This window comes from Ictidomys tridecemlineatus, chromosome X (assembly GCF_052094955.1).
Source record: "Ictidomys tridecemlineatus isolate mIctTri1 chromosome X, mIctTri1.hap1, whole genome shotgun sequence".
NCBI lineage: Eukaryota > Metazoa > Chordata > Mammalia > Rodentia > Sciuridae > Ictidomys > Ictidomys tridecemlineatus.
In genome coordinates, this window is record NC_135493.1 from 19906508 (window position 1) to 19978596 (window position 72089).

At 45.5% G+C, this 72089-nt stretch overlaps 2 long non-coding RNA genes across 2 annotated transcripts in view; one reads left to right on the forward strand and one right to left on the reverse strand.

The window, feature by feature from the left end:
• Window positions 1-2927, forward strand: part of LOC120889760 (uncharacterized) — a 24119-nt gene extending 21192 nt beyond the window's left edge. Inside the window, exon 9 of the long non-coding RNA XR_013431680.1 lies at window positions 2512-2927. This is a non-coding gene — a long non-coding RNA (uncharacterized LOC120889760). The remainder of the gene's footprint in view (window positions 1-2511) is intronic.
• A 12826-nt stretch (window positions 2928-15753) lies between these two features.
• LOC120889757 (uncharacterized) lies at window positions 15754-39894 on the reverse strand. Its single transcript, XR_013431681.1, has 9 exons — window positions 39735-39894; window positions 35525-35671; window positions 30833-30948; window positions 30631-30741; window positions 23878-23993; window positions 23375-23490; window positions 21664-21777; window positions 20989-21067; window positions 15754-16175 (listed from the first exon to the last, which is right to left on the reverse strand). It is a non-coding gene; the product is annotated as an uncharacterized LOC120889757 (long non-coding RNA).
• Window positions 39895-72089: the final 32195 nt, after the last annotated feature.

Here is a 72089-nt window from a genome sequence, read left to right on the forward strand (position 1 = left end):
TAATCTTTGAGGTGGAGCAGTGGTGCTGGGTATGTTGCTCAGTGGTTCAGCATCCCTGTGTTCAATCATCCCTAAAAAAGTAAATAAATAAAACCCAAGAAATATAAAGAACCGAGGGTAAATTACTGTTGAAGGGGGTAAAAAACAGCTAATGATGATTCTGTAAGCCAGTTGATAAATTATTTATGGCCAAAAAATATACATAAAATACACAGATACAACACCATAGAGTCACTGTGTATTTCATGCCATGGGAAAATGTTATGTTTTATGGGAAGAAAATGATGGAAATGGATGCCAAAGTCTAAGTATCACACCATCCTCGGATTGCTCACGAGAAGTTATTGCCACCAATCTAGTTCATAAGACACCAAACCCAAGGAATACTGGAGTCCCCGCTGGCCTGGGAGCATGGCCAGGTCACTGACCACCTGGGCTGGTGACTGGTTGGGCACAGAAGATCTCCTCCAGCTTGAGCAGCTTCCTCAGTTGTCTGCTTTCATCCCAGGGATTTTTCCTCTGATGGCTGTTTGCTGTTTGTGAGCTGCAGAGCCTGTAACACTGAGCCACACTCCAGTGGACCAGATCCTCTGGAAATGAAGTTCCAACAGGACAGGTGTCCTCAGGAAGGAGGAGTAGATTCAGGCTTCTGATGAAACCTGAAAGCAGTCCCGTGCTGGAGACCAAGGTAGGAAGGCTTCAAGTTGGAGGCCAGTCTGGCCAACATAGAAACTCCGGTCTCAAAATTAAGAAATGAAAAAGTTTTTTGAAGATCCTAATCCAAATCCCCAAATAAAAAGGCAACTTGGTATCCTAGCGGTGGCTCCACAGGTTGAGACAGGAGGATTTCCAGGTGAAAGCCAGCCTCAACAAGGGCAAGTTGAGGGACTAAGCAAATCAGTGAGAGCCTGTCTCTAAATAAATTACAAAATAGGGATGCGGATGTTGCTCAGTGCTTAAATGCCCCTGAATTCAATGCCTGGTACCAAAAAAAAAAAAAAAAAAAAAAAAAGGCAGACTGGATAGTTTGTTCCTTCTCTGAGGGCAAAAGACAATGGAGCCAGGTTTCCTTAGCCTTTTTCTCTGGGCAGCATTTTTTCAGACAGGAAGGGCCGGAGAAGGACTCCCAGGATGAGTCCTGGTAGCCATGTCTGCAGCTCTACTTCCATCGTGCGGAAACAGTTTCAAGACACCCAGTGCCATTCATGCCTCCTTCCCAGGAGGCCTTGCTGTTGGGCAGATCGGGCAGGCAGGGAGTTGGAAGATCCTTGGACTGCCATCTGGGCCTCCTTGCCTTTTCCTAGGGCCCTGAGGGAGACCTGGGCACTGGAGTTCCCTCACCATAGAACCTGCAGAGCAGGGGGCCCAGAGCTGACTAGCAGCAGCCAGGAATTGCTCTCACAGGAAGTCGTGGGGCGGGGCCTAGTTGCTCAACTCTGGACTTCACCTGAGGGACACTCTGCAAAGGGTAATGCAGGCCCTTGTGGATACTCTTTCCTTGTTCAGGTCCCTTGGAGCAAGATATAGCAGAACTTTATGTGAAGTCACCATGCTGTTGTGCTCGGATCCCTTAGCCCTCAGGTGGAGCTCAAAGGACATGTCAGTTTTTGGTGGCATAGGGCAGCATCAGAAGTGTGTCCAGTTGTTTGCAGGCAGGCCCAATTGTCTGGAGGCCAGGGTGGTCTGAAGAGAAGAGCAGAGAAGAATTGGAAGAACTTGCAGTGTAGCCGATCTACTAGAGACAAGCACCAAGAACGCTTATGTTTGCAAAGCTGTTATTTGGTGGAGCCTATGCAAAAATTCACTTAAAATGCATCAAGGATCTCCTTATGAAAACCACACGTACAGCATTTGAGAGACAAATGTAGGCCTACATCTTGCTGTCCATGGATGTGGCAATGATGTCTTGGAAACACTGCTGAAAGCAGAAATGAGAGAAGACAGACTGAATGGTCAGGAAGTCATCTCCTTTTGCTTCCAAGGGAGTGACCAACAATAGGAAGAGGCAGATCCCAGAATAAGAGAAAAAAAGTTGCAATTACCTGGGAACATTCTCACACTCAGAATTTTTGAGGAAACTTGGCTTCGCAACCTCTTTGTATCGCCAGGCTGAAACAAAGCAGAAATGCAGAGTCTGGGTGCAGAACCTGGATAATGATGGACACCAGGAATGTGCACACAGGTACCACCAGAACAGACCTGACCTCGATGTTCTCAACACTGAGGAAGGATCCCCGTGCCATTGCACAGTGACATCAAGAAAGTGCATGATCCTTCATGTTCCAAGGGGAACAACACAAGGCTGGTACCCTCAAGAGACTGCATTAGCCTTTTTCCTATTTGTTTTTTCTTTCTTTCTTTTCTTTCTGTTTTTTTTTTTTTTGACAAGAGTATAGAGGTGGTTTATTTTACTGAGTTGTAAAGTTTCCGTGTTTATTAATCTAAATGTTATAATGAATGACCCCTTCCCAGAGAATTAACATTTTGCATTTTAAATGTTTATTTCTGTAGGACATCTTCTATCATTGGAAGTACAAGGCACGAGGGAAAAGACAGTCGTCCACCTCCTTGAGGGCTCACATCCAGCAGTCGATGGGGCGCCCCAGGATCCACAAGCAGCTTATAGTAGGTGACAGAAACCTGTTCTTCTGGGCTCAGTAATTGCAAGGAAGGGCACTTCTCAGTAGCTGGTGAGTCACAGAAAGCCTCACAGCCCTGCAGGTGAGTAACAGAGGGCGCTCCCAGGTCAGCTGCTCAGTGGGGCCTGGGCCCCCATAGCTGAATACACTGGAAATGCCCTATTATGGGGTTCGGAGAGCAACAGGCTGCCCTTCTAAGAGGGACTCGGGCCCGCAGGGACCTTAGGACCTTCCAGTGCCCACAGGTAGCCCAGTACACCTGTCCAAGGGCTGTGGCCTGTCCTGCCAGTGCCTAGCCATTGGACACTCTGGGGGGGGGGGCGGGGGTTAGGGGTGTAGGTTGCTCATCTCTTGCGGGAAGATGCTGCTGCCCGGTATTGCAGCAGTCAGTGGGCTGCCTAGCCAACCTCAGCCCCTGATGAGTGCGGACCCAGTAGCCAGGCACAACTGTCACTGCATGACCAGCTCTCCTGGAGTTAGCTGCTGCCAGCACACAAAATTTCCTCTCCCCAGCAGGTGGCGGCAGCAACAACACAGGAAACAGATGCCCTGGCTCAGGTTCCTGTTCTCCCAAAAGAGCTGCCCATGACTGTGGCCTCGGGGAATTCAGCCCCTCCTCGTGCTGGGCACCCAGGGCCAGGGCTACCTCCCTGCATTGCAATTCCTTAGTGGGTCCCTCCTCTCCAGTCCACACAGCTCCGAATAGAAGCCCCGCCCCACGACTTCCTGTGACACCAGCTCCTGCCCACTGCTAGTCCCCTCAGGTCCCTGGCTCTCCAAGTTCTTTGCTGAGAGCCCAGGTCTCCCTCAGGACCCCGGGAGAAGGCCAGGAGGCCCAGAGGGCAGCCCCAGCCGCCTGGAAGTGGCTCCTGGAAACGTGGATCCTCCCCCACAGCCAGGCCTCCTGGGAAGGGGCTGGGGTGGCGCAGGGCGTCTGGAAACTGGTTCCGCACGGTGGCGGTAGAGCTCCAGCTGTGGCCACCAGCCCTGGGCCTGAGCGCCCCTCTCCCGCCCTGGCTGTCTCAAAAAACGCCACCCAGACAAAGGCACCAGGCAACATGGCCGCCCTGGCCTTTGCCCAGTTCTGAGGCAGCAGCTCCCAAGGCTGCTTTTTCTTTTGCAGTGTTTGTGGCTTTTGGTTCCCAGTGTTTGCTTCTGTCGTGATTCTGCCCTAGACAGGCTTTGCCTTGTTGCCCAGGACCAGCTGGAAAGTGTGGCGCCAGTGCAGCAGCCTCCAGCTCCTGTCTCCTGTTGTTCTCCCTCTGAACTCTGACCAAGGCCTGAGTGCCATCCTGCCCTGGGCCTCCTCTCGCTCTGAGGGAATGTTCAAGGGGGCCCTGCTCATTCAGTCTGTTCTGAGTTGGACTGCACTCAGTCTTCCTCCCTCTGTAGTTTGTGAGTGCTCAGACCAGGTGAGAGAAATGACAGGGTTCATTTTGTTTTTTTCTCTTTTTAGGACACAAGAAGTTGGGAATCCAATGTGTCAATATGTATGTCTTCCAGAGAGCCAATGTGCACATGGTGATGTGTCTTGGTCTAGGTTCTGTTGCCATAACAAAAATACCTGAAGGTGAGTATTTTGTAAGAAATGGACATTTCTTGTCCTCGTGGTTGTGGAGATGGGAAATCTAAGAACTGGACCTCAGTGTTTGCTGAGTCCTCATGAGTCAGTGACCTCCCAGATGTTCTTCAGTTCTCGTTAACTCATAATTTTGGGAATGAAGTTTCCAACAGAGAATTTTCAGAGCACAGACACTGAAACCATACCATGAAGTAATTTTTAAAATTGAAACAAAATCACTAAGAGATGTCTACTTTTCTAAAGTGTCATTGATGTGGGTTTATTTTCAAGTTTCTCCTTTAGATCTCAGGCTGAGAATGTTGAGGTAGGAGACTAATATTTATGTACCTTATGTCCTGTAAGTTGCGCTGAATGCAAATCTGGTCTAATTAAGGATTTCATTATGAAAACCAAACCTATAGTATTTGAGAAGAAAATATTGGCCTACGTCTTGCTGACCATGAATGTGGCAATGATGTCTGGAAAACACTGCTGAAAGCAGAGTTTAGAGAAGACAGACTGGATGGTCAGGAAGTCATCTCCTTTTGCCTCAAAAAACATGAATGATGTACAACAGGAAGAAGGAGGTAGCAGAATAAGTGGAAAAAGTTTCTATTATCTGGAAACCTTCCTACGCCCACAATTTTTGAAGAAGCTGTTTCCATAACTTTAGAATTGTGCTCCAATCAAGATGGGATGCGCTGGGGATGTGACTCAAGGGGTACCGCGCTCGCCTGGCATGCATGCGGCCCAGGTTCAATCCTCAGCACCACATACAAACAAAGAAGCTGTGTCCGCCGAAAACTGAAAAATAAATATTTAAAATTAAGAAAAAAAAAGATGGGTACACATGTATCACTGCAGTGTGCTGACTTTATAACGTCTTTGGATAAAAATGCAAAATGGTACAGTTGACTGCAATGGTGATTCCTGTCCCTGTTTTTCAGAAACCTCCATAGTGATCTCCTCTGTGGCTGTGCTAACATACCCTTCTACCAAATGTGTCCAAGTGTTCCTTTCCCCAACATTCGCCTGATTTTAGCCGTTTTGGAAGTGGGATCAGCCTTGCTGTGATATGCCTGCTATATGGTTTCCACTTCTATTTTTTTAAATTCCATGCATTCAAATGTAGATACAGCTAAAGATATATGTCAGTGGTGTAAGGTGATGCAATACAGTGTGTGAAATGACATAGGGTTCCCTTTATCTTTGGAGCTGGCATTGTGGCTGAACAGTTCAATTCTCTGCACCACATAAAAATGAACTAAAGATATGGTGTGGCTACCTACTACTAAAAACTAATTTTTTTTTTAAATAAAAAAATCTATAGGGCTGGGCATATGGCTCAAGTGGTACCGCGCTCGCCTGGCATGCCTGCGGCCCAGGTTCGATCCTCAGCACCACATATAAACAACGATGTTGTGTCCGCCAAAAACTGAAAAAAAAAATATTAAAATTCTCTCTCTCTCTTCTCTCTCTCTCTCTTAAAAAAAAAAAAAAAAAAAAACTATGTGAATGGAGGAAACCCTCCTTGTCAAGGTGCTCTCAGGTCATACATCTTGGGGCCTAAATACGAGACATGTAGAATTTTGTTTTCTTGCCTTTTTGTGTCGAAAGGAGGAATTTAAAAAACAAAAAAAACCAAAAACCCGGGGCTTAGTGGCAGAGCGCTTGCCTAGCATGCGTGAGGCACTGAGTTCAATTCTCAGCATCACATACAAATAAAAAAAAATAAAGGTCCGTCGACAACTTAATTTTTTAAAAAAATGAAAAACAAACTCTATTGTTACTTTAGCATGGAATTATTTCTATATTGATAAAATATGGAGACAGTGTACATATGTATGTGTGCATATATATAGGATTTTATGAGGAAAAAACTGTCAATATACAGGAAATATTTGCAAAAATTAGGCCAGTACATTAGACCTTTGTAAATGGTTTAAAAGTTCTTGAAACACAAAACACATTGCATAAAAAAATAAAAATAAACACATTGCATAACTTAGTCAAAATTGAGTGCAATGTTATTATAGTATCTCAGGCATCAAGCTTCCATCGATGGACTGAAAAATTAGACTTGAATAATGAAAAGATTATGTGTGCTCCACATGATGTTTGATGATAGCGGTATTGTTTAAACCAGAACAGGGCTATTTTCTGAATCCCTTGCAAGTTCCTTGTCCTGGTTACCAAGGAGAAAAGATCACTAGGTGAAAATCAACAATGCACATACAGGATAAAGCCAGGGGAAGCAGACACAGGCCATTCTACAATATGGGAAAATGCTTGTGCTCTAGAGTCAGATGATGAAGTCATGAGAGAACATCTGTCAATGCACATGTCACTGCTGGTGGGATTGTAGAGCACATAAAAATAAATGCAATCCAAGTGCACCTTGGCCTCAATAACGGCATGCTTGTTCTTGCTCCAAGCGGAAGATCACAAGGCTGGTACCTTCGAGCCTGCATTAGCCTTTTTGATTCTTTCTCGACACACTACAGAGGTGGTTTATTTTACTGAGTTGCAAAGTTTTCATTTTGATATTAATTGAAATGTTCAACGACTGACTCCTTCCCAGATAATTAACACTTATTTCTGTATCTTTGGAAGTACAGGGCATGAGGGAAACAATAGTCGTCCACCTCCCGTTGAGGACTCACATCCAGCAGTGGATGGATCCACAAGTGGCTTATAGTGGGTAACAGAAACCTGTTCTTCTGGGCTCAGTAATTGCACGTTAGGGCACTTTTCAGTAGCTGAGCCACAGAAAGCCTCATATTCTTGCAGGTCAGTAACAACAGGTCCTCCAGAGCTGAAAACTGAAACTTCTCCAAGAGGGCCCCCAGCCACAGGGATCTCGACCTTCAAACATCCTCAGGTAGCCCAAGAAGCTAGTTCCAAGGGCTGTGGCCTATGAGGCAACTTCCTGGCCATGAGGCACTTGGGGCCCAACTTGCTCATCTATTCCATGACCAAGTTTACCAGGGTCAGGTTGCTCAGCCTGCTGGGCAGCTGAGCCCACCTCAGCCCATAATGCGTGCAGGCACAGCTGTAGCTGAACACCTAGTTTTGATGGGGCTGGCTGCTTCCTGCCACACAGAATCTGCTCTCTCCACCAGGTGGCTCTGAGCTGCAGCAACCACACCGGAAACAGCTGTCCTGTCTCAGGTTCTTGTTCTCCCAAAAGAGGTGCTGGCAGCTTCAGGGAACTGAGCCCCTGCTCCCGTTGGGTACCTTGGGCCAGGTTGACCTCCCTGCAGTAGCCCTTAGTGGGTCCCTCTGCTCCAGTCCATACAGCTCCCTATGGACACCCTGCCTCAAGGCTTCCTGTGACACCAGCTCCTGGCTACTGCTCGTACCCATGGGTCCTCTGGCTGTCCAGGTTCTTTGCTAAGAGAGTGTCAGTGCCCAGGTGTCCCTCAGGACCCCAGGAGAAGGCAAGGAGGCCAAGATGGTTCCCAAAACACATGGAACTGGATCCACAAAACACAGATCTTCCCCCACAGCTGGGCCTCCTAGGAAGGAGGCTTGAATGGCACAGGGCATTTGGTTCACAATGTTATTTCTATCGTGATTCTGCCTCAGACAGGCTTTGCCCTTGTTGCCCAGGAACAACTGGAAATTGTGGCGCCAGTGCAGCAGCTTCCAGCTCCTGTCTCCTGTTGTTCTCCATCTGAACTCTGACCAAGGCCTGAGTGCCATCCTGCCCTGGGCCTCTCCTCTCTCTGATGGAATGTTCAAGGGGGCCCTGTGAAAAACTGATGTGACTTCATTTTGAAAAACCAGCTTCTACCTCAAGGCCTGGCCAGAGGGTTGGGCCGTGACCCTTGACCTTGGGAAAACCCACAGAGCACTCCTGGAGATCTGCAGTGCCAGGTATCCCTGACTCAGTTCCCACCAATCAGCATGAGATAGGGAAAATATCTGAAATGCCAGGTGACCCTCCCAGTAGTTTCAATCATACATAACATGATTAGGCCACCCTGCAGTTTAACATACACACTCTTGGGGAGAAATGATCCTTGAACAGGATGAATGCCAGAATCCCTGCTGGCCTTGGAGCATGGCCAGGTCACAAACCACTTGGATTGGTGAGTTGTTGGCTAGAGAAGATCTCCAGCTTCAGCAGCTTCCTCAATTGTCTGTTTTCATCCAAGGAGTTGACCCCCCTTCCCAGGAGATAATGGGATGTTCGGTGATCTCTAGAGCTGATTACACTGTGTAAAATAAGACCTGGATGGAAAATGAAGTTCCACCAGTCCTGAGAAAAGAAGAGGAGATTCAGGCCCCACTTTGGTTTCTGATGAAGAAAGAAAGGAGTCCTGTGTTGAAGGCTGTGTTAAGATGCTCTCAAGTTGGAGGTCAGTCTGGCCAACATGCAAACTCCTGTCTCAAAATAAAAAAAATGTAAAAATTTAAAATGCAGCCTGGACACTTTGTTCCAACACAGAGGGCAAAAGACAAGGGAGCCAGGTTTCCTGAGCCTTTTTCCTGTGTACCGCATTTTTTTAGACCGGAAGGGTGGGAGAAGAGCTCTCAGGAAGAGGGCTGGTAGTCATGTCTGCAGCTCAACTGCCATCAAGTGGAAACAGTTTCAAGATACCTAGAGCCATTCATGCCTCCTTCCCAGGAGGTCTAGCTGTTGGGCAGATTGGGCAGGCAGGGAGTCGGAAGATCCTTGGGGCCAGATCTGGGCCTCCTTGCCTTCTCCTAGGGCCCTGAGGGATTTATTTGTGTGCTTAGGGGCTCTCTCTCCAAAGTGAGATGTGCAGAGCTGTCCAGCAGTAGGCCTGAGGTGCTCCCACAGGAAGTTATTGAGCAGGGCTTGCTTGGTGTTAAGCTCTGTGGAGTGGACCCAAGGGACACTCTGAAAAGGATAATGGAGGAAGTCTTGGACAGTTCTTTCCTGTTCAGGTTCCTTAGAGCAAGAGGTAGCAATCCTTCCATGAAGTCATCATGCTCTTTTGCTGGAATCCCTTCTGGCCACAGGTGGAACAAAAAGTACTGGACAATTCTAGGTGGCATAGGGCACCATCAGATATGTGTGCAGTAGGTGAAAGGAGGGCCCAATTGTGTGGCTGGAGGCCAGGATGCCCTGTAGAGAAGGGGAGACTAGAATTTAAAATGCTAGTGCAGCTGATGTGCTAGAACAAGCAATAAGAACACCATGGAGTTTCTACACTCACACCTCCATTTGGAAAGCTGTCATTATGTGGAGCTTATACAAAAAGGCAAGACAAAAAAAAAAAAAAAAAAAAAACCAAAAAGTCAAGTAAAATGTATCAATGTTCTCATTGTAAAAACCAAACCAGATCTTCCTGTCCTTGGATTTGGCAGTGGTTCCTTGAAAACAGTGATGAACATGATTGACTATAGTTGCTATTATCTGGAAATATTCTCACACCCAGAATTATGGAAGAAGCTTGTTCCATAACTTGTGAATTGCACTGCTATCAAGATATATACCCTGAGTTCAATCCCTGGTACCAAAAAAAAAAAGATGGGTATGCATGTATCACTACATTGGATACTACGCAGGAATTTTTAAAAATTCTGATGGTTTAGTATGTATTTATTTCAATAAATATGGAGAAGATGTATTTAAATAAAGCATACATATCATATACATCTACATACACACAAAATATTTTGTAGAGACCGGGCCAATACATAAGTCCTTTGTGATTGGTTTCAAAATTATAAAGCATGCTGGCTTTATAATTCCTCAGGATAAAAGCAAAAAATGGTATTATTGTTGGCTAGAATGGTGGTTCCTGCCCCCTGTTTTCTAGAAACCTTCATACTGATGTCCTCTGTGGCTGTGTTAACACACTGTCCCAAGGGTGTCCAAGTGTTCCTTTCCCCAACATTCACCTGGTTATAGCTACTTTTGAAGTAGGATTGGCCTCCCTGGGATATTACTGCCATAGACTTTCTACTTTATAATTTCTGAAGATTCTTCTAGATAAAGGATGTAATTTCAACCATTCCAAAATAGATATGGATGTGGATATGTGCCTGAAAGAAACCTATATGTGAAATGTATGGGTACATGCATTCATATGCATCTCCAACTTTTGAAAAGCTGTATATTTGTGTGCTGATAGTACAAGAAGGAATGTGAAACACTATGACACTAAGACTTTAATGAAAGAGGATAGCTGCATGTGAGTGGAGGGAGCTCTCCTTGTCTAGATGCTCTCAGGGCATACATCCTGGTTACTGAACTCCAGAGATACAGACATCAGATTCCTGCCTTCTTGTGTTGAAAGCAGGAATTTTTAAAAACTCTGTTTCTATGTCATGAGAGAACATGTGTCAACTGTAGGAGAAGAATTGATGGTCATTCCAATGCACATGTCACTGCTGGTGGGATTGTAGAGCATTCAGCCTTCAGCTCCTTGGACCCCACTGTAAGAACTGCAGTGAGTCAGTGAGTCAGGCTGACAACCAAGTATCCTGGGCACTACATCTGAGCCACCAGAAGCCCTTGGTGTAAACATTTTCAAACTCCTTCCTAGGCTAGGATACCTGAGGTTTGCCTCCAAGACCCTGAGACAAATGGATACAGTGAAGAAACACTAGGGAAAGCAGGTTGAGTGGGGAGCAGAAATAACAAGTATTGGTCACCTGGAAACTGAGTTCTGGAAGAGAGAAGATGCCTATGGAGTGAGTGGCTAATATCTTACAATTTTTAAAAAAATTTTATCCTTTTTTCTCTCTCTCTTCCTCTATGTGTTACTGGCAGGAAACCCAGCACTTTACACATTGTATCTCACATTGCTATCAAATGGAAATGAACAGCCAAATTTTAGAAATGGAACACATTTCCTCAAATTGAGCAAAATTCAATGTGTCTATAGTTTCTGAAGTCTTTCGTCTCTTTTTTTAAAAAATATTTATTTATTTATTTATTTTTAGTTTTCAGCAGACACAACATCTTTGTTTGTATGTGGTGCTGAGGATCCAACCCGGGCCACATACATGCCAGGCGAGCGCGCTACCGCTTGAGCCACATCTCCAGCCCCAGTCTTTCGTCTCTTGTATATTTTTTTTTCCCCATTGGATGGGCAGAAGCAGAGCACATGAAGGAAAGGTTAGTTTTGTCTCATGGGGCAATTACTACCATTCTAAGGACATACTTTCTTAGTGCTCAGAGCCCAGAGGTCTTCCTGCACAAAAACCCCTACAAGTGAGAAAGTCAGGGCCTGTGGTTAGTCCAGCGCGGCTAAGTTCAAGCTTGGCGTCCCAACCTCTTTGTGTGCCCAGGCAGAAACAATCACAAATGCAGAGTCTTGATGGGGAACCTGGGTAGTGATGGACACCAGGAATGAGCACACAGGAGCCACCAGAACAGACCTGTCCTTGTTGTTCTCACACTGCGAGGAGGGATCCAAGTGCACAGTGAGCTTGAGTTCTTACTCAAGAACACAAGGCTGGTACCCTCAAGAGCCTTGAGTTACTAAGGTCTTTTTTTAAACATTTATTTCTGTAGGACATCGTCAATCATTGGAAGTAGAAGGTACCAGGGAAACAACAGACATCCACCTCCACTAGAGGGCTCACATCCAGCAGCAGAGGGGGCGCCCCAGGATCCACAAGCAGTTTATAGTGGATGACAGAAACCCATTCTCCTGGGCTCAGTAATTGCCCTGTACTTCCAAAGATACAGAAATAAGTGTTAATTATCTGGGAAGGAGTCAGTCGTTGAACATTTCAATTAATATCAAAAAATTAATATCAAAATGAAAACTTTGCAACTCAGTAAAATAAACCACCTCTGTAGTGTGTCGAGAAAGAATCAAAAAGGCTAATGCAGGCTCGAAGGTACCAGCCTTGTGATCTTCCGCTTGGAGCAAGAACAAGCATGCCGTTATTGAGGCCAAGGTGCACTTGGATTGCATTTATTTTTATGTGCTCTACAATCCCACCAGCAGTGACATGTGCATTGACAGATGTTCTCTCATGACTTCATCATCTGACTCTAGAGCACAAGCATTTTCCCATATTGTAGAATGGCCTGTGTCTGCTTCCCCTGGCTTTATCCTGTATGTGCATTGTTGATTTTCACCTAGTGATCTTTTCTCCTTGGTAACCAGGACAAGGAACTTGCAAGGGATTCAGAAAATAGCCCTGTTCTGGTTTAAACAATACCGCTATCATCAAACATCATGTGGAGCACACATAATCTTTTCATTATTCAAGTCTAATTTTTCAGTCCATCGATGGAAGCTTGATGCCTGAGATACTATAATAACATTGCACTCAATTTTGACTAAGTTATGCAATGTGTTTATTTTTATTTTTTTATGCAATGTGTTTTGTGTTTCAAGAACTTTTAAACCATTTACAAAGGTCTAATGTACTGGCCTAATTTTTGCAAATATTTCCTGTATATTGACAGTTTTTTCCTCATAAAATCCTATATATATGCACACATACATATGTACACTGTCTCCATATTTTATCAATATAGAAATAATTCCATGCTAAAGTAACAATAGAGTTTGTTTTTCATTTTTTTAAAAAATTAAGTTGTCGACGGACCTTTATTTTTTTTTATTTGTATGTGATGCTGAGAATTGAACTCAGTGCCTCACGCATGCTAGGCAAGCGCTCTGCCACTAAGCCCCGGGTTTTTGTTTTTTTTTGTTTTTTAAATTCCTCCTTTCGACACAAAAAGGCAAGAAAACAAAATTCTACATGTCTCGTATTTAGGCCCCAAGATGTATGACCTGAGAGCACCTTGACAAGGAGGGTTTCCTCCATTCACATAGTTTTTTTTTTTTTTTTTTTTAAGAGAGAGAGAGAGAAGAGAGAGAGAGAATTTTAATATTTTTTTTTTCAGTTTTTGGCGGACACAACATCGTTGTTTATATGTGGTGCTGAGGATCGAACCTGGGCCGCAGGCATGCCAGGCGAGCGCGGTACCACTTGAGCCATATGCCCAGCCCTATAGATTTTTTTATTTAAAAAAAAAATTAGTTTTTAGTAGTAGGTAGCCACACCATATCTTTAGTTCATTTTTATGTGGTGCAGAGAATTGAACTGTTCAGCCACAATGCCAGCTCCAAAGATAAAGGGAACCCTATGTCATTTCACACACTGTATTGCATCACCTTACACCACTGACATATATCTTTAGCTGTATCTACATTTGAATGCATGGAATTTAAAAAAATAGAAGTGGAAACCATATAGCAGGCATATCACAGCAAGGCTGATCCCACTTCCAAAACGGCTAAAATCAGGCGAATGTTGGGGAAAGGAACACTTGGACACATTTGGTAGAAGGGTATGTTAGCACAGCCACAGAGGAGATCACTATGGAGGTTTCTGAAAAACAGGGACAGGAATCACCATTGCAGTCAACTGTACCATTTTGCATTTTTATCCAAAGACGTTATAAAGTCAGCACACTGCAGTGATACATGTGTACCCATCTTTTTTTTTTCTTAATTTTAAATATTTATTTTTCAGTTTTCGGCGGACACAGCTTCTTTGTTTGTATGTGGTGCTGAGGATTGAACCTGGGCCGCATGCATGCCAGGCGAGCGCGGTACCCCTTGAGTCACATCCCCAGCGCATCCCATCTTGATTGGAGCACAATTCTAAAGTTATGGAAACAGCTTCTTCAAAAATTGTGGGCGTAGGAAGGTTTCCAGATAATAGAAACTTTTTCCACTTATTCTGCTACCTCCTTCTTCCTGTTGTACATCATTCATGTTTTTTGAGGCAAAAGGAGATGACTTCCTGACCATCCAGTCTGTCTTCTCTAAACTCTGCTTTCAGCAGTGTTTTCCAGACATCATTGCCACATTCATGGTCAGCAAGACGTAGGCCAATATTTTCTTCTCAAATACTATAGGTTTGGTTTTCATAATGAAATCCTTAATTAGACCAGATTTGCATTCAGCGCAACTTACAGGACATAAGGTACATAAATATTAGTCTCCTACCTCAACATTCTCAGCCTGAGATCTAAAGGAGAAACTTGAAAATAAACCCACATCAATGACACTTTAGAAAAGTAGACATCTCTTAGTGATTTTGTTTCAATTTTAAAAATTACTTCATGGTATGGTTTCAGTGTCTGTGCTCTGAAAATTCTCTGTTGGAAACTTCATTCCCAAAATTATGAGTTAACGAGAACTGAAGAACATCTGGGAGGTCACTGACTCATGAGGACTCAGCAAACACTGAGGTCCAGTTCTTAGATTTCCCATCTCCACAACCACGAGGACAAGAAATGTCCATTTCTTACAAAATACTCACCTTCAGGTATTTTTGTTATGGCAACAGAACCTAGACCAAGACACATCACCATGTGCACATTGGCTCTCTGGAAGACATACATATTGACACATTGGATTCCCAACTTCTTGTGTCCTAAAAAGAGAAAAAAACAAAATGAACCCTGTCATTTCTCTCACCTGGTCTGAGCACTCACAAACTACAGAGGGAGGAAGACTGAGTGCAGTCCAACTCAGAACAGACTGAATGAGCAGGGCCCCCTTGAACATTCCCTCAGAGCGAGAGGAGGCCCAGGGCAGGATGGCACTCAGGCCTTGGTCAGAGTTCAGAGGGAGAACAACAGGAGACAGGAGCTGGAGGCTGCTGCACTGGCGCCACACTTTCCAGCTGGTCCTGGGCAACAAGGCAAAGCCTGTCTAGGGCAGAATCACGACAGAAGCAAACACTGGGAACCAAAAGCCACAAACACTGCAAAAGAAAAAGCAGCCTTGGGAGCTGCTGCCTCAGAACTGGGCAAAGGCCAGGGCGGCCATGTTGCCTGGTGCCTTTGTCTGGGTGGCGTTTTTTGAGACAGCCAGGGCGGGAGAGGGGCGCTCAGGCCCAGGGCTGGTGGCCACAGCTGGAGCTCTACCGCCACCGTGCGGAACCAGTTTCCAGACGCCCTGCGCCACCCCAGCCCCTTCCCAGGAGGCCTGGCTGTGGGGGAGGATCCACGTTTCCAGGAGCCACTTCCAGGCGGCTGGGGCTGCCCTCTGGGCCTCCTGGCCTTCTCCCGGGGTCCTGAGGGAGACCTGGGCTCTCAGCAAAGAACTTGGAGAGCCAGGGACCTGAGGGGACTAGCAGTGGGCAGGAGCTGGTGTCACAGGAAGTCGTGGGGCGGGGCTTCTATTCGGAGCTGTGTGGACTGGAGAGGAGGGACCCACTAAGGAATTGCAATGCAGGGAGGTAGCCCTGGCCCTGGGTGCCCAGCACGAGGAGGGGCTGAATTCCCCGAGGCCACAGTCATGGGCAGCTCTTTTGGGAGAACAGGAACCTGAGCCAGGGCATCTGTTTCCTGTGTTGTTGCTGCCGCCACCTGCTGGGGAGAGGAAATTTTGTGTGCTGGCAGCAGCTAACTCCAGGAGAGCTGGTCATGCAGTGACAGTTGTGCCTGGCTACTGGGTCCGCACTCATCAGGGGCTGAGGTTGGCTAGGCAGCCCACTGACTGCTGCAATACCGGGCAGCAGCATCTTCCCGCAAGAGATGAGCAACCTACACCCCTAACCCCCGCCCCCCCCCCAGAGTGTCCAATGGCTAGGCACTGGCAGGACAGGCCACAGCCCTTGGACAGGTGTACTGGGCTACCTGTGGGCACTGGAAGGTCCTAAGGTCCCTGCGGGCCCGAGTCCCTCTTAGAAGGGCAGCCTGTTGCTCTCCGAACCCCATAATAGGGCATTTCCAGTGTATTCAGCTATGGGGGCCCAGGCCCCACTGAGCAGCTGACCTGGGAGCGCCCTCTGTTACTCACCTGCAGGGCTGTGAGGCTTTCTGTGACTCACCAGCTACTGAGAAGTGCCCTTCCTTGCAATTACTGAGCCCAGAAGAACAGGTTTCTGTCACCTACTATAAGCTGCTTGTGGATCCTGGGGCGCCCCATCGACTGCTGGATGTGAGCCCTCAAGGAGGTGGACGACTGTCTTTTCCCTCGTGCCTTGTACTTCCAATGATAGAAGATGTCCTACAGAAATAAACATTTAAAATGCAAAATGTTAATTCTCTGGGAAGGGGTCATTCATTATAACATTTAGATTAATAAACACGGAAACTTTACAACTCAGTAAAATAAACCACCTCTATACTCTTGTCAAAAAAAAAAAAAAAACAGAAAGAAAAGAAAGAAAGAAAAAACAAATAGGAAAAAGGCTAATGCAGTCTCTTGAGGGTACCAGCCTTGTGTTGTTCCCCTTGGAACATGAAGGATCATGCACTTTCTTGATGTCACTGTGCAATGGCACGGGGATCCTTCCTCAGTGTTGAGAACATCGAGGTCAGGTCTGTTCTGGTGGTACCTGTGTGCACATTCCTGGTGTCCATCATTATCCAGGTTCTGCACCCAGACTCTGCATTTCTGCTTTGTTTCAGCCTGGCGATACAAAGAGGTTGCGAAGCCAAGTTTCCTCAAAAATTCTGAGTGTGAGAATGTTCCCAGGTAATTGCAACTTTTTTTCTCTTATTCTGGGATCTGCCTCTTCCTATTGTTGGTCACTCCCTTGGAAGCAAAAGGAGATGACTTCCTGACCATTCAGTCTGTCTTCTCTCATTTCTGCTTTCAGCAGTGTTTCCAAGACATCATTGCCACATCCATGGACAGCAAGATGTAGGCCTACATTTGTCTCTCAAATGCTGTACGTGTGGTTTTCATAAGGAGATCCTTGATGCATTTTAAGTGAATTTTTGCATAGGCTCCACCAAATAACAGCTTTGCAAACATAAGCGTTCTTGGTGCTTGTCTCTAGTAGATCGGCTACACTGCAAGTTCTTCCAATTCTTCTCTGCTCTTCTCTTCAGACCACCCTGGCCTCCAGACAATTGGGCCTGCCTGCAAACAACTGGACACACTTCTGATGCTGCCCTATGCCACCAAAAACTGACATGTCCTTTGAGCTCCACCTGAGGGCTAAGGGATCCGAGCACAACAGCATGGTGACTTCACATAAAGTTCTGCTATATCTTGCTCCAAGGGACCTGAACAAGGAAAGAGTATCCACAAGGGCCTGCATTACCCTTTGCAGAGTGTCCCTCAGGTGAAGTCCAGAGTTGAGCAACTAGGCCCCGCCCCACGACTTCCTGTGAGAGCAATTCCTGGCTGCTGCTAGTCAGCTCTGGGCCCCCTGCTCTGTAGGTTCTATGGTGAGGGAACTCCAGTGCCCAGGTCTCCCTCAGGGCCCTAGGAAAAGGCAAGGAGGCCCAGATGGCAGTCCAAGGATCTTCCAACTCCCTGCCTGCCCGATCTGCCCAACAGCAAGGCCTCCTGGGAAGGAGGCATGAATGGCACTGGGTGTCTTGAAACTGTTTCCGCACGATGGAAGTAGAGCTGCAGACATGGCTACCAGGACTCATCCTGGGAGTCCTTCTCCGGCCCTTCCTGTCTGAAAAAATGCTGCCCAGAGAAAAAGGCTAAGGAAACCTGGCTCCATTGTCTTTTGCCCTCAGAGAAGGAACAAACTATCCAGTCTGCCTTTTTTTTTTTTTTTTTTTTTTTTGGTACCAGGCATTGAATTCAGGGGCATTTAAGCACTGAGCAACATCCGCATCCCTATTTTGTAATTTATTTAGAGACAGGCTCTCACTGATTTGCTTAGTCCCTCAACTTGCCCTTGTTGAGGCTGGCTTTCACCTGGAAATCCTCCTGTCTCAACCTGTGGAGCCACCGCTAGGATACCAAGTTGCCTTTTTATTTGGGGATTTGGATTAGGATCTTCAAAAAACTTTTTCATTTCTTAATTTTGAGACCGGAGTTTCTATGTTGGCCAGACTGGCCTCCAACTTGAAGCCTTCCTACCTTGGTCTCCAGCACGGGACTGCTTTCAGGTTTCATCAGAAGCCTGAATCTACTCCTCCTTCCTGAGGACACCTGTCCTGTTGGAACTTCATTTCCAGAGGATCTGGTCCACTGGAGTGTGGCTCAGTGTTACAGGCTCTGCAGCTCACAAACAGCAAACAGCCATCAGAGGAAAAATCCCTGGGATGAAAGCAGACAACTGAGGAAGCTGCTCAAGCTGGAGGAGATCTTCTGTGCCCAACCAGTCACCAGCCCAGGTGGTCAGTGACCTGGCCATGCTCCCAGGCCAGCGGGGACTCCAGTATTCCTTGGGTTTGGTGTCTTATGAACTAGATTGGTGGCAATAACTTCTCGTGAGCAATCCGAGGATGGTGTGATACTTAGACTTTGGCATCCATTTCCATCATTTTCTTCCCATAAAACATAACATTTTCCCATGGCATGAAATACACAGTGACTCTATGGTGTTGTATCTGTGTATTTTATGTATATTTTTTGGCCATAAATAATTTATCAACTGGCTTACAGAATCATCATTAGCTGTTTTTTACCCCCTTCAACAGTAATTTACCCTCGGTTCTTTATATTTCTTGGGTTTTATTTATTTACTTTTTTAGGGATGATTGAACACAGGGATGCTGAACCACTGAGCAACATACCCAGCACCACTGCTCCACCTCAAAGATTACTTTTCATTCTTACACAGGGACTTGCTAACTTGCTTAGGGCCTCACTCATTGCCGTGTCTGGCCTCTAGCTTGCCATACTCATTAGCCTCTCATATTGCTGGGAGTATAAGTGTGGGCAACAAAGCCCTTCTCTTTAGCGAATTGAAGAATGATATTTGAGGGGAACCGGATGGTGGCTCTAGGGTAAAGCGCTCGTCTAGCACATGTGAGGCACTTGTTTAGACTCTCTGTACCACTTATAAATAAATACAAATTAAGTTCTATCAACACCTAAAAAAATTAAAATTTATAAAAAGAATGATATTTGACAAGGAGTCAAAACATAAGCATGTGCCAAGGGAAAGTAAAGCACCTTCAGGCAATCTTCCAGGGGACCCAATACTTTCTTGGATTCTTTCTATGCCTGATGATCAATCTACACTTACATTTGTGTAGAATTAGTCTCACTCGAAAGAAAACTCTGTAATAAAATTGAATTAATGCTTATATTATTGTTTGGAGCTGGTTGCTGTTTACCACAGCTTTAAGGAGTTGGTGCGCATAAACTCTCATTACTGTTATCTGTACTACACCCTTTTTACCACCTTTGAAGCCTAAAGAAGAAAGGTGAAATCCGTAGCTGCTGGGATTACAGGAGAGGACCACCACACCCGGTGTCTTAGTGGTATTGATGGAAATCACAGCATCGAACAAACATTGAAATGACAGCATGACCTATCTCTAATAGTGAGATGTGTGTCCGCTGGAATTCCTGTGTTGAAACTTGAATCCCTGAATTACAGGTTGATCATATCTGGAGGTACTTTGGGAGGTGATTGGCTCTACCGGACTCACCCTTCATACATAGATCAGTCCATTCAAGGATTCATAAGTTTCCTTAGGAGAGTGACTTTGCTACCAAAGTCAATTCTCTCCAGCGGGACAGCTCTGTCTGGCCTCAGGATAGCCTCTTCTATGTTAGGATTTAGCCCAAAGACCCTCACCAATGGTCAAGGAGATCCCCAGACCATGTTCGTGGACACGCCTGTCTTCAGAAACTTGAGCCAAATAAACTTTTTTTTTTCTTTTTTTGGCTTTGGTATTGGGCATTGATCACAGGGGTACTTAACCATGGAGAAAAACGTCTAATCCTTTTCTTAAAATGATTATTATTTTTTATTTTGGTACAGGATCTCTCTAAGTTATCTAAGGGTATTGCTAAGTTGTAACAAGTTCGCAAATCCTGCCTCAGCCACCCAGGCCGTCAGGAACACAGGAAAGTGCCAGGGCACTTAGTGAAATTAGATTCTTTTTAAAACAGTCACCATCCAATAGTCTTATCGAAAAAAAAAAAAAATATATATATATATATACATATATATATTTACGTACATACACATATGCCTAAGATGCATGACAGATATGCCTATCAACTTTGTAAGAAAAAACAAAGTTATCACATATGTTAGAAATAGAGTCAAAAACAATTGACATTATTATTTATCTGCTCTTGGTGTTAGCTCGGAGAAACTGAATTGTGTAGGGAGTTACAAGAGGCTTGGGTGCAATCTGGATTTCCAAACCTGATCAACGGCTGTCTCTTCCCAAAGAACCCACAGGACCAGGGGTCCCCAGGGAAGCAGCAGCAGCCAGGAGATGGTGTCATAGGAAGTCACAAGGCAGGGCCTTGGTACGAAGCTGTGTGGACAGGAACAGACAAACCCTCTCACAGGCTACTGCAGGTTCCTGAGGACACTAGCTTCTTGTCCCTCACCTTGGAGCAAGACACACAATGCCTGTTTCTGATGTCACTGTCCTCTCAGCTCAGTGAGAAAAGCCCGATAGGCCAGCTCAGGTGGCACCTGTGTAATCAATCCTAGTGTCTCTCGCGGATCACTTCCTACAAGACTCTACCTTTGTGCTTTGATCCTGCGTGGCCCTCGACAAGGAGGTTCCTAGTCCAGCTTGGATCTTGGACCATCAGACCTGGTACTGGCCCTCCTTGCCTTATCTGCTAGGGCTGTCATGCACTAAGTGCTCATGGGATGGGACCCAATGAAAATGTTTCCCTAACTAGATTTCCCTCTAGTGCTCCACTTGTGCCCCTCCAATTGGAAGAAATAAATAAATAAAATGGCTAGAGGAGAAACACTCCAGAAACTACGGCTGCCTTGCATTTTGCTCAATCTCAGAAAACTTGCTCCCCTGATAAAAAAAAAATTTCTTTTGGGTTCCATTGCATATCAACGTGAGATCTAATGAACAGAGTCCTGGGTTATATCCCAGGGCCACATTAAAAAAAAAAAAAAAAACCAACTCACCCCATTTTCATGTTCTCTCTCTCTTTTTGAACTCACTTTCCACATGACCCCTTCTTTCCATGTCTGCATTCACCACAGCCTAGAGGACATAAGATACATGAATACCACAACACTAAGTCCCCTACCTCAACATTCTCTGCCTGAAATCTAAAGGGGAAACTTGAAGATAAACCATCATCCAGGCTGGAGGACACCAGTCAGGTGGCTCAAAGAAGCTTCCTCTCTCTCTCCTCGTCACACACTCGTTTTTGAAGGCCACTTTAGAAAAGTAGATCATGCTAGCAATTTTCATTCAACTTTTAAAGTCACTTCATAGAATGGTTTCAATGGTTGTGCCTTGAAAAACCATTGTTGTAAAGTTAATCCCAAAATTATGTGTGAACGGGAACTGAAGTATTTCTGGGAGGTCATTGGTTCACGAGAACTCTGCCCTCATGCACAGGCACTCATCAGTCCACTCATGAATTTATAGGTTTTGTGGGGAGTGACTTTGCTATAAAAGCCAGGTGTCTCCAAGAAGCTTCCTCTGTCTCTCCTGTGCTGGCCCTCTTCCACATTATGATTTAGCAAGAAGACCCCCACCAACAGCTCAGCAGACACTGAGGTCCGGTTCTTAGATTTCCCATCTCCACAACCATGAGGACAAGAAATGTCCATTTCTTACAAAATACTCACCTTCAGGTATTTTTGTTATGGCAACAGAACCTAGACCAAGACACATCACCATGTGCACATTGGTTCTCTGGAAGACATACATATTGACACATTGGATTCCCAACTTCTTGTGTCCTAAAAAGAGTAAAAAACAAACCGAACCCTGTCATTTCTCTCGCCTGGTCCGAGCACTCACAAACTACAGAGGGAGGAAGACTGAGTGCAGTCCAACTCAGAACAGACTGAATGAGCAGGGCCCCCTTGAACATTCCCTCAGAGCCAGGGGAGGCCCAGGGCAGGATGGCACTCAGGCCTTGGTCAGAGTTCAGAGGGAGAACAACAGGAGACAGGAGCTGGAGGCTGCTGCACTGGCGCCACACTTTCCAGCTGGTCCTGGGCAACAAGGCAAAGCCTGTCTCGGGCAGAATCACGACAGAAGCAAACACTGGGAACCAAAAGCCACAAACACTGCAAAAGAAAAAGCAACCTCGGGAGCTGCTGCCTCAGAACTGGGCAAAGGCCAGGGCGGCCATGTTGCCTGGTGCCTTTGTCTGGGTGGTGTTTTTTGAGACAGCCAGGGCGGGAGAGGCGCGCTCAGGCCCAGGGCTGGTGGCCACAGCTGGAGCTCTACCGCCACCGTGCGGAACCAGTTTCCAGATGCCCTGCGCCACCCCAGCCTCCTTCCCAGGAGGCCTGGCTGTGGGGGAGGATCCACGTTTCCAGGAGCCACTTCCAGGCGGCTGGGGCTGCCCTCTGGGCCTCCTGGCCTTCTCCCGGGGTCCTGAGGGAGACCTGGGCTCTGGCGCGCTCTCAGCAAAGAACCTGGAGAGCCAGGGACCTGAGGGGACTAGCAGTGGGCAGGAGCTGGTGTCACAGGAAGTCGTGGGGCGGGGCTTCGATTCGGAGCTGAGTGGAGTGGAGAGGAGGGACCCACTACGGAATTGCAATGCAGGGAGGTCGCCCTGGCCCTGGGTGCCCAGCGCGAGGAGGGGCTGAATTCCCGGAAGCCGCGGCCGGGGGCAGCTCTTTTGGGAGAACAGGAACCTGAGCCCCGGGGTGGCTGGTTTCGGCATTGCTACTGTCACCGAAGGTCACCACATCTGGAGAGATTTTGTGCTGCAGGCAGTAAATGGCGCCACCAGAGGTGGCCATGGAGCCTCTGCTGTGCCTGGCCATGGCGACTGGGCTCATGGTGGGCTGCAGTGTGGTCCCCTGCCCACTGACTGGCGCAGCCCGGCGGACTCTCACGTGGTAGAGATGAGAAACCTGGCCCCCAAGTGCCACATGGCCATGCACTGGCCTCACAGGAGAAAGCCCTTGGAACAGGCTTCCTGGGCTACCTGCGGGCACTGGAATGGCTCAAGGTCCCTCTTTGAGGGACAGCCTATGGCTCTCTGAGGCCCTTTATGCTGTGTTCTGCTCTGGAAGCCCAGGCCACACTGTGCAGGTGACCTGGGAGAGCCCTGTTACTGACCTTCAGGACTCTGAGGCTCTCTGTGGGTCATCTGCTACTGAAAGGTGCCCTTCCTTGTAATTTCTGAGCCCAGAAGAAGGGGTTTCTGGGGCTTGGGGTTGTGGCTTGGGGAAGAACCCTTGCCTAGCATACGTGAGGCACTGGATTCAACCCTTAGCACCACATAAAAAGAAAATAAAGGTATCGTGTACACCCACAAGTAAAAAATAAAAAATAAATGTTAAAAAAAATAAGTAAAAACAGGTTTCTGTCACTCACTATATAACGCTTGTGGATCCTGGAGTGCCCCATCCACTGGTAGATGTGAGCCCTCCTGTGGAGGTAGGCATCTATTGTTTTCCTCCTGCCCTGTACTTCCCATGATAGAAGATATCCTGCAGAAATAAGTGTTTAATATGCAAAGGATTAATTATCTGGAAGGGGTCATTCATTGAACATTTAAATTAATACTAAAATGAAAACTTTGCAAGTCAGTAAAATAAACCACCTCTGTAGTCTGCCAAGAAACGAGGAGGAGAGGGAAGAGAGAGAAAAGAAAAGAAGGGCCAATGCAGGCCTTGAGGGTAGCAGCCTTGTGTTCTTCCCCTTGGAGTAAGAACAAGCATGGCCTTTCTTGAGGCCACCGTGCACTTGGATCCCTCTTCGCAGTGTGAGAACAACAAGGACAGGTCTGTTCTGGTGGCACCGGTGTGCTCATTCCTGGTGTCCATCACTACCCAGGTCCCCCACCAAGACTCTGCATTTCATCTTTGAGAACTCACTTTCCACGTGACCACCTCTTCCCATGTCTGTTCTTCACTCAGCCTTCTTCTCTGGTGGTTCCTCATGGTATCCCATTGTCTTGGGCTCTCGGATGACAAAGCTCAGGTTTGCTTGCCTAGGAAGGAGTAGAAAATGTTTACACCAAGGTCATGGGGAAGAGGGAATGTAGGCAGCAGGACACTGGGTTGTGTGCCTGACTCACTTCCACTTCCGTCCCAGGGTCCCTGGAGTCCTACTCCAGATGCAGACCCAGGTACTAGGCCTGGTGGGACCAGCGGGAGGCCTACAGTAGACGCAGCTCTCCCAGAAGGGTTCAGGTGTCTCAAGACTGAATACTGTATAATCCCTCGTTGCAGGTGTGTGACAACAGGAGGACAGGACAGCGGTGGCACTTATAAGCTCAGTCCTGCTGTCCCTAATGCTCCATGTTCTACACTAGGCCACAGCATTTATGCTGCTTTGCTCTCTTCTGGCCTTAGACCAACAGACTGGGCAGCCTAGATTGTTAATGGGACTTCAGGCACCCAGTGGGTCCTGCCTCGATCAGCTCCTAGGCTGATGGATGGGCTTAGGGGGTGGGGCTTCTTCAAAGGATGTCCTCAGGGTGGCAGTTTTGCCACTAGCTCAGACTTCAGTACCTTCCTTTTGTTTTTCATCAGAAACCACACTGGGACCTGAAAACACTCTTCTTTCATCAGGACTCCTATCCTGGTAAAACTTCATTTTCCACAGATTCTTGTCCATTCAGGTGTGGCTTTCTATACTCAGTGTTCGTGGCTCTGGAGTTCTTGAGCATCAGAGGATAAATACCTTGGATGAAAGCAGACGACTAAAGAAACTGCTGAGGCTGGAAGAGACCAAGTGGTCAGTGACCTGGCCGTGCTCCAAGGCCAGCAGTGATTCCAGCATTCATTGTGCTCTAGTCTTAGGAACTCAATGCCAAACAATCATTCCTCATGTGACATCAGAAGAGGGTATGATAGTTATAGTGACCTCTGTATCCATTTCTATCATTTTCTCCTCATTCAACTTGCAAACACCACAAGTTCCCATTGCATAAAATACATTTCCCCTGGGGCTGGGATGTGGCTCAAGTGGTAGCCCTCTCACCTGGCATGCATGAGGCACTGGGTTCCGTCCTCAGCACCACATAAAAATAAAGATATTGTGTCCATTTAAAACTAAAGTCCGGTATGTTGCAGTGTATTTCTTAAATATTATTTTAGTTTTTGTGTGTATATATAACACACACAGATATATAATCACACACACACACACACACACACACACACACACACACACACACATATGTCTTTTTCTAGACATAGATGAAGACCATGCCTTTATATTATTTGTTCACGTAGTTATGCGGTGCTAAGAATCCCATGGCCTCATGCTACATCCGCCAGTTGCCACAGAGCCACAGCCTTAGTCCTTCCATTTTATATTTCATCACATGACTTTGCTATAAAAGCCAGGTGTGTCCAAGAAGCTTCCCCAGTCTCTCCTTATGATGTTCTCCTGCACATTATGATTCAGCAAGAAGACCCCCACGAAAGGCTCAGCAGACCCCACGCCATGTTCCTAGACTTGCCATTCTCCTGAACCATGAGGCCGAGAAATATCTACTCTTTACAATTTACTGGGCTTCAGGTATTTTGTCATGGCAACAGAACCTAGACTAAGGCGCATCAACTTGTGCGTACTGGTTCCCTAGAGGGAGAATGCATTTATGCCTGTGTTTCCAAGCTTCTCAAGTCTTAAAAAGAACATAAAACAAACTGAACCCTGTCATTTCTCTCACCTGGTCCGAGCACTCACAAACTACAGAGGGAGGAAGACTGAGTGCAGTCCAACTCAGAACAGACTGAATGAGCAGGGCCCCCTTGAACATTCCCTCAGAGCGAGGGGAGGCCCAGGGCAGGATGGCACTCAGGCCTTGGTCAGAGTTCAGAGGGAGAACAACAGGAGACAGGAGCTGGAGGCTGCTGCACTGGCGCCACACTTTCCAGCTGGTCCTGGGCAACGCGGCAAAGCCTGTCTCGGGCAGAATCACGACAGAAGCAAACACTGGGAACCAAAAGCCACAAACACTGCAAAAGAAAAAGCAACCTCGGGAGCTGCTGCCTCAGAACTGGGCAAAGGCCAGGGCGGCCATGTTGCCTGGTGCCTTTGTCTGGGTGGCGTTTTTTGAGACAGCCAGGGCGGGAGAGGCGCGCTCAGGCCCAGGGCTGGTGGCCATAGCTGGAGCTCTACCGCCACCGTGCGGAACCAGTTTCCAGACGCCCTGCGCCACCCTAGCCTCCTTCCCAGGAGGCCTCGCTGTGGGGGAGGATCCACGTTTCCAGGAGCCACTTCCAGGCGGCTGGGGCTGCCCTCTGGGCCTCCTGGCCTTCTCCCGGGGTCCTGAGGGAGACCTGGGCTCTGGCGCGCTCTCAGCAAAGAACTTGGAGAGCCAGGGATCTGAGGGGACTAGCAGTGGGCAGGAGCTGGTGTCACAGGAAGTCGTGGGGCGGGGCTTCGATTCGGAGCTGAGTGGAGTGGAGCAGAGGGACCTGCTAAGATATTGCAATGCAGGGAGGTCGCCTGGGGTTAAGGCGCCCAGTGCAGGGAGGAGCTGAATTCCCTGAAGCAGGGGCTGGGGGCAGTTGCTTTCGCAGGGCAACAACCAGAGGCAAGACAGCTGTCTCCCGCTTAGCTACTGATGTCCAGGGCTGATGTGTCCCAAGCAGAGAGGAGATTATGTGCTGCAGGCAGAAGGTAGTGCCCCCAGAGCTGTGCATGCAGCCAGGGCTGTGTATGGCCACCATGTCTATGCTTATCATGGGCTGCGGTGGCTCTCCTTCTCGCTGATCAGAGAAGTACCCGGCAGCAACCTGCGTAGGTCCCATTGGCCTGATGGAGTCCTCTATGGTAGAGATGAGCAACCCGCCCGCCAAGCGCCAAAGGCCCAGACACTGGCAGGACAGGCCACAGTCCTTGAACTGACCTCTAGGGCCAGTGCCCAGGTCTCCCTCGGGGCCCTAGGAGAAGGCAAGGAGGCCCAGATCTGAGCCTAAGGGTCCTCCAAATCCCTGCTTGCCAATCTGACCAACAGCTAGGCCTCCTGGGAAGGAGGTTTGAATGGAGCTGGGTATGGTGAAACTGTTTCCGCACGATGGCAGTAGAGCTGCAGACATGGCCACCAGCCCTCTTCCTGAGAGCTCTTCTCCCGCCCTTCCTGTCTGAAAAAACACCACAAAAAAAAAATGCTTACAGAATCAAGTTATCAAGAAATAGTTGTTTTTTCCCCTTCGAAAGTATTTATTTATGCATTTTTGCTGTACTAGTGAGCTAGTACACCCTACCCCTGAAATTTTAATTTTTTCTCGGGAAACAGGCTCTTGCTAACTTCCTTAGGGCCTCACTCATTGCTGAGTCTGCCTACTAGCTTGCAGTCCTCCTACCTTGGCCTCTCATATTGCTGGGATCATAGGTATGGGCCAGAAAGCTCTAGAATTTAGTGAATTAAACAGTGATGTTTAAGGAGGAGTCCAAAAGGAGCACCTGCTAAAACAAAGAAAAGCATCAGCAGGAAACCTTCCAGATGACCCATGAACCTTTTGGATTCTTTCTATGTATATTGTTAAATCTATACCCACATTGGTGTAGAATCAGTCTCACTTGAGGGGAAAAGAATCCATAATAAATTTGAATTAATGCTCCTAACATAATTTTGAGCAGACTTCTATTTCACGCAGCATCGAGGAGCTGAGGAACATGAACTCTCATGAACGTCATCCTTCCTAAAACTCTGTTTTATACATTTGAAGCCTAAAGGAGAAAGGTGAAATTCCTAGTCAATAGGATCACAGCTTATGAACACCTGACCTGGTGTCTTAGTGGTTTTGTTGGAAACCACAGCATCCAACAATGAAATGACAGCATGACCTATCTCCGAAAGGGCAGTGTGTGTCCCCTGGAATTCCTGGGTTGAAACCTGAATCCCTGAATTACAGGTTGATGGTATTTGGAGGGACTGTGGGAGGTGAGTGGCTCATGAGGACCCTGCCTTCATGCAGAGATCAGGCCATTCAGGGATTAATAGGTGTGCTCAGGAGTGACTTTGCTATCAGAGTCAACACTCTTCAGTGGGACTGCTCTGTCTGGCCTCATCCTATATTATGATGTAGCCCAAAGACTCTCACCAATGGGCCTGCACATCCCCAGGCCATGTTCGTGGACATTCCTGTCTCCAGAACCATGAGCCAAACAAATTCTATTCCTTTTCTGGCTTTGGTACTGGGCATTGAACCCACAAATGCTCAACCACAGAGCAGCATGCCCAATCCTTTTCTTAAACTTCTAATGAGTTTTTATTTGGGGACAGGATCTTTTAAGGTAACTAATTGTCTCGCTATGTGGTAGCAACTTTGCAATTTGCGTTCCTCCTGTCTTAGCCATACTGGCCACCAGGACACGGGCATGCACCAGGACAACTGGCAAAATTTTATTTTTTACCAAATAGTAACCCTCCAGTATTCTTATAGTATGGGAAAAAAAATGCCTAGGATGCATGACTGATCTACCTCTCAACTCTGAAGGACACATATATGACTATATATTTTTTCAAAGTCATCACATGTGTTAGAAAATGAGTCAAAGATACTTTGTAATTTATCTGGTCTCCTGTTAGCCCTGTGAACCGCTGGGCAAGTAAAGAGAAGCAAAGTAAATAATAAGGGAGTGGAGAAGGAACCATGGGGCAAATGAAATTCCCAAGAACCAGAGTAATGATACCAGGGTGAGGATTCATGCCTCCACTTAATTCCAAATTAAAAACAAAAGCAGAAGAAAGGCCTGGGAGGCTGAAGCAAAACACCAACAGATGGAGGCCCTCCTGGTCAACCTACCTCAAAAGTTCACAACTTAAACCTGGTGCAGTAATGCAGACCTGTAATCCCAGAGGCTGGGGAGGCTGAGACAGGAGAATCCCGAGTTCAAAGCCAGCCTCAGCAACTGCAAGGCACTAAGCAACTCAGCGAGACCCTGTTGCTAAATTAAACAATACAAAATAGGGCTGGGGATGTCGCTCAGCAGTCCGGTGCTCCTGAGATCAATCCCTGGTATGCCTCCCCCCTACAAAATAATAATAGGAAAAAAAATTTTTTAAACTGAGATTGTGGCTCAGTGGCAAAGGGCTTGCCTCGTACGTGTGAGGCACTGGATTCGATCCTCAGCACCACATAAAAATAAAAAAATAATAAAATAATGGTATTGTTTCCATCTACAACTAAAAAATTTTTTTTTTTTAATTATTAACAATGAGGGGCTGGGGATGTGGCTCAAGCGGTAGCGCCCTCGCCTGGCATGCGTGCGGCCTGGGTTCCATCCTCAGCACCACATACCAACAAAGATGTTGTGTCCGCCGAGAACTAAAAAATAAATATTAAAAATTCTCTCTTTCTCTCTCTCTCTCTCTCCTCTCTCACTCTCTCTTTAAAAAAAAATTATTAACAATGAAACAATGCAAAAGAAAAAGGCACCATTGAGAATGTACTCCAACAATGGTAGCAAAACCCAAGGTGAATGTTCCCTGGTGACTTTGTCTCTGGCTGGCACTTGTACAGAAAAGAAGGGCAGAGAAGAGCTCTCAGGATCCAGGCTGGTGGCCTTGGCTGGAGCACTCCCACCATCCTGAGGGAACAGGTAGCAAACACTGTGCTCCACTGAAGCCTCCCTCCCAGGAGATCTAGCTGTTGGGGAGGATCTGGCTTTTGTGGAGCAAGCTGCAAGAGGCTTGGGCTGCCATCTGGGCAGGACGGGCCACAATCCTTGAACCGACTCTGTCTCCCTCAGGGCCCTAGGAGAAGGCAAGGAGGCCCAGATCTGAGCCCAAGGATCTTCCAACTCCCTGCCTGCCCCATCTGCCCAACAGCTTGGCCACCTGGGAAGGAGGCTTGAATGAATGGGCCTCCTTGCCTTCTCCCAGGGCCCTGAGGGAGACCTGGGCACTGGTGCTCTGTCATCAAAGCACCTGGAGAGCCAAAGAAAGAAGAAAGAGAGAACCCCGGAGAGCCAGGGTTCCCCAGGGGACCAGTAACACTCTTGGGGGCAGGGCCTTGGTAGGAATCTGTGAGGACTGGACCAGAGAAACCCTGTCAAAGGCCAACGCAGGTTACTGAGGGCACTTGCCTCGCGTTTCTCCATTGGAGCAAGACACAGAATGCCCTTTTGTGACATCAGTTTAATAGCACATGGATCCTGCCTCGAAGCTGTGTGAGAACAGCAGGACAGGCCAGTTTTTTTGGCACCACTGGAGGCAAAGCTGGTGTCTCTCACGGATCTGCTTCTGCAAGACTCTGCCTTTGTGCTTTGGTCCTGCATGGCCCCCAACGAGGAGGTTGCTAAGCCCAGCTGGAACTTCAGCCCAATAGACCTGCTGTTGGCCCTGCCTCCTTTACCTGCTAAGATATTCATGCAGAACTTATTTATGGGGTGGGACTCTATGAAAATTTTTCTCTCACCAGACTTGACTCCCGGCCCATTGTGTGTGCCTCTCCAATTTAAAAGAAAAAAAAATTGTCAGAAGAAGAGACACTCCAGAAAGTGTGGACCTGCATTTTCCTCAGTCTCGGGAAATGTGCTCCCCCGCTTAAATTTTCCTTTTGGATTCTATTGGATACTAATGTGAGATCTAACATTCACAGTCCTGGGTTCCATGGCAGGACCACATTGAACAAACAATAACCAAAAAGTCAAAAAGGGCCTACCCTTGGGATGGGGATGTGGCTCAAGCAGTGGCGCTCCCATCTGGCATGCGTGCGGCCCGGGTTCGATCCTCAGCACCACATTACCAACAAAGATGTTATGTTCGCCGAAAACTAAAAAATAAATATTAAAATTCTCTCTCTCTCTCTCTTAAAAAAAAAAAAAGGGCCTACCCTATTTCATCTTCTTTCTTTGTGAACTCACTTTCCACGTGACCACCTCTTCCCATGTCTGCTCTTCACTCAGCCTTCTTCTCTGGTGGTTCCTCATGGTATCCCACTGTCTTGGGCTCTTGGATGCCAAAGCTCAGGTATGCTTGCCTAGGAAGGAGTAGAAAATGTTTACACCAAGGACATGGGGAAGAGGGAATGTAGGCAGCAGGACACTTGGTTGTATGCCTGACTCACTTCCGTCCCAGATGTAGACCCAGGCCCCCCCAGGAGGGTCCAGATGGATCAAGACTGAATGCAGTATGATCCCTCCTTGCAGGTGTGTGACAACAGCAGGACGGGGCATACTGAGGCACCTGTAGGCTCAGTCCTGCTGTCCCTAATGCTCCACATTCTACAATAGGACTCTGCATTCATGGTGCTTTGCTCTGACCTGGCCTTAGACCAATAATAGGCCTGGAGGCCTAGATTGGTAATGGGACCTCAGGCACCCCAGGGTCCTGTCTGGGTCAGCTCCTAGGCCTTTCATGAAGGATGGGCTCAGGGGGTGGGGCTTCTTCAAAGGACTTCCTCAGGATGGTAGTATTGCCCCACAAGAGAGAACCAGCCTTCCTTTCTGTTGCTCTGCTTCTACCACTCCGATTTGAAAAATAAAAAAAGGAGAGAAAGAAAATCAAGCCAGTCATTTCCAGAAAACTATGGCTCCCTGCATTTGGCTCAATTTGATGTAACATGCTTCACCATTAGAAGTTTGGTTTTCATTTCTAGTGGATGCCAAACAGAGAAGGAATAGGTAAGACCCTGGTTCTTATCTCCAGGAAGGAAAGAAAGGGAGGCAGGCTGGAAGGAAGAGCAAAGCCAGGCAAATTTGCCACGCTGGCCTCCAACATGGGACTCGCCCAGGAGCTCAGCTTTCAGTACCTGGTGCCTTTCATTATTCATCAGAAACCACACTGGGGCTGAATTTCCTCTTCTTTCCTCAGAACTCTTGTCCTGGTAGAACTTCATTTTCCACAGGATTTTGTCCATTCAGGTCTTATTTTACACAGTGTCACTGGGTCTGGAGATCCCAGAGCATCACATTATCTCCTTGGGGATCAACTCTTTGGCTGAAAACAGACAACTGTGGAAGCTGCTGAAGCTGGAGGAGATCTTCTCTAGCCAACAACGCACCAACCCAAGTGGTCAGTGACCTGGACATGCTCCAAGACCAGCAGGGATTCCAGCATTCCTTCTGCCCTAGTCTTAGGAACTGAATGTGAGGCCATAATTCCTCATGTGCCATCAGAAGAGGGCATGATACATCATTTTCTACTAATTAAACATGAGAACCCCACATGTTCCCATGGCATGGATACAGTTCCCCTATTTTCTGTGACTTTATGGGGACCTTAGGTTGTAGTTAATTTCGTAGATTTTATTGTAGATAATATATATATATATATATTATCTACAATAAAATCATAGATGAAGAACATGCCTTTACATTATTTGTTGATGTATTTATGAAGTGCTATCCCTAATGCTCCATGTTCTACACTAGTACTCTGCATTTATAGTGCTTTGCTCTGGCCTAAGCTTCACTTAAGCTAGGCCAGCCATGTGCCACTGAGTTTTAGCCCCAGACACTCCATTTTATATTTCATCACATGATTTGTGACATCTTCTATTAGTAGATTCAGGAATGATGCCTGCCAGGGAGTCAGAAAACAGGTATGTGCCCAAGACAGAAAAAGCTCCACCCCCATACTTTTCATCAACATTTTGTCTCTCACATAAAACAAATCTCTACGAAATTTTAATGCATGAGTATACCCTTGTTGAGATTAGAGCAGATTTGCATTCACCACAGCAGACAGGACATAAGGTACATGAATATCACCACCACCAAGTCTCCCACCTCAAATTTCCCAGCCTGAAATCTTTAGGGGAATGTTGAAAATAAACCCTCATCAATGGGGATTTAAAAAGGAGGCTCCCCTAGCGCTTTTGTTTCCACTTGAAAAGTTTCTTCATGGTATGGTTTCAGTGGCTGTGTCCTGGAAATCCTCTGTTGGAAACTCAATTCCTGAAATTATATCTTACTGGGACTTGAAGGAATACCGGGAGGTGATTGGCTCATGAGGACCCTGCCTTCATGCAGAGTCTGGTTCAGTCTACTCATAGATTTATAGGTTTTCTTGGGAGTGACTTTGCTATAAAGGCCAGGTGCTACCAGGAAGCTTCCTGTCTCTCCTTGTGATGACCTCCTCCAGGTTATTACTTAGCAAGAAGACCCTCACAAAAGCTCAGTAGACCCCGACACCCTGTCATTTCTCTCGCCTGGTCCGAGCACTCACAAACTACAGAGGGAGGAAGACTGAGTGCAGTCCAACTCAGAACAGACTGAATGAGCAGGGCCCCCTTGAACATTCCCTCAGAGCCAGGGGAGGCCCAGGGCAGGATGGCACTCAGGCCTTGGTCAGAGTTCAGAGGGAGAACAACAGGAGACAGGAGCTGGAGGCTGCTGCACTGGCGCCACACTTTCCAGCTGGTCCTGGGCAACAAGGCAAAGCCTGTCTCCGGCAGAATCACGACAGAAGCCAACACTGGGAACCAAAAGCCACAAACACTGCAAAAGAAAAAGCAGCCTTGGGAGCTGCTTCCTCAGAACTGGGCAAAGGCCAGGGCGGCCATGTTGCCTGGTGCCTTTGTCTGGGTGGCGTTTTTTGAGACAGCCAGGGCGGGAGAGGCGCGCTCAGGCCCAGGGCTGGTGGCCATAGCTGGAGCTCTACCGCCACCGTGCGGAACCAGTTTCCAGACGCCCTGCGCCACCCCAGCCTCCTTCCCAGGAGGCCTGGCTGTGGGGGAGGATCCACGTTTCCAGGAGCCACTTCCAGGCGGCTGGGGCTGCCCTCTGGGCCTCCTGGCCTTCTCCCGGGGTCCTGAGGGAGACCTGGGCTCTGGCGCGCTCTCAGCAAAGAACCTGGAGAGCCAGGGACCTGAGGGGACTAGCAGTGGGCAGGAGCTGGTGTCACAGGAAGTCGTGGGGCGGGGCTTCGATTCGGAGCTGAGTGGAGTGGAGAGGAGGGACCCGCTAAGGAATTGCAATGCAGGGAGGTCGCCCTGGCCCTGGGTGCCCAGCGCGAGGAGGGGCTGAATTCCCGGAAGCCGCGGCCGGGGGCAGCTCTTTTGGGAGAACAGGAACCTGAGCCCCGGGGTGGCTGGTTTTGGCATTGCTACTGTCACCGAAGGTCACCACATCTGGAGAGATTTTGTGCTGCAGACAGTAAATGGCGCCACCAGAGGTGGCCATGGAGCCTCTGCTGTGCCTGGCCATGGCGACTGGGCTCATGGTGGGCTGCAGTGTGGTCCCCTGCCCACTGACTGGCGCAGCCCGGCGGACTCTCACGTGGTAGAGATGGGAAACCTGGCCCCCAAGTGCCACATGGCCATGCACTGGCCTCACAGGAGAAAGCCCTTGGAACAGGCTTCCTGGGCTACCTGCGGGCACTGGAATGGCTCAAGGTCCCTCTTTGAGGGACAGCCTATGGCTCTCTGAGGCCCTTTATGCTGTGTTCTGCTCTGGAAGCCCAGGCCACACTGTGCAGGTGACCTGGGAGAGCCCTCTTACTGACCTTTAGGACTCTGAGGCTCTCTGTGGTTCATCTGCTACTGAAAGGTGCCCTTCTCTGCAATTTCTGAGCCCAGAAGAAGGGGTTTCTGGGCCTGGAATTGTGGCTTAGGAAAGAATGCTTGCCTAGCATGCATGAGGCACTGGGTTCAACCCTTAGCACCACATAAAATGAAAATAAAGGTATTGTGTCCACATACAACTAAACAACGAATGTTAAAAAAAATGTTTTCCTGTCACTCACTATAAGAGGCTTGTGGATCCTGGGGCGCCCCATCAACTGATAGATAGAGTGGAGGTAGGTGTCTCTTGTTTTCCTCCTGCCCATTATCTAGGAAGGGGTCATTCTTTCAACATTTAAATTAATACTAAAATGAAAACTTTGCAAGTCAGTAATATAAACCACCTCTGTAGTAGGCCAAGAAAGGAGGAGGAGAGGGAAGAGAGAGAAAAGAAAGGAAAAGAAAGCCCAATGTAGGGCTTGAGGGTAGCAGCCTTGTGTTCTTCCTCTTGGAGTAAGAACAAGCATGGCCTTTCTTGAGGCCACCGTGCAGTTGGGTCTCTCCTTGCAGTGTGAGAACAACAAGGACAGGTCTGTTCTGGTGGCACCTGTGTGCTCATTTCTGGTGTCCATCACTACCCAGGTTCCCCACCAAGACTCTGCATTTGTGATTGTTTCTGCTTGGGCCTACAAAGAGGTTGGCATGCCACGCTTGAACCTGGCCCCCTTGGACCTCCCACGGGCCCTGCCTTCCTCACCTGCAGGGGCTTTAGTGCACGAAGACCTCTGGGCTCTGAGCTCCAAGAAACTATGTCCTCAGGTTGGCAAGGCTGACCTACGCTTTCCTCCATGTGCTCTGCTTCTGCCCAAACAATGGGGAAAAAAAAATATTCAGAAGAGAGGAAAGACCTCAGAAACTATGGCTGCCTTTCTTGCATTTTGCTCTTTTGAGGAAATGTGTTCCACTCCTAAAATTTGGCTCTTTGTTTCCATGTGATATCAATGTGAGATACAATGTGTACACTCCTGGGTTTCCCGCCAGTAACACAGAGAGGAAGAGAGAGAGAAAAAGGGATAAATTAAATCTGAAAATGAAGACCTGAGCCACTCACCCCATGGGCACCTTCTCTCTTCCAGAACTCAGTTTCCATGTCACAAGTCTTCCCCTTTCTGCTCCTCACTCAGTGTTGTTTCTACAGCGTTTCTTCATGGTATCCACTTGTCTGGGGCTCTTGGAGGCAAACCTCTGGCATCCTTGCCTAGGAAGGAGTTGGAAAACACCAAGGGCTCAGGGAAGCAGCAACATAGGCCCCAGGACTCTTGGGTGTCAGCCCAACTCACTTCCATCCCAGGCTCCCTGGACTCCTATTCCATTGGGACCCAGGCTCTAGGCAGGGTGGGCCCAGGAGGAGGCCTCCCTTAGGTGCAGTCCTTACACGGGGGGTTCAGAGAGCTCAAGACTGAATGCTCTACAATCCCACCAGCAGTGACATGTGCATGGGAGGGACCATCAATTCTTCTCCTACAGTTGACAGATGTTCTCTCACGACTTCATCATCTCACCCTAGAGCACCAGCGTTTTCCCATATCACAGAATGGCCTGTGACAGCTTTCCCTGGCGTTACCCTGCATGTCTATGACTGCTTGTCACCTACAGATGGGTCATGTCTTTTCTCTTTGGTAACTAGGACATGAAACTTGCAAAGGATTCAGAAATCAGCCGTGTTCTGACGGAGAGAAAACCACCATCATCAGACATCATGTGAAACATCCATAATCTTTTGCTTACTCAACTCCAATTTTCCTCAACAATTCTGGGTGTTAGAATGTTTCCAGATAATTGCAAATATTTTCTCTTATTCTGCTAGCTGCCTCTTCATATTGGTGGTCAGCTCCTTTGAGGCAAAAGGAGATGACTTCCTGAGCATCCATCTGTCTTTTATTTCTGCTTTCAGCATTGTTTTCAAGAAACCACTCCCAAATCCAAGGATGGGAAGATTTATGCCTATATGTTCCTCTAAACTTACATAGGTTTGGCTTCTATAATAATACCACTGATACATTTTAAGCCAATTTTTTGCATAGGCTCCACCAAATAACAGGTTTCCAAACTGAGGTTTGAGTTGATCCTCCTGGGTCTTCTTGGTGCTTGTGTCTCTAGCACATTGGCTGCACTAGAAGAACTTCCAATTCTCTGCCTTCTCTTCTGACCACCCTAACCCTTAGACAATCGGCCTGCCTGTGACTTACTGCACACCCATCTGATGGGGCCCTATGCCACCTAGAACTGTCCTGCCTTTCTGTTCCACCTAGGGGCTGAAGGGATCTGAGCACAACACCATGGTGACTTCACGAAAGGCATTGCTACCTCTTGCACCAAGGAACCTGAACAAGAAAGAAGTATCCACAAGCGCCTGCAGGATCCTTTCAGAGTTAAGTCCACACAGCTTGGCACCTAGGCCCTGACCCATGACTTCCTGTGGGACTACCTCTTGGCTGCCCCTAGTTAGCTGGGCCCATCCTCTGCAGGTTCTGAGGTGAGGGAGCGCCAGTGCCCGGTCTACCTTAGGGCCCTAGGAGAAGAGAAGGGGGCCCAGAGCACAGCGGAAGCCTCTTAGAACAACCACCTGGCCACATTTGCTGAACAGCTAGGCCTCCTGGGAAGGAGGGTTGAATGGCGCTGGGTATCTAGAAACTGTTCCCGCACGATGGCAGTAGAGCTGCAGACATGGCCACCAGAACTCATCCTGACCGCCCTTCTCCCGCCCTTCCTGTCTGAAAAAAACGCGGCCCAGAGAAAAAGGCTCAGGAAACCTGGCTCCCTTCTTTTCTGCCCTTTGTGTTGTTGGAACAAGCTAGCCAGGATGTATTTTTTGTTTTGGAATTTGGATTGGGATTTCCAAAAACTTTTTCATTTCTTCGTTTTGAGACAGGATTTTGCATGCTGGCCAGACTGGCCTCCAACTTGAGACCTTCCTACCTTGGTCTCTAGCAGGGGACTGCTTTCAGGTTTCATCAGAAATCACACTGGGGCCTGAATCTACTCCTCCTTCCTGAGGACACCTGTCCTGGTGGAACTTCATTTCCAGAGGATCTGGTCCACTGGAGTGTGGCTCAGTGTTACAGGCTATGCAGCTCACAAACAGCAAACAGCCATCAGAGGAAAAAACCCTGGGATGAAAGCAGACAACTGAGGAAGCTGCTCAAGCTGGAGGAGATCTTCTGTGGCCAACCAGTCACCAACCCAGGTGGTCAGTGACCTGGCCATGCTCCCAGGGCAGTGGGGATTCCATCAGTCCTTTGGTTTCTCTTCTCCTGAACTCAATGGGGGGGGGGGGAATAATTTCTCATGAGTAATGGAGGAGGGCATGTGACTTGTATTTACTTTTGCCTTCATTTCCATCCTTTTCTTCTCATTAACAATTAACACTTTCCCATACCATTAAATGCACTTCTACTACTTACCTGCTCCCTGGGGTGTGTATCTTTATGTGTTTTCTGAATATTTTGTTCCTTATAAGTGATATTTCATCACATGGCTTACAGAATCATCTCATTGGCAGTTTTAGCTCTCTTCCTTCAACAGTATTTTCCCTTCAGTTCATTTTATTGATTGATTGATTGATTGATTTTGTACCGAGGACTCAATACGGGGATGCTGAACCACACAGCAACATACCCAGAACCCTCCCGGCCCTCGATCGATTAATTTTTTTTATCCTGACACAGGGTGTTACCAACTTCCCGAGGGCCTCACTGATTGCTGAGTCTGGCCTCAAGTTAACATTCCTCCTTCCTTGGCAGCTCATGTTGTGGGGATTATACTTGTGGGCCACAAAGCCCTACTCATTAGTGCTTTGAAGAGTGATGTTTGACAAGGATCAGAAAATGAGCACGTGCCGAGAAAAAGAAAAGCACCAGCAGTAACCTTCCAGAGGACCCATTAACCTTTAGGATTCTTTCTATGTATACTGTTAAATCTATACCCACATTTGTGTAGAGTGAACCAGACTTGAGGGGAAAAAAATACTGTAATCAATTGGAATTAATGCCCCTATTATCATTTAGAGCACACTTCTGTTAGCACAGCTTTGAGGAGCTGAAGAACATGAACTCTCATGAATGTCATCCTTCCTAAAACTTTGTTTTACCACATTTGAAGCCCAAAGGAGAAAGGTGAAATTCCTAGCCAATAGGATCACAGGTATGCACCACTGACCTGGAGTTTTAATGGTATTGATGGAAACCTCAGCATGGAACAAACATTGAAATGACAGCATGACTTATCTCTGAAAGGGCAGTGTGTGTAGGGTCTGTGGGAGGTGAGTGGCTCATGAGGACCCTGCCTTCATGCAGAGATCAGTCCATTCATGGATTAATAGGTGTGCTCAGGAGTGACTTTGCTATCAGAGTCAACTCTCTCCAGCGGGACTGCTCTGTCTCATGATGGCCTCTTCTATGTTAGGATGTAGCCCAAAGACCCTCACCAATGGTCAAGCACATCCCCGGGCCATGTTCGTGGACGTTCCTGTCTCCAGCACCATGAGCTAAACAGATTTTATTCCTTTTTTATCTTTGGTACTGGACATTGAACTCAGGGGGACTTAACTACAGAGCAACATATCCAGTCATTTTCTTCAAATCATTAGGATTTTCTATTTTCGGACAGGATTTATCCAAGTTACCTAAGGGTCTCCCTAAGTCATAGCAAGATTACAATTTGCGATTGCCCTGCCTCAGCCACCCAGGCAGCCAAGATCGTAGGCATGTGCCAGGCACCTGGAGACACTTTATTATTTAGAAAATTCAACCTCCAGGTTTTTTTATTTTTATTTTTTAATTGTAGATGGACATAATAGCTCTATTTTATATGTTTAGTTTTCTTAATGTGGTGCTGGGGATGGAAACCAGTGCCTCACATGTGCTAGGCAAGCACTGTACCACTGAGCTACGACCTGGCCCTCTAGGATTACTATAGCAACAAAAAAAAGTTGCCTAAGATACGTGATTGATATACCTGTCAGCTCTATAGATTTTTTTTTTCAAAATTATCAAATATTTTAGAAATAAAGTCAAACACACTTGACTTTTTCGTTTCTCTGATCTGGTGTTAGCTCTGAGAAACCGCTGGGTAAGTGACAGCAAGCAAACAATAAGGGAGTGCACAAGGTAGACTTGCAAATTAAATTCCCCAAAACCAGAGCAATAATGTCCTCTGAGGATTCTTGCTTTCGTTTAACTGCAAATGGAAAACAAAACCAGAAAGGAATGGGAGGCTGAAGCAAGGACACCAAAAGATGAAAGCCAGCCTGCTCAACCTACCTCAAAATTCAAAATTAAATCTGGTCGTGATGACACAGGCCTGTGATCCCCATGGCTCATGCCTGTGATCGCAGCGGCTCAGGACGCTGATACCTGAGGATCCTAAGTTCAAAGCCAACCTCAGGAAAAACTGAGACACTAAGCAACTCAGGGAGGCTCTGTCTGTAAATAAAAAAATACAAAATAAGGCTAGGGATGTGGCTCGGGAACCTTGAACTCAGTCTTTGGTACATCCCTTAGGAAAAAACTGAAATTTAAAAGAAAACAAATTAATAACAATGAAACAATGCAAAAGAAAAAGGCACCATTGAGAATGTACTCCAACAATGGTAGCAAAACCCAAGGTGAATGTTCCCTGGTGACTTTGTCTCTGGCTGGCACTCGTGCAGAAAAGAAGGGCAGAGAAGAGCTCTCAGGATCCAGGCTGGTGGCCTTGGCTGGAGCATTCCCACCATCCTGAGGGAACAGGTAGCAAACACTGTGCGCCACTGAAGCCTCCCTCCCAGGAGACCTACCTGTTAGGGAGGATCTGGCTTTTGTGGAGCAAGCTGCAAGAGGCTCGGGCTGCCATCTGGGCCTCCTTGCCTTCTCCCAGGGCCCTGAGGGAGACCTGGGCACTGGTGCTCTCTCAGCAAAGAACCTGGACAGCCAGGGTTCCCCAGGGGACCAGTAGCAGCCAAGAGGTGGTGTCACAGAAGTCTTGGGGCCAGGGCCTTGGTAGGAATCTGTGAGGACTGGACCAGAGAAACCCTGTCAGAGGTTAATGCAGGCTACTCGGGACACTTGCATGGAGTTCCTCACCTTAGAGCAAGACACAGTATGACTCAGAGGACAGCAAAGGCTCAGCAGATGCCCACATGCCGCGTTCTTAGAAATGAGAGTCTCCAGAACCATGAGGCCGAGAAATATCTACTCTTTACAATTTACTGGGCTTCAGGTATTTTGTCATGGCAACAGAACCTAGACTAAGGCACATCAACTTGTGCGTACTGGTTCTCTAGAGGGAGAATGCATTTATGCCTGTGTTTCCAAGCTTCTCAAGTCTTAAAAAGAACATAAAACAAACTGAACCCTGTCATTTCTCTCACCTGGTCTGAGCACTCACAAACTACAGAGGGAGGAAGACTGAGTGCAGTCCAACTCAGAACAGACTGAATGAGCAGGGCCCCCTTGAACATTCCCTCAGAGCCAGGGGAGGCCCAGGGCAGGATGGCACTCAGGCCTTGGTCAGAGTTCAGAGGGAGAACAACAGGAGACAGGAGCTGGAGGCTGCTGCACTGGCGCCACACTTTCCAGCTGGTCCTGGGCAACAAGGCAAAGCCTGTCTCGGGCAGAATCACGACAGAAGCAAACACTGGGAACCAAAAGCCACAAACACTGCAAAAGAAAAAGCAACCTCGGGAGCTGCTGCCTCAGAACTGGGCAAAGGCCAGGGCGGCCATGTTGCCTGGTGCCTTTGTCAGGGTGGCGTTTTTTGAGACAGCCAGGGCGGGAGAGGCGCGCTCAGGCCCAGGGCTGGTGGCCATAGCTGGAGCTCTACCGCCACCGTGCGGAACCAGTTTCCAGACGCCCTGCGCCACCCCAGCCCCTTCCCAGGAGGCCTCGCTGTGGGGGAGGATCCACGTTTCCAGGAGCCAGTTCCAGGCGGCTGGGGCTGCCCTCTGGGCCTCCTGGCCTTCTCCCGGGGTCCTGAGGGAGACCTGGGCTCTGGCGCTGTGTGGACTGGATCCTCAGGACCCACAGAGGGTTAATGCATTGAGGTCGCAAGGACGTGCTAATTTTCCAGAAACAGCTGCCAGGGGCAGCTCTTTTGGAAGAACAAGAACCAGTGCCCTGCTCTAGCCTGCCCCCCCCAGGACTCGTCCAGCCCACCCCCACCTGCCTACATTTTTCTCTCAAATGCTGTAGGTGAGGTTTTGGGGAGGAGATCCTTGATGCTTTCTAAGTGAACTTCTACATAGGCGCCACCAAATAACAGCTCTGCAAATGGAAGCGTTCTTGGTGCTTGTCTCTAGCAGATGGGCTGCACTGCAAGTTCTTCCAATTCTTCTCTGCCCTCCCCTTCAGGCCATCCTGGGCTCCAGACAATTGGGCCTGCCTGTGAACTACTGGACACACTTCTGATGCTGCCCTATGCCACCAAAAACTGACCTGTCCTCGGGCTCCACCTGGAAGCAGAAAGGATTCAAGCACAATGGCAGGGTGACTTCACATAAGGGACTGCTGTCTCTTGGTCCATGGGACCTGAACAAGAAGGACCTGCAATATCCTTTTCCAAGTGTCCCTCAGTTGAGGTCCACAAACTTGAGCACCGAGGCCCCGCCCCTCAACTTCCTGTGAGAGCACCTCTAGGTTGCTGGGAGTCCCCTCTGTGCCCCTCTTTCTGCAGGTTTAGGCTGAAGTGCCACCAGTGCCCAGGTCTCCCTCAGGGCCCTAGGAGAAGGCAAGGAGGCCCAGCTCTGAGCCCAAGGATCTTCCAACTCCCTGCCTGCCCGATCTGCCCAAGTGCTAGGCCTCATGGGAAGGAGGCTTGAATGGAGCTGGGTGAAACTGTTTCCGCACGATGGCAGTAGAGCTGCAGACATGGCCACCAGCCCTCTTCCTAAGAGCTCTTCTCCCGCCCTTCCTGTCTGAAAAAACGCCACCCAGAGAAAAAGGCTCCGGAAACCTGGCTCCCTGGTCATTTGCCCTCCATGTTGGAACAAGCTGTCCAGGATGCTTTTTTTCAAAAACTTATTCATTTCTTAATATTGAGACAGGATTTTGCATGTTGGCCAGACAGTCATCCGATTTGAGACCTTACTCCCTTGGCCTCTAGCATGAGACTGCTTTCAGGTTTCATCAGTAACTGCACTGAGGCCTGAATCTCTGATGCCCTAACAGGGCCTTTTTGATGTGCTGTGTTCCTGAAGCCCAGGCCAGGGTGTGCAGCTGACCTGGGAGCGCCCTCTGTTACTCACCTGAAGCACTGTGAGGCTTTTCTGTGGCTCATCAGCCACTGAGAAGAGCCCTTCCTTGCAATTACTGAGCCCCAAAGAGTGGGTTTCTTTCATGGACTATAAGCCGCTTGTGGATCCTAGGGCGCCCCCTCTACCGCTGGATGTGAGCCCTCCAGTGGAGGTGGACGACTATCTCTTCCCTAGTGCCCTGTACTTCCAATAAGAGAAGATATCCTACAGAAATGAGTTTTTAATATGCAAAGTGTTAATATTCTGGAAAGGGGTCATTCGTTCAACATTTAAATAATCTCAAAATGAAAACTGTAGAACTCAATAAAATAAACCACCTCTGATATTTGTCAAGGAAGAGCTCGAAAAGAAAAAAAGGAGCTAATGCAGGCTCTTGAAGGTCCCAGCTTTGTGTTCTTGGTCCTTGGAGCAAGAAGAAGCATACCCTTTCTTTTTTTCTTTCCTTTCTTTTTTTTAAAGTTATATTTAGAAATTTATAACTTAAAATACTTAAGAAAAACAATGATTTTGGTTACCAGCCTCAGCAGGTAAGAGTGAAAAGAAATTTGCTCCATATAAGTAGAAGAAGAAAATAAAGGGGTGAAAATTGGTATTAAAAATCAAGGCAGGGGCTGGGATATAGCTCAGTTGGTAAAGAGCTTGCCACGCATGCACAAGGCCATGGGTTCAATCCCCAGAATCACAAAAAAAAAAAAAAAAAAAAAAAATCAAGGCGAAAAAGAACTACAAGGAGGGCTGGGGTTGTAGCTCTGTGTTAGAGCTCCTGCCTAGGATGTGTGAGGCCCTGGGTTCAATTCACAGTATTAAATAAATAAATAGGACTACAAGAATTACTATAATCCTTAGCAAGACTGAAGTAAAAGTAAACAACTATTATCAGAAACAAAAGATGCCACAGATGTTAAATATGAGAAAATATCCCGAACAACTCTGTGTATGGTACGGGGAATTGAACTCAGGCGTGCTCTGCCACTGAACTAGACCTCCAGTTCTTTCTCTTTTATTTTGAGACAGGGTCTCACTGGGTTGCCCAGGCTGGCTGAATTTGTGGTTCTCCGACTCTAGTGGCAGCCCCTCCTCCATAGACAATCTTAATTAAGCTTCTCCAGAAATCTTCACCAGAATTGAGTTCAGTGTGGTTAAACTTCCTATTTGCTGTTGGTGTATCTTACTGGGCCACTGACCTGAAAGAAATCACCACTCCAGGTGCTGAATGCCCCTTTACTAGTTTTTCACAAACATTTATGGAATATCCAGTATAGTAGTTTGCACAGTTTTGCAAAGTGTAAAAAAAAAAAAAAAGAAGCACAGATCCGTACATGTGTACATTTCAAAGATAATAGAAGAGGATACTAATAGGGTTCCATGATAACAGCTGGCAGGGGCAAGAGAGGGGAGAAGATGCTCTCCCCTTCTCAGGTGCTGTCCTTGAAGGGTTAACTTGCCAAGAACAGTGAAAGAAAAAGCTGTTTTTGTGTGAACTTCTACAGGCTGTGACCTTCTGAGCCCCTTCCCTTACACGCTGGGTATGAAGTTCTGAAACTGCCTGAAATCGGGGTTCAGGGCACTGGTCGATTACAGTGAAATCTTCACCCTCTGACCCTGGCTGCAGCCAAATAACCCTGCTGCCTGTTTCCTATCTGGTGTCCTGCCTCATATGTCTCCTACAACACTACCTCCACGTGCTAAGGTGCGAGAACTTCAGGCTTGTGCTTCCATGTACGGCCATTAACACATTTAACAACTTACTCGAAATGAGCAACTTAAAAAAGTAAGTTTCCAAAAACTGACAGAAGAAGAAAGAAGCAGGTGTGGTGGCACACGCCTATGATCTCAGGAGCTCTCCAGGCTGAGGCAGGAGGTTCATGAGTTCAAAGCCAGTCAGCAAGTCACTGAGACCCTGCCTCTAAATAAATACAAAAACGGGCTGTGGATGTGGATCAGTGCTTAAGTGCTCCTCGGTTCAATCCCCAGTACAAAAAAGAACGAAGAACAACAACAAAAACCAGAAGAAGAAGTGGAAAATCTGAATACACTGCATATACTGATGATATTCATAACTGAACGGAATTCATGGTTTAATGCATACCTTAAAACCTGGGGATATAGATAGCAAGTCAAGGGATGCCCTTTCTTGATGTCACTGTGCATGTGGATCCTTCCTCGCAGTGTGAGAACAGCAAGGACAGGTCTGATCTGGTAGCACCTCTGTGCTTTTTTCTGGTGTCCATCATTACCCAGGTTCCCCACCAAGACTCTGCATCTGTGCTTCGTTTCTGCCAGAGGACACATAGAGGTTGGGACGCCAAGCTTGAACCTGCCCCTTGGACCTCCCACGGGCCCTACCTTCCTCACCTGCAGGGGCTTTAGTGCAGAAGAGCTCTGAGCTCTGAGCTATGGGCTCTGAGCACTAGGAAACTCTGTCCTCAGGATGGTAGTATTGCCCCACAAGACAGAACTAGCCTTGCCTCAGGTACTCTGCTTCCGCTCATCCAATGAGGGGAGAAAAAACAATTCCAGAACAGAGGAAACACCAGAAACTATGGCTGCCTTACTTGCACTTTGCTCTTTTGAGGAAATGTGTTTCACTCCTAAAATTTGGCTCTTTTTTTCCATTGTTACTGGGTTTCCCGCCAGTAACACTTAGAGGAAGAAAGAGAGAGGAAAAAAAGGATAAAATTAAAAGTGATATTAAAGACCTCAGCCACTCACCCCACGGCACCTTCTCTCTTCCAGAACTCAGTTTCCATGTCACAAGTCTTCCCCTTTCTGCTCCTCACTCAGTGTTGTTTCTACAGCGTTTCTTCACTTGTCTTGGGCTCTTGGAGGCAAACCTCTGGCATCCTTGCCTAGGAAGGAGTTGGAAAACACCAAGGGCTCAGGGAAGCAGCAACACAGGCCCCAGGACTCTTGGGTGTCAGCCTAACTCACTTCCTTACCAGGCTCCCTGGACTCCTATTCCATTGGGACCCAGGCTCTAGGCAGGGTGGGCCCAGGGGGAGGCCTCCCTTAGGTGCAGTCCTTACACGGGGGGTTCAGAGAGCTCAAGACTGAATGCTCTACAATCCCACCAGCAGTGACATGTGCATGGGAGGGACCATCAATTCTTCTCCTACAGTTGACAGATGTTCTCTCACGACTTCATCTTGTGACCCTAGAGCACCAGCGTTTTCCCATATCACAGAATGGCCTGTGACAGCTTTCCCTGGCTTTACCCTGCATGTCTATGACTGCTTGTCACCTACAGATGGGTCATGTCTTTTCTCTTTGGTAACTAGGACATGAAACTTGCAAAGGATTCAGAAAGCAGCCATGTTCTGACGGAGAGAAAACCACCATCATCAGACATCATGTGAAACACCCATAATCTTTTGCTTACTCAACTCCAATTTTCCTCAACAATTCTGGGTGTTAGAATGTTTCCAGATAATTGCAAATATTTTCTCTTATTCTGCTAGCTGCCTCTTCATATTGTTGGTCAGCCCCTTTGAGGCAAAAGGAGATGACTTCCTGAGCATCCATCTGTCTTTTATTTCTGCTTTCAGCATTGTTTTCAAGAAACCACTCCCAAATCCAAGGATGGGAAGATTTATGCCTATATGTTCCTCTAAACTTGCATAGGTTTGGCTTCTATAGTAATACCACTGATACATTTTAAGCCAATTTTTTGCATAGGCTCCACCAAATAACAGGTTTCCAAACTGAGGTTTGAGTTGATCCTCCTGGGTCTTCTTGGTGCTTGTGTCTCTAGCACATTGGCTGCACTAGAAGAACTTCCAATTCTCTGCCTTCTCTTCTGACCACCCTAACCCTTAGACAATCGGCCTGCCTGTGACTTACTGCACACCCATCTGATGGGGCCCTATGCCACCTAGAACTGTCCTGCCTTTCTGTTCCACCTAGGGGCTGAAGGGATCTGAGCACAACACCATGGTGACTTCACGAAAGGCATTGCTACCTCTTGCACCAAGGAACCTGAACAAGAAAGAAGTATCCACAAGCGCCTGCAGGATCCTTTCAGAGTTAAGTCCACACAGCTTGGCACCTAGGCCCTGACCCATGACTTCCTGTGGGACCACCTCCTGGCTGCCCCTAGTTAGCTCTGGGCCCATCCTCTGCAGGTTCTGAGGTGAGGGAGCGCCAGTGCCCCGGTCTACCTTAAGGCCCTAGGAGAAGAGAAGGGGGCCCAGAGCACAGCGGAAGCCTCTTAGAACATCCACCTGCCCATATTTGCTGAACAGCTAGGCCTCCTGGGAAGGAGGGTTGAATGGCGCTGGGTATCTAGAAACTGTTCCCGCACGATGGCAGTAGAGCTGCAGACATGGCCACCAGCCCTCATCCTGACTGCCCTTCTCCCGCCCTTCCTGTCTGAAAAAAACGCGGCCCAGAGAAAAAGGCTCAGGAAACCTGGCTCCCTTGTCTTTTGCCCCTTGTGTTGGAACAACCTGTCCAGGATACATTTTTGTTTTGGAGTTTGGATTGTAATTTTCAAAACTTTGCATTTTGCTCAATTCGCGGAAATGTGTTCCACTCTTAAAATTTGGCTTAGTTTCCATTTGATATCAATATGAGATCCAATATAGAAGCCCTGGGTTCTGAGCCAGTAGCACAGAAGCAGAGAGAGAGAGAAAAGGATAAAATTTAAAACAAAAAACTTTAAGGGCTGGGCATTAAAGCGCGTGCCTTGCACATATGAGGCACTGGGTTCGATTCTCAGCACCACCACCCAAAAAGTAAATAAATAAAAAGTCTAAAAAGTCATGCTGTGCATCTACAACTAAAAAAAAAAAAAAAAAAAAAGCAAGAAAAACAAAAACCATTAAGACCTTAGCCACTCACCCCATGGGCACCTTCTCTCTTCCAGAACTCAGTTTCCATGTCACAAGTCTTCCCCTTTCTGCTCCTCAATCAGTGTTGTTTCTACAGCGTTTCTTCATGGTATCCACTTGTCTGGGGCTCTTGGAGGCAAACCTCTGGCATCCTTGCCTAGGAAGGAGTTGGAAAACACCAAGGGCTCAGGGAAGCAGCAACATAGGCCCCAGGACTCTTGGGTGTCAGCCCAACTCACTTCCTTCCCAGGCTCCCTGGACTCCTATTCCATTGGGACCCAGGCTCTAGGCAGGGTGGGCCCAGGGGGAGGCCTCCCTTAGGTGCAGTCCTTACACGGGGGGTTCAGAGAGCTCAAGACTGAATGCTCTACAATCCCACCAGCAGTGACATGTGCATGGGAGGGACCATCAATTCTTCTCCTACAGTTGACAGATGTTCTCTCACGACTTCATCATGTGACCCTAGAGCACCAGCGTTTTCCCATATCACAGAATGGCCTGTGACAGCTTTCCCTGGCTTTACCCTGCATGTCTATGACTGCTTGTCACCTACAGATCACTCATATCTTTTCTCCTTGGTAACTAGGACATGAAACTTGAAAGGATTCAGAAATCAGCCATGTTCTGACTGAGAGAAAACCACCATCATCAGACATCATGTAGAAACACCTATAATCTTTTGCTTACTCACCCCCACTTTTTCAATCCATAGATACTACAATAACGTTGCATTGAAATTTGACAGTGTTATGCCTTGTGCTTAGACACCATATTTTCCCTTCTGATTATTGGGCAGTGTTTGGCATACTCACAGCATATTTGAAAGACTTGGCTTCGCGGAAGGCTTAAAACCTTCACAAAGTTCTCATATGTACTGGTTTGGTTTCTACAAAATATTTCACATTTATTAACAGTTTTTCCCATAAAATCCTTCAACAGATATATGTGTGTGCATGTGTGTGCGTGGATCTATATACATACATGCTTCTTTGAATAATGCTCTCCATATTGTATTAATGTATAAATAATTACATACTAAGACAATATTCAGTTTTTAAAAATTCCTACTTCCAAGACAACGAGGCAAGGAAACAAAAGTCGACAGCTCTCCTATTTGGACACCAGGATATATGCCACCATGGCTCCTTGCCAAGCAGTGTTCTCTGCGCTCACAAGTAGCTACCCACTTTCATTAAAGTCTCTTTATTTACATGGAAATAAAACTAAAGATATAAATGCCTTGCCCAAGATTGTCATACTGCATGACAATCCTTCTAATAGTGACCATCGGCACACAAATACACAGCTTTAAAAATGCTGCGTTTGCTTATGAATGCATGCACCCACACATTGCACATTTGTGTTTCTCTGAAGATAAAGGGCACCCTGTGTCATTTCACGCAGTCTGCGGCATCACTGTACACCAATGGCACATATCCACTTCCGTATCTATTTTGGAATGCTTGAAATTTCATACTTTCGCTACAAGAACTTTCAGGAATCACAAAGTGGAAAGCCTATGGCAGGGATATCACAGGGAGCCAATCCCACTTCCAAAATGGGTATAATCAAGCGAATGTTGGCGAAAGGAACCCTTGGACACACTTAGCACAGCCACGGTGGACATCAGTATGGAGGTTCCTCCAAAACAGGGACAGGAACCACCATTCCAGCCAGCTATACCAGTTTTCTTTTTGAACCAAGGGATTATAAAGTCGGCACAGTATTGTGAAACATGCATACCCATCTTGTTAAGAGCACAATTTACAAGTTATGGAACCAGCTACTTCATGAATTCTGAGTGTCAGAAAGTTTCCAGATAATTGAAACTACCTTCTCTTATTCTGTTAACTCCATCTTCCTGCTGTCAATCCTGTCCTTTGAGGCAAAAGGAGAGGACTTCCCCACCAGCCATCCTGTCTTCTCATAGTTCTGCTTTCATCACTGTTTTCAAGAAACCACTACCAAATCCCAGAAGGGGAAGATTTATGTCTCTATTTTCGTCTAAAATTGCATAGGTTTGGCTTTTATATTAAGAACGTGGACACACATTTAGTGAATTTTTGCATAGGTTCCACCAAATAACAGCTTTCCAAATGTAGTTTGGAGTGTTGAACCTTCTTGTTCGTGGTGCTTATTGCTCTAGCACATCGCATGCACTAAGAGTTGATCCTACTCTCCTCTGCCCTTCTCTTCAGGGCATCGTGGCCACCATACAATTGGGTCTGCACGTGGATTACTGGAAACACATCTGATGCTGCCCTGTGCCACCTTCAAGTGGCCTCTCCTTTTCGTTCCTGTCCTGGGGGACAAGGGACTCAAGCACAACAGCAAGGTGACTTCACAAAAGGGAGTGCCATCTCTTGCTCAAAGGAACCTGAACAGGAAATAAGTATCCACGAATGAACATACTAGTGGATTGACTCTGAACCATGTACAGCCACAGGAAGGAGGAGTACATATATCTGTGTACTATATGTCCAAATGCATTCTACTATAAATTATTAAAGAAAAAAAGAGAAAGAAGGAAAGAAGCATCCAGAAGCACCTACATTATCCTTTTCACTGTGTCCCTCAGGCCCAGTCCACACAGCTTAACATTGAGGCCCTGCCTCACCACTTCCTGTGGGAAACACCTCCTGGCTGCTATGGGTCAAATCTGGCCCCTTGCACTGCAGGTTCTATGCTGAGGCTGCGCTAGTGCCCAGGTCTCCCTCAGGGCCCTAGGAGAAGGCAAGGAGGCCCAGATCTGAGCCCAAGGATCTTCCAACTCCCTGCGTGCCCCATCTGCCCAACAGCTTGGCCTCCTGGGAAGGAGGCTTGAATGGCGCTGGGTGTCGTGAAACTGTTTCCGCACGATGGCAGTAGAGCTGCAGACATGGCCACCAGTCCTCTTCCTGAGAGCTCTGCTCCCGCTCTCTTGCCTTTTGCCCTCTGCATTGGAACAAGCTGTCTGGGATGCTTCTTGTGTGTGCTGGAACTGGAATTGAGATTTTCAAAAACTTTTTCCTTTCTGATTTTGAGAGGGGATTTTGCATATTGGTCAGACTGGCCTCCAACTTGAGATTGCTTTTGAAGCTAGATTTGCAGATAGGTATTTAGTGTAGTTAGGTAAATCAGGTGTAATGAAGAGTAAGATAAATAAAATGGAGGCCATTATAGAGAATGGAGTCCAGGAAACCAGAGCAGCACTTGGGGAAATTGAAATGTTAATGTCCCCAAGGCCCAGAGCCCATCCTAAGGAAATGTTCATGAATCAGCTGGCAGCAAACTAGGAGGTGGTAATCTAGAGCTGCCCAAGGCCCTTCCTGCCCAGATTACCCCTCTGCCCACCTGTATCTACCACCTTTGGGGCTTCCCATCTGCATTCTATCACTGAAAGATAAAGGGAAACAAAGGACATAAGTGTAGGAAAGCTAAAAGAAGACCTTAGCTATAAAAAAAAAGGGGGGGGGGGAGAGACCTTGCTCTTCCAGGGATTTTCCTTTTGGGTCCCTTTTTGCCTCTGGGGAGAAGAAGCCTATAAAGAGAAGAAACCTCAGCTGTTCTTTAATACAGCTTCTACTTTCCACTCGCCTAGGCTTGCTTCTCTGGTGTTGTACTTCAGCATTTGGGGAAGCAAGGTCTTGGCACCGGTAAATTGTGGTAACACTTTCAGGTTTCATCATAACCACACTGGGGCCTGGATCTCCTCTCCTTTCCTCAGGACTCTGGTCCTGGTGGAACTTCATTTTCCACAGGATCCCGTCCATTCAGGTGTGGCTTTCTATACTCAGTGTTCCTGCCCCTGGAGATGACACAGCATCCGAGGATAAATCCCCGGGATGAAAGCAGACAAGTGAGCAGGCTGCTGAAGCTGGAGGGGATCTTCTGTGGCCAAACAGTCACCAACCCAGGTGGTTAGTGACCTGGCCATGCTCCAAGGCCAGCAGGGACTCCAGCATTCCTTTGGTTTCACATCCTCTGAACTGAATTAGAGGCAATAATTTCTCAGGAGGTTTCCAAGGCAGCCATGATGCTTAAACTTCCTTCAGCATCCATTTCCCTTCTTCTCCTCATTAAAGATGAGAACATGACGTGTGTCCATGGCATGAAATATGCTTCTACTACTAGTCTTGACTCTATGGGGTGTGTATCTTTATGTGTTCTTATTCATAATATTTTATCCCATGGGTTACAGAATCATCTCGTTTGTAAACAGTTTTCTTTTTCCTTCAACTGTATTTTCTCCTTGTTTTTTTATTTGTTGATTTTTTTTTTTTTTAAGAACTAATGTGCACAGTCCTGGCTTTCATCCCATGAACACCTTAAAAAAAAAACCCTATATTCTCTCATGGCTTTGTCATCTGACCTAGGAGCATGAGCATGTTCCCTTATCGTGGAATTTCCGATGACTCTTTCCTATGGCTGTGCTCTAGGTGTACTGCCGGTTTCACTTAGGGATTAGTCACATGTTTTCTCTTTGATAACTAATATATGGAGCTTCCAAAGGACTCAGAAATTAGCCATGTGCAGATCTAGAGAAAAGCAGTGTCTTCACACTTTTGGTTCAATGCCTATACCACTTTGAATATTATTGCCATTCTTTGAATACATTGTCACGAACTTGTATGTAGATATTCAAGTAGCACAATAAATTTGATCTTAGATTGAATTCACACTGTGTTTCCAACCCCATATTTTTTCTTCCCATTCCTGAGCCATTTTTGTTAACACCATAAAATAATTTCAGTAGTTGAATTGTACAGATTTTCTTAAACCTTTGAGTTATATCATGTGGCCTGTTCATCACCAAATATCTTAACTATTTTCATCCATAAAAATCTAATTATCTATAGATATAGATACATGACTAAATTCCATGCATATTATGTAAATTTACTTATATCTTTATGATATACAATTTTATTCTAGAGACATTCAGTAGCTTTACATGATTCTCATGTTTTTATCCTAAATTTTTGTCTTATAATTTTATCTTTAAAATCCATGAAGAAAGCAAAATTCAACAAATGCGCAAAGTAGCCATCTCTGGAATCCAGTCACGCAGATGCGTGCTCTGAGAGGACATCAAGGTATCTGTATTCACACCTTTCACATTGAAGACTTTCATTCAAGAGTGCTTATTGAAATAGAAGTAAAAGGACGAGAGATAGAAACTGGGCAAGTAACACAGACCTGTAATCCCAGCAGCTCCCAGGGCTGAGGCAGGAGGATCCCAAGTTCACAGCCAGCCTCAGAAACTTCACAAGACCCTGTCTCAAAATAAACAAAAATTAAAAGGCCTGGGGGACGCTCAGTGGTTAAGGGTCCCTGGGTTCAATCATCCTTGGTCCCACCAGAAAAGAAAAAGAACAGAAAACTAAGGATAAAATAGGTCAATCAAACATATCATCTTCAGACATACTCTCACACAGACCATGATCACAAATATAAAGCTTTTAAAAATTGTGTGTTTATATAAATGGATGTACCCACACACAACTAACATTCAATTTCTGTTTAGATATAATTTTATGTATTTTAACTTTATACAAAGTCTTCAGTATCACCTTGTACCATTGACATATATCCACTTCTTTTTTCATTTCAAGACACAATCTTTGCGTCTTCACAATCCACATTACACAACAGCCTCTACCAAATGAAGTAATGGCAGAGCAATGTCACCGTGGAAGGCAATAACTTTAAAAAATTCATGATCATATTCAATTGTTTGCACTGTCCACTAGTGTCTAATTTGCAGTTTTTGAAATTGACAATAATAATTGAATTCCTTTCCCACCTGTTTTTATTTTTATTTGGTACCTGGGACCGAAGGAACCCTGCGGAGATCAACCATCACTGACTGAGTCATATCCTCAACTCTTTTTATATTTTATTTTTAGTCAAGGTCTTGATAGACTGGCTTTGAACTATTCTCTTGCCTCAGTCCCTGAGCTGCTGGGATTCCAGGTGTGCGCCGCTCAGGCTCCATGCTTTTAAGCCAATGCTCCCTTAGAAGAAGTGATTCCTGTCCCAGATAGGTCATCTGACTTCTCTCCAGGTGTCTCAGTTACAGGTAATGAGACATTCAGGCATGCCTGAGACCTTCAAAAGCACACCTGTTCGTGCAACACGCCACAAGGACTGGCTTCTTATTGACATTGTGGCCGCGCCACAACATGGGATGCATGGCTCCTAGCACAGCGAGACCAAGTGGACGCCTGCTAACTCTTGCACCAAGAGGCACAAACAACAGAGAAGTGCCCACCAGGACCTGCATTTCACTCTGGGGAGATTCCTGCAAACCTACCCACACCAGGTAGAGACCTCTGCCTGCCATATGGCAGTGGGTCACAATCTGCTGGTAGCCGCTGGACTACTACTGGCCTCTCGCTTCTTCCGGTTCCTTTCAAGATATTGCCAACGTTCACACTATGGTAAGGCAGTAGAGTTAGGGCTCAGTGGAGCACACTTGTAATCTCGGCACTGTGGGAGGCTAAGGCAGGAGGAACTCAAGTTCGCAAAAAGTCATAGGAAGCCACGTGCACCGCACCCAAAGAACCCACTCAAAGATGAATGCAGGCCCTATGGTGCATTCCTCTCTGTTTTCTTCCTTTTGGAACGCAACCCAGCAGGCCCTTATGTGAGGTCACTATGCTATGGTGCGAGGATCCCTGGGAGCTTCCGGCAGAGTATAACAGTCTTTTCCTAACGGACATCCAGCAGCATTTGCTGTGCTTGGTAGAACTCTCAGATCAAACAAAATTTGCTGAAAGCAAAGACCTATCTCAGATGAAGTCAAAAGGGGAGTGCATGGAACTCTCTGTCCCTGATCTTTTCCAGAGGAATTTAAAGCCCTGGAGGCTTGGGTTCACAAATCCTATTCTACTACTCAGCATTCTTCTCCTTTTCCTGTCTGATTGAAGACCAAGAGGCCTCGTGGGCCTGTTTCTTGTGAGGTGGGAGAGAAGAACAAACTCCACCAACCGTTTTCTCAGGGCCTGAGAAATCAGCTACACCAGTGTACCCACCTCCTCCTTCTGGACATGGAGAATTCTTCCTTCTCCCTCCCTCTCCACTTGGCATCCCTGTTTTGAGAGTTGGTTTGAAGCTTCTAGCAGGGGAGCACAGCTACTTACTTGTATAACCTTCACCAATGTATGGTTCGATGTGGAAGGTCATCCTTTTGAATGTAGTGAGGTTCAGGAAAGATGCACACAGAGCAGTGAAGGATGAAGTGGGTCTCCCCCTAGCCAGCCGGACCAGCTCCATCAACCTTGGAGATCAACAGGGTGACATGTCACAGGGAGATCAGCCTCATGTCTTGGTAACCCCATTTGGACCTGTGAATATCTTCAGCTAGCCAAAGGTGGACTGGGCTCCAGAATTCAGGGTGGTCTTTGGCACACAATAAGCATACCGGACGCCACTGCATTTCTCCTGTGGTGGACTCATAGCTAATGCATAATGAGTTTAAGACAGGTCTTTTCTTGTGACGCTGGAGATTAAGATTCCACACTGTCAAAAGGAGCTGAGGCTCCTCCCCACGTTGTCCTGTGACAACATCTCCAGGCTGCTGCTGATTCACGCCAGGCCCCATGACTCTCCAGATTCTAGGCTAAGTGAGTGCCAGGGTCCAGGTCTCCCTTGGGGCCTCCAGAGAAGGCACAGAGGCCCACCTTGGAGCCCAGGGTTAGGTCTCACGACAGGCAGGATCTTTCCCAAAGAGTATGCCTCACTTTAGGAAACTGTAATGACAGGAGTATTCTGAAACTACTTGCAGGTGATGGCAGTAGTGCTCTAAATAGTCCAACAAGCCCTGACAAGGCAATCTTCTCCCACCCTTTCTATCTCACAAAACTCCACCCAGAGAAAAAAGGCCCAAAGAAACATGGCAGCCTAATATTGCGCACAGTTCAGTTAATGAAGCTCACGATGCTTATGATTTCTGTTGGAAACCAAACTGTGGCCTAACCACCAGCGTCATCAGGAATCTCGTCTTCTCAGCAATTTTTACTCTTGGTGGTCTTGCACTTGTGTTGTTTACTCGATTTTACATCTCAAGGGTACCCAAGTACCCTTATATAATCAAGTTGTGTGCTTTTGAAGCCGAATATCCATCCTCAGACCTAAAAAAGAAACTTGTGAAAAATCAGGGGCAGGATTAAGGTATTTGTAGGCATCAGGCATCCTGTTTCTTTACTTGGCTTACCATTGCCAATGACAAAATTATCCATTTGCTTGCGAAAATGGTAAGGAAGATTTTATTCAAGAGTATTGGACTTGGGCTGGGGATGTGGCTCAAGCAGTAGTGCGCTTGCCTGCCATGTGTGCAGCCCGGGTTCGATCCTCAGCACCACATACCAACAATGATGTTGTGTCCGCCGAGAACTAAAAAATAAATATTAAAAATTCTCTCTCTCTCTTTAAAAAAAAAATAAATAAATAAAGAGCCCCCCCCCAAAAAAAGAGTATTGGACTTTTTTCTTTCCTTCCTCCCTATTTCTCCCTCCCTCCCTTCTTTCTTTCCTTCCTTCTTGAACCCAGGGTCTCAGGCATGCTGAGCACATTCTCAACCACCGAGAGACATCCCCAGCCCAAAGGTTCAAATATCAAAAGCCTGTAGGTAGGCCTGGTGGCATGGGATTAGCTGCCTCCCTCTGCCCCCCACAACAACCCATTGCATTTGCCCAGATCAGTAGGGAGAAGTCACATGACTGCGCCTACGAGGATACAGAGTCATAGATTTGTGGAAGGAGAAGCCAGGAAATAGGAAGAATTCACCTGGAAGAAAAATACCAAACTCTGCCCCTTTTAATCACTTATAGCTAAACACTGGTCATTTCCGACAGCAAATCAGTATTTCTACAGAAATATGGTAGGGAAATCAGTACTGATTGTAGTAAACTGGCTTTCTGCTTCAGGAATAACTATGCTAGGCTTCTTCCTTCTCTTCAGTGATGCCATACTACAAGTGAACCAAGTACAGCTCCTTTCATCTAGAGAGAATGTACAAGCCTTAGAACATCTTGTTCTCATGTTATTTTTTATATACGTAATTAAAGGCCACATTTTTTTCTTAAAAAGAGAGCATTGGGCTGGGAATGTTGGTAGATCAACTGCCCAGCATGAGGCAGGCCCCGAGTTCAATCCCCAGAATGCTGATAATAATAACAACGGGAGAAAGAAAAAGATAGGATTAACTTTGAACACACGAAGACTGAATTATAGCCAAGGAGCACAGTGATGGAGGCCAGTACATGGGAAAACACTAGGAGGTGACGTCAAGGGTAGGAGAAGCCTTGCTAAAGTGACTCAATAAGATTCTAGTTACAACTGGGCTAGGCAGACCCAAGAAAGGGCCCCAACCTAAGTCTCCTCAAAGAGCAAACTCAGAGGAATGTGCAAAGTTTGGTCAAGGAAATGACCAGTATTCAGGCTCTCAGGAAGTCCTTCTCCATTCATTGGGTTACACTAGGTCTATGTCAATTGGGAGGCAACTGCTGGTTTGGGTCCCTAGGAGGAACGTTTTGATCTCTCTCATCTCTGTGTGACATACAGTCCCTCACATTGAAAACCATGATATATGTTTGGTTGTAGATGGACACAATACCCTTATTTTATTCATGAAATTGTATGTGGTGCTGAAGATAGAACCCAGTGCTTCACACGTGCTAGGCAAGTGCTCTACCCCTGAACCACAGCCCCAGCCCTGAACAGTATGTTTTCAAATACGAATCAATCCCAGATCAAGCGTGTTCAGAGTAATTCATCTTTTTACACTGGAACACAGGAAGTTTCGCATATTATTAGTTTTGTGCCCTCTATTTTTAAAGATTTTATTTCATTTTAGTTTATATTTCTTCTCATTCCTTGTTGCTTTTTCAGAAAACAACAAATCATTGAAACAAATGACAAATATTACTCAACAGGTATTAAAAATACGTTTTTAAAATTTTTTTTGTAATTGTAGATGGACAGAATGCCCTTATTTTATTTGTTTATTTATATGTGGTGCTGAGGATGGAACCCAGCGCCACACATGCTAGGCAAGTGCTCTGCCACTGAGCTACAGCCCCAGCCTCCCGAAAATACGTTTTTAAACAGGTAAAAGTTTCAGATCTGATTCATTTTTGTTTATGGTTGGCTTTAACATTGGACCACGACTTCATTTCCCTCTACTGAGAACAAAATATAAAAGATGAAATACTCTCCTTTCATATATCAAAGAATTTGCATGAGACAAACAAACTACCAAGTGAAAAAGTCTATGGGGGCTGGATGCATTGCCAAATGCCTGTAATCCCAGCAGCTCTCGAGGCTGAGGCAGGAGGATCACGAGTTCAAAGCCAGCCTTAGCCACTTAGTAAGGCCCAAAGGAACTTAGCCAGATCTCATCTCAAAATAAAAAATAAAAAGGGCTGAGGATGTGCTCCTGGGTACAATCCCCAGTACAAAAAAAAAAAAAAAAAAAAAGAAATTAAAAATAACAACAACAGGGGGTGGGGATGTGGCTCAAGCCGTAGCGCTGTCGCTGGCATGCGTGGGGCGCTGGGTTTGATCCTCAGCACCACATACAAATAAAATAAAGATGTGTCCACCAAAAACTAAAAAATAAATATTAAAAAATTCTCTCTTTAAAAAAAATTAAAAAATAATAACAACAAGAACAAAATAGCCGGGCATGATGGCACATACCTGTGATCCCATCAACTTGCCTGTAATTCCAGTGCTTTGGTAGGCTGAGGCAGTAGGACAGCAAGTTTGAGGCCAGCTTGAGCAACTTAGTGAGACCCTCTCAAAATAAGAAATAAAAAGGTCTAGGGATGTGGCTCAGTGGTTCCTCACCCCTGGGGGTTCAACCCACGGTACCCTCCCCCTAAAAAGAAGAGTGTGAGTACAAATAAAATTAGAGACCCACTCACGAATGTAAGCGCAAAAATTCTAGTATCTTAGTAAAATGAATTCAGAATTATGTAAAAGAAAATAAAATGACCAGGTTGTATTCACCTCATGAGCACAAGGGAGGATAACCTGTCAAAGGAATACTTGTCACTCCCTGATTTTCCAAGAAAAGGAGAGAAGTATATGGTCATCTCAATAGGTTCAGAAAACCAAAAACAGATTTGGTAAATCTGAATAGCAGCCAGGGGCGGTGGTGCATGCTTGTAATCCCAGCAGCTTGGGAGGCCCAGACAGGAGGATGGTGAGTTCAAAGCTAGCCTCAGTAATGGCGAGGTGCTTAGCAACTCGGTGAGACCCTGTCTTTAAATAAAATACAAAATATACGGCTGGGGATGTGGCTCAGTGGTTAAGTGCTCCTCCTGGCACAAAACAAAACACAAGAGCATTCACAGTATAAGTTTTAATGAAGCCATGAAAATAAAGGAATTTCCATAATCAGATTATTGTTATCAACTTGTCATGCTGTGTGAAAAACTACTTTTCAACTCCACTCGACAACTAGTTTGTAACTTGGTTTAAAAGAAGAACTTTAACTATCACTCACCAATCTGCAAGTCTGCTGTTGTTTTCCAGGTCTTGCAAGGACTCTCCAGCGTCTGTCATGGGCTTTGGGCCATGTTGGAGGCTTGACAAATCCTGTCTCTTCCATGTTTAAGGGTAAATTCACTGAGGAGGCTGCTAGTTTCTCCTCCCCATGCATCTCATCCTCAAGGAGCCTCGCCTGAGTGTATTTATACCCTGATAGCAAGTCTGCAAGGCAGAAATGGAAGTACACAAGACCCCGAGGCCTACGTTGACAATCGGCTCACCATTGACAGTCTCCACATTTCTTTTCCTTCAATATGCAGGGTTGAGCTCAGAGGCACTCTATCACTGACTACATACCCAGTGCTGTTTACGTTTTCTATTTTGAGACATTTTCTCTTTAGGGTCTTGCTAAATTGCCGAGGCTGGCTTCCAACCCATGATCCTCCTGCCTCAGCCTCCTGAGTCGCTGGGATCACAAGTGCCACCACACCAGGCTCAGACTCAATCTTCTGACGGAAGGAGCTGAAAATTCACATTTCAAGGGCTTGCACACACGGAAAGGAACAATTAGGGCATTTACACACTCAGTGTACTTTAGGCACCTAAGAAACCTACGCCTAAGTGTAATGGTCAGTGAGGAAATAAGCAAAAGAATTCCTTTCTCAGCTGTAAAAATAGATGTTTACTCAATCACAATTCTACTGCATAGATTCCTGCAGGCAATGAAGAAAGAAAAATGGAATTGAAGCATTAGGATTATTTAAAAAATTAAAATATCACATATAGCCAGGTGTGGTGAAGCATGCCTGTTATCCCAGCGACTTGGGAAGCTGAGGCAGGAGGATCACAGGTTGGAGACCAGGCTCATCAACTTAGCAAGACCCTGTCTCAAAGCAGAAAAATAAAAAGAACTGGGGATGTACCTCCGTGGTCAATTGCCCCAGAACAAAAATCATAGAATAAAATGTCCTGTATAACTCTAGACACACATAAGACAATGTATCAAAACTGTCTAGGTATGAGATCAATACAAAGCAAACTGAATTCCTTTTTTTTGGTTCTGGGGATTGAACCCAGGGGTGCTTGACTGGTGAGCCACATCCCTATTCCTTTTGCATATTTAGTTTTGAGATAGGGTCTCACTGAGTTTCTTAGGGCCTCACTAAATTGCCGAGGCTCGCTTTGAACTTGTGATCCTCCTGCCTCAGCCCCTGGAGCCCCCAGGATTACAGGCGTGCGCCCTCACGCCCGGCTCCAAATATACGTTTTTTAACCTAAAATCCCGGTTACCTTTCATCTCAAGTGTTCAGATAAGCTTTCCTGAGTTATTGTAGTTTGAGGTCATTGCAAACATCATCAACTATTCTTCAGAATATGTAATAATTTTGCTTCTTAGCTTTTGCATTTCTTAGAATAAGCATCCCTGCATACAAAATAACCAGCCACATTAGCCATGTAAAGGGAAGTACAGAGAGGTCACAAGTAAGGCCCACTGGAGGAGACAAGGACTTGGAAACCTAGAGTATCTTGATTTCTCCTGTTTTCCCTGCTCAGTTATTCAAAATCTCAAATGGCCAACAAGTTGAAACTTACAACAATGACTTCTGTACTGCACACATTTGTCCTTTACTGGTCCTCACATTACAAAAATGTTGATGCCTTCTTAAATACACAGCTTATCAAGGACAAATGGAAACGCTTGATCCCAACTCCCGCTTTCCCGAAGGGAACTACTATTAGCAGCTTGATGAGCATGTTTGTTTAAATATTGTAAAAGTGAATAAAGAGGGCTGGGGTTGTGGCTCAGTGGTAGAGCGCTCCCAAGCACGTGCTAGGCGCTGGGTTCGATACTCAGCACCACATAAAAATAAATTTAAAAATGAAGGTATTGTGTCCAACTACAACTAAAATTTTTTAAAAAGTGAATAAAGAACTGATATTTAATTAAATAGACTTTGCCCACATCTCAGTGGCCAGCACAGTGCTCAAAACACATGCACACATATACTAAACATTTCCATTTTTTCAAATCAATACAGGTTATAATGTACATGGAGTTTGATGTCCTGGGGCTGTTTGTTTTTTGGTTCTGGGATTGAACCCAAAGGCATTTAACCACTGAACCACATCCCCAGCCCCTTTTATTTTTTTAAAATGATTTTTAGAGGCTAGGGTTGTGGCTCAGCAGTAGAGCCCTCACCTAGCAAGTGCAACGCCCTGGGTTCGATTCTCAGCACCACATAAAAATCAATTTGAAAAATAATAAAAGTATTGTGTCCAACTACAACTAAAAAATAAAATATAAAAAATTTTTTTAGTTGTTTATTAATTTATTTTTTAATGCAGTGCTAGGGATCAGACTAGTGCCTCACACATGCTGGGCAACCACTGACACTGAGCTACAACCCCAGCCCCTTATTTTTTATTTTAAGACAAGGTCTCGCTAAGTTGCTTGGGGACTCGCTCAATTGCTGAGGCTGGCCTTGAACTTGTGATCCTCCTGCTTCAGTCTCCCAAGTTTCTGGGATCACAGGCATGCATCACCATGCCGAGCAAATTGTTTTTTGTTGTTGTTGTTGTTTAAGAGGTACAGTATAATATTGGAATTCATTATGCCACCTTAATGGTACCATGGATTCTTGGCTGAACACTGGATGATAAGCACTTTCCAATAACATTAAATATTCATGGGAAACCTGACAGTTTTCTTATGGGTAAATCTTATAGTATTCCTTTATGGTTGCTCAAATCCTAAGACTAACACTTATCTTGAAAAAAATGCACAAATGGAGCAAATATATAGCAGTCAAATGATCATCTTCAGTCAAGAAGCTTAATAAAGCACACTATTGGAAGCACTCTAAAGACTTACAAAGTGAGCTGCTTGGCTTGAAGGTATCTCACTCCCTTTTCTGAATCCATGTTTGTGTGTGTTGAACTTCAATTATCCATGTATGTAATAAGAAGAGAATGATAGGCTGTTGATGTATTTATTTATCTGTGGTGCTGGGGATTGAACCCAGGGCCTGTGCATTCTACGAAAGCGCTCCACCAACTGAGCTATATCCCCAGCCCAAGAGAGGCTTTTAAAAAAATTCCGTTTTCCTCATATTCACCAAGTGGGACGGTTTGATCCTGAAGTTCCATTTTGTTTTTTCCTCCCTAAGTCGAGTTGTGAACAACTCCCTTCATGAGGACTTGGAGTAGGATTTCAGTCTTTCCAGAGGCTTAAGAAAACCACGTGTTAGGGCCTGGAGCTATCGCTTAGCAGTAGAGCGCCTTGTCTAGTTCACGTGAAGCCCCGGGTTGGATCCTCAGCACCACATACAAATACATCAAATACAGGAATTGTGTCCATGTACAACCAAAATAATAACAAAACAACAAACAAAAACTACATGCTACAGCAGAACCTGGACAATGGACATTCTGCCACTGTCCCTTGCCACTCTCGCAAAGAAGCCCCAGTGGTCCTCTTTGGTGCCAACTTTCTACTTCCTGTGGAGTGTGGCTGTGTGTCGCAGGCACAGAGAACAATATTGCTCTCATGGAATGAACGGTTATGTCCCAAGCCTCCAGGGTGTCATCTTCCTTAGGAGAAGGCCAACAGCTAATAACCCATTTCTGTCCCTTAGAAAAAGAAGGATGCCCAGACTCCTCCCCCACAAAAAAAAAAAAAAAAAAAAAAAAAGGATCTGAGTGGTTTCCTCTAGGCTTTCCTTCACTGGGGAGACTGCCCCATTCCCTGGCTTCCCGCCCTGGTCCAGAGCTCCTGATGTGAAGTCAAGGAGGCCTACTCAGGACCAAGGTCCACTCACTTTCACAAAAGGCCCAACCTTTTCCAGCTGCTGGGCCTCAGGCAGTTCCCTCCCAATGTGGGGTTCTGTCGAACTACTTCCTCTTGGTGGCAGTACTGCCTTGGGAAAGCTGCTTAGACCTGCTTCCCAGGCCCCTGGACTCCCCCCACTTGACTTAAAAAAAAAAAAAAAAAGCAGCCACCCAAAGACAAAAGAGCCAGAAAGCAAGCTGCCTAGGGAGCTTGCCTTGTTGGGGGAAATGCTGCTTCTGGCCTCACTCTGAAATCCACCTGAGGACTAAATCACCCAGAGCACCAACTGCTCTTTGTCTTTCAGGAATTCCATTTGCACTCTACCAAGCCTTTGCAGACCTGCTCTCCTTCCTTCATCCTGGATTCCCAACATTCTCTCGAGTTATTTGCAATGTTCAGAGGTCCAGGGTAAGAAAGGGAAAAAACAGATGCAAATAAGGGCCTAGAGGATTAAAATCCTGGGCCCCAGGTCAGGTGACTCCTCTCATGGCCATTTTCTCTGGGAGGCCTCCATTTTCTGACCTGAGCCTTTGGCTTTGTGTGTTCAAATGGAAGTTGTAGCGCCCTAAGAGAAGGGGCCAGTGGGTTCTCATATCCAAATTCCACAGTCTGTATCTCTCAGACTGACGCATATTTTTGAACTCTATAAATTCTGGTCAAGAAGCTGGTGAGTTTTCCCCGCGGTTTCATCATTTAGCAGTGCAATACAAGCACAGTCCCTTCATGTAAGTCATTACGTGACCTTTAATGACATTATTGTGTATGCATGTCCCACTCATTTCATCCTGGGGGTCAGTCTTAGTGCTTTAGCATCAGCAAGATATACGGCTTGCATAGAATTTAGAAAAATCACCAAATGCCGATCAAGAGTAAACGTGCTAATCACCAATAACGCTTTCCGAATTCACTCCCATTCTTATTTATAGTGACACACTACACTAAATTTACAATTAAATTGGATTTATATATGCATCATTTCTTAAACCCCAAATTTTCATTTCTGATTCCAGGTACACTGAAATTATTCTGAAAAGTTTGCAAGACCTGGATTTTAGACAATACAATATTTCCAAAGACTTTCTAGGTTGACCCATTCATGAAAGAATATGAGGTTCTCATCTAATTGTTCAACATTTATATATAGGACACAAATACTTGTAATACTGCGACTCAACAATTTTCAGTCCTGCCTTACCTAATCATTGCTATGGTGAGATTTATATACTTAGACATAAAATATCTAAAATACATGTACACATAATAACATATATATATATATATATATATATATATAAAATTAAACAGGCACTGTGTATTCTGTCTCAGAACACTAGGGCTCCTTTTTTCTATCTACTTTTCAGAATGTATACCAAATGTTTATCTTTTTCTGGGTAAACTGGAGAGCAAACAGAATTCAATAAATGAAGGTTGATAGTGGCATTTCTCTTGAAAATAAGATTTCAAGGGTTCTAACTACATGTGCACAAAAAGGTATTCATGAGGGACTGGATCCATTGATTAGCTTGATTGCGGTCATCCTTTCACCATGTAATACATACTGTATACCTGAAATTATCCAATTTTCCCTTTTTGATCAAACCTCAATAAAGCTGGGAAAAGTATACTGGTTTGAAAATTAAGTAGTCACCCTATCAGCTCAAGTATCTACTCAAGATCAGGAAGGACCAAAATTTAGCAGATGTTTTGGTTTTAAGGGGACGTTTCAAACAAGAAGAAACTGCTATTTCTCAAATTCCATCACCCACATGCCTATCCTAAGAAAACTCTGAAATGGATGCATTCACACTCTTTACATGAAGCTATCATCTTCATTAACATCTGCTAATATAATTGTTTAGACAAGCAGACATTAATATGTTGGTTGAGAATTTCATTCAAATGCCCACTCACACCAAGTGTAACATGGACCATGATCATCAACATGTAACTTCAAAATGTTTCCACACTTATGCACTAGGATGCATGTTTGCTTCTCCTTAAACCAACTGGATGCACACTGGGTACAGTTCCCATCAAGTCTTTGGGACACATGCACATAGGCACAGATTTCTGAGTGCTTAGGAATGTTTTTGTAGTTTACTTTTCTATTTTTTTTTGTGTGTGTGTGTGTGTGTGTGCGTGCCAGGGATGGAACCCAGGCCTTGTGCACACTAGGCAAGGGCACTACCACCTGACTTACATTCCCACATTCCCAGGCAACTTTGAGATTTCTAGTTCAAGAAATCTATCAAAATTCACCTGCTGCTGGCAAAGCATTCAATATTTGAGAAACTATTAATGGTCAGTACATGGTACCTCAATCCCGGTAAGAAGAAATAATCAAAATGGCGTTGCCATCATTCTTTCATCTTTGCAGGTATAATACCTGCTTTTAAAAAGCAATGTTCAAATTCCCTGGTACCTGGAGCGTTCAAAGAAGCTCCCTCCATCTGTAGCTTGAACACTTTAAAAATATTATGAAATATTCGCTGGAATACTAACATACTTAAAATTTTTGCCTCTTTTTGCATTTCTAGAATCATGCTTCTTTACAATGTACCTGGTGGGACCGCCAAGAATGAAGAAGTGAAGCGAGGTCACAGGTCATGGATGCCACCTCCAGCAGCCCGGGGCTTTGAAAATGTTGGTGCCTCTTCGTCCTCTTGCCTTGATTTGGGTCCCCATCTGCTTGTGGGTGTTCTGCTCTCCCAGGAGAAGCGCTGACCCTTCTTGGCCTGGCTGGGTTGCTCCACACTGCTTCAAGGCCCTCCAGGCTCCCAGCCCTTTAGGTGAACCCGGCAAGCACATGGAGCCTTTCTCTAAGCCACCTGCTATTGTCCTGCCCTCCGTCCCCTGACCCTCCGACCTAAAAGGGCCAAGGCCCCACTCTTGTGGAGACCACGTGTCAGCCTTCCTCAAGATCTAAGGGGCAGGGAAAGATGCAAATACCCGGAGGCCCAGAACTTTGTTGGTGGCTTCCTCTAGTCCCTCCCACACTGGGAGGATCCCGAGACTCCACCCCAGGACTTCCTGTGTCTGGACATCCTCTCAGCAGCCCAGTCTTTGTCACCTACACTGGGACCTGTCCTCAGGAAAAGGAACTGAGACCCTGTTCCTCCTGGAAGGAGTCACACAGCAAGCCCTTGCAAACGCAGGAGGATCTTTCCTCTAAAGGAGAAAGCCTAGGGGCTCTTCCCAGAATGGCCTCATGATGTCAGTGTTGCTCCAGGACCTGCATCTTACACTGCCCTGTCCTCCCTGCCACCTGGGTCGGCCCTCTCCCCCGCCCCTCCCGTGTGGGGCAAAAAAAAAGGCTACCCAGAGATAAACCCCCAGGAAATAAGGTTGCCTTGTTGTTTTGCCCAGTTTGAAAAAAACCTGCTCACACTATTGTGATTCTGCTTTTGGTTCCATCTCAAGTCAAACTGAGGCTGAAACCTACTCTCATCAGGGGTCTTTTCAGTTCAAGAATTCAATTTCCACCTACCTAAATCTCAGCAATTTCGCTTTGCTGCACTCGGCAATATATCTGCAACATTTTCTCATGGCACAAATCGTCTTGGAGTATCAGGGGACAGACCTCAGGGATTCAGACCTCGTGGGAAGAGGAAAGGGTTACACCTAAGAGCTTGGATAACAGCAAATCTAAGCACCTGTACCTGTGCTTCTTGGCTTGGCTGGCTCCCCAGGTTCCCTGGGAGTCCTGAAGCTCTGTTCTTCTGGAATTCTTAAGATGTGTGACCAGAGAGTCTCCAGACTCCCCACTCGATAGCACCCATTAGCAGTGATACAGATACTCAAATATGGGTGAATGCCAGCCAGAGGAAACCGAGTCTCATGGTTTTATCTAATATCGGAATACAGGCATGTTCCCATGTCATTTTTATGTCTGCCAATGGCTTCCTATAAGTTGGTTGCAAAGGTACATGTACCTTAGGGAGCAGTCTTAACAGCCTTTTCTGGTAAGTTACTGAGGAATGGTACTTGCAAAGGATTCCCAAAATAAACAGGTGCTGATCCAGAGTAAAGCACACGCGCACACACAAACACTTAAAAAAAGTAAAGCAAGGTCATAAACAACTCTGTGAAAGAGATCTCTACTAATCATAGAGGTAATGCCAATAGAAAGGTAGTGTGCAAAAATCAGATGGCATTAGATAACCACAGCTCATAGAGACATCTGTGACAGTATAAAAACTAAATGGACCTATGAACAAAGAGGGTGAAGTTTAATTACAACATTACTGTAATAAGTATCATGCTTTAAAATATATAATATTGTGGGACTTGAAGCTAGAATAACTGTGTGGTAGACTATTTGCCTAATATGTGAGAGGTCCTGGGTTCAATCCCCAGCATCACAGAAGATTGATAGATAGATAGATACATAGATAGATACATAGATGGAGGACAGATACATTTTGAACATGCCCACACATATAAATGGTTACATATTAATATATTTCTCTTAAAGCAATCGAATGAATCCTTAAGGTAATTTTTAACAAAATAGTCATCATTATACTATATAATTTCCATATTCCCACACACATATATTTTAAGAAACTAAAATTTGTTCATTGTACTCTACAAAGAACCTTATTATCTCAGAGATTTAAAACAATAACTGCGACAAGCAAACTCTTCAAATTTTGAGAAGTCATACACCCAAAACTAAATGGTGGTCCATCTCAACAGGAGTAAAATGTTTACAATGTTTGTCTCATCTCTTATACTAAAGAAAAATTAAAATTCCTTTGTACTTTCAGTGTTCAAATATGTTTTCTATACTTATTGTAGCTAGAATAGTTTCCAGGCTTCATTATCCACTCTTTGAAATCGATTTTTTTCAAAGTAACCTATCATATTTGATATTCTCAAAATTAGACATGCTTCTTGGGGCTGGGGGTGTAGCTCAGTGGTAGAGTACTTGTGGCGCATGTGCAAGGCCCTGGTTCCCTCCTCAGTACCGTTAAAAAATTAAATTAAAAAAATTAGACTTGTTTCTTTAACAATATGCTCAAATACCACATCTGGTTATAAAGAAGTACAGTGAAATCATGGATGATTCAACCTGAAGCAGACAGAGAGTTGTGAGATACAGTTGTGTCTTCATGTCTCCCGTTGTGTATGCTCAGGAATACAGATTCCTTAGGGCTCCCTCATGTGGGCAGCACAGTAAGTTTTCACCAATAATTGCCTCAATACACATTTGTTCTGCATTTGCTATTGAATTACAAATATACGCATTATGAAAAATCTTTCACAAATCTACGAAAGTCATGTGGAAACACTTTATCCCCATACAGCCTATCCCAGGGGATACACTATTGGCAGTTTAATGGGTACATGTGTTCAAGTGTTGTAAACAAGATGTACAATGGCTCATGAGAACTAACGTTATTTAACTAAATCAATATATCCTACTGCATATCAAGAAACTCCCCTATTTGCTTACAAGATGCCTGGAGCACACATGCAGTAACCCACAGATGAACACATTACTAAACTAAACTAAATTAAATAATAAATATTTACAAAAAATGTAGGTGGAGTTTTGGGCTCTTCTTTCTTTGCTCAGCATTACATGATCAATCCTTTCCAATAGCCTAAGTTTTCATGGTAGTAGTTTATTTTTAAATTCCATAAAATTCCTTTAGTGTTGATCAGGTCCTAGACCTAACATATACATATGGCAAAGTAATGATAAATGGAGTAATATAAAACAGGTATGAGGGAATACTCTTCATTATATCAACTCCGTATTTCAATGCATTGTATCTGCCCTTTCTTCCCTGTGTATTCTGGTGTGAGCATGCACGTGTATGTGTCTGTGGTTGTGTGCAGAGGTTTGAAGACATGAACTTCTAATGACATAATCTATATATGGGATTTTTGAGTGGTTTGAAAATTTCCTTTTTTTGTGTGCTCTTCTCTGGACTTTTATAGAATTACCACTTCAGAAGTCATTAAATGTGCTTCAGAAGACTGGATTTTAAGTTAATTCATTATTTCCAAAAATTTTTGCATCCAAAACCATTAAGTGTAGGACATTTGGTCATTCTGGCATGTATATAGAACTGTCTATTCTTACAGAAAAAGAGAAATTGAAAATAAAAGATGTTTTATAACTTGCAGTTTTAATAAATATGCATTGGGATCATTTTTTTCCTTCTGTGAATTTCAAAAGCAACTCTTGCTGGGTTTCAACATTTCAATACTTAATACAAGCATAGGTGCCATGTGAGTGCCATCTTGTGTTTTTGTTGTTATTACTGTTATTTTGGTATCAGGAATGAGCCCAGATGTTCTTAACCACTGAACCACATCTGCAGCTCTTTTCATTTTTCATTTTGAGACAGGGTCTCACAAGTTGCTGAGGCTGGCTTTGAACTTGCAATTCTCCTGCCTCAGCCTTCTGCATCTGGGATTATAGGCATGCACCACCATGCCTGGCACCATCTTGTTTTCTTGGGAGGAAAACCATACTGGTGTTTGCTTCAAGTCTCCCAGATATTTTGTTTTGTTCATATGTATATATGGTTCCATAGAATCATGAAACAGAGAAAACAGTATCTCCTAGGAGCAATTTTGATGACTTTGATTCAGGCAATGATTTCTTACGGCCACCAAAAGCACAGGCAACAAAAGAGTTTAGTTGAACTTCATCAAAATAAGAATATTTTTGTTGCAAATGATACCATTAAGAAAGAGAAAAGACAATGTACAGAATAGCAGAAAATAGTTACAAATTGTGACTAAGTTCTTGTAACTAGAATATAAAGAACACTTACAACTCAATAATAGAAAATAAAACTAACTCAGGTCTGGGGTTGTGGCTCGGTGGTAGAGCACTCACCTAGCATGTGTGAGGCACTGGGTTTTTTCCTCAGCACCACATAAAGATAAATAAATAAATAAATAAATGTATTGTGTCCATCTACAACTAAAAAATATTTTAAAAAACTAACTGAATTAAAAATGGGCAAAGGTTTTTGAACAGACATTTCTCCAAAGAAGATACAAATGTGGCCAATAAACATGTGAAAAGATGTTCACCATCATTACTCACTAAGGAAATGCAAATCAAAACCACAGTGAGATGCTACTTCCCACCCACTATGTTGTCTATATTTTAGAAAGAAAGACAATAACAAATTTCAGCAAAGATGTGGATAAATGGGAAACCTCATGTATAGCTGATAGGAATATCACATGGTACATTTTGGTGGGGGGTGTACCAGGGATTGAACCCAGGGGCACTGGACCACTGAGCCACATCCCCAGGCCAATTTGGTATTTTATTTAAAGACAGGGACTCACTGAGTTGTTTAGCACTTCTCTGTTGCTAGGCTGGCTTTGAACTCTCCATCCTGCTGCCTCAATCTCCTGAACCACTGGGATTATAGTCATGCACCCCACCCCACCCCAGCTCATATGGTACATTTATTTTAGAAAACCTTTTGGCTGTTCCTCAAACACTTGAAGATTCTATCATCCAATGATCCAGTAATTCAACTCGTAGTTATTTACTCAAGACAAATGCAACCAAATATCTTCACATAAACTTGTACATGAATGTTGACAGCAGCATTCGTATAATGTAGAAACTATGTAAATGTCCATCCACTGATGAATATATAAATGCAATGTGGTACGTGGGCACAATGCATTATCACTGAGTCATGCAAAAGAAACAATTACTGATACACTAGACAACATAGGAGATCCTCAAAAACTTCATGCTAAGTGAAAGAAGTCAGACACAGCTGGTTGCAGTGGTACATCCCTATCATCTGAGCTGCTTGAGAGGCCGAAGGAGGAGAACTGCAAGTTCAAGTATAGCCTGGACAACTTAGGGAGAGCCTGTCTCAAAAGTTTTTGAAGAGGGCTGGAAATAGCTCAGTGGCAGAGCACTTGGCTAGCATGTGCAAAGCCCTGCATTCAATTCCTATGATGAGCCAGGCGTACCTTTAGTGGCCCACATTTGTAATCTCTGAGACTTGGGAGGCTGAGGAAGGAGGATCACGAGTTCAAAGGCAGCCTCAGCAACTTAGTAAGGTGCTTATCAACTCAGAGAGACCCTGTCTCTAAACAAAATATATTATTTATTTACTTATATATATATATATATATATATATTTTTTTTTTTTAGAGAGAGAGGAGGATCGAACCCAGGCTGCACGCATGTCAGGTGAGCGTGCTACCGCTTGAGACACATCCCCAGCCCAAAATACTTTTTTTTAAATGCCTAGGGAGGGGCTGAGGATGTGGCTCAAGCGGTAGCACACTTGCCTGGCATGCGTGCGGCCAGGGTTCGATCCTCAGCACCACGTACAAAGATGTTGTATCCGCTGAACACAGAAATATAAATGTTAAAATTCTCTCTCTCTCTCTCTAAAAAAAAAAAAAAAAAAGGCCTAGGGACATGACTCAGTGGTTAAAAACTCCTGGGTTCAATGCCTGGAATAAAAAAGAATTCCACTAGTATATAAATAAATAAATGCCAAACACAAAAGTCTACATATTGTATGACTCCATTTATTAAAAAAAAAAACAAAAACAATCCAGAATAGGTGAATCTACAGAGAAAGAAATTTGACTAGTGTTTTTCAGAAGCTGTGAACACAGACTGACTGCTAGCAGGTATAAGGTATCCTTTGGGAATGATGAAAATATTCTAAAGTTTATTGTGGTAATAAGTGCACAATTCTGTGAATATGTACATTGATTGTGTACTTTTAAAGGGTAGATTTAATAGTGTGTGAATAATTCAATAGTGTATCTCAATAAATTTGTTTTAAAACATTTTAAAAATTGACCAGTTCATTCACAACATCTATAAAATTAATGAGGAAAACATACTTATCTCATATTGTATACAAAAAAGCATTTCACAAAATCAAGCATCAACCATGATTTTAAAAAACTCTCAGGGAATTACAAATCTGAGAAAACACTCTCAAAATGATGAAGACTAACCACAAAAAAATATATTCAATATCATCTTTAACAGTGAAAAACTCAACACTTTTTAAGATCTAGAGCAAAGCAAGGAAAAGATCTGTCACCTCTTGTGCTGAATCTGGTGCCAAATGTTTTAGGAAGTTCATTAAGGCAAGGGGAAAAAATTAAAGTTTGGAAAAAAAGAAGTGAAAGTGCTTTTACTGATATTACTATTCACAGAGAACATACATATAGAAAGCTGATAATTTGAAATCTATATCTTCTAGACAAGGTATGATTAGGT